General features: G+C 46.1%; 2 long non-coding RNA genes across 2 annotated transcripts; both read right to left on the bottom strand.

Annotated features, from left to right (window-relative positions):
• Positions 1 to 29,459: 29,459 nt before the first annotated feature.
• LOC132453379 (uncharacterized) lies at positions 29,460 to 33,794 on the bottom strand. Its single transcript, XR_009524678.1, has 2 exons — positions 33,758 to 33,794; positions 29,460 to 30,012 (listed from the first exon to the last, which is right to left on the bottom strand). It is a non-coding gene; the product is annotated as an uncharacterized LOC132453379 (long non-coding RNA).
• A 17,012-nt stretch (positions 33,795 to 50,806) lies between these two features.
• Positions 50,807 to 51,678, bottom strand: LOC132453765 (uncharacterized). The gene is made up of 2 exons (XR_009524792.1): positions 51,600 to 51,678; positions 50,807 to 51,056 (listed from the first exon to the last, which is right to left on the bottom strand). It is a non-coding gene; the product is annotated as an uncharacterized LOC132453765 (long non-coding RNA).
• Positions 51,679 to 72,089: the final 20,411 nt, after the last annotated feature.

Here is a 72,089-nt window from a genome sequence, read left to right as displayed (position 1 = left end):
ATTTGGTTTGGGAGGATGAAGGTCTTCTTCTTCTCCATCCCTTCCACTCTTGATGTCAGGACCTTTGCTGCAGCCTCTGGCCTCCCACTTTGGCCTGACCGGACCCACGGTTTCAGAAAGAAGCCTCCGGCTCTCAGAATTTCTTCCACCCCTTCAGTGATCTCGTCTAGTTCCTCCAGGCTGTTATGGGAAGTTAGAATGTCATCCACATAACTGTCCTTTCGCTGCATACGGGCTGCTTCAGTACTTGGGCTCTCAACTATCTCCTCATACTTGACTGCAGCAGTTCTCATGGAGCGAGCGAAGTGTGTTTTGGATGTGCTGTCACCTCTAACTCCTCGAACAGGTCAGGGTGTGCTCCGCCCACTGTCATTCCCAATGGACTCTCCCACAAGACGAGGTCCCCAACAACTTTAACCCTTTGTGGAGCAAGTCTTCCCTCGCGATGGCTGATGAGCAGATCAATCTTTTCCGGCCTCCTTAATTCCTCAAGCTTCACTTCTGGGAAGAACTTCTGCAACTTTTCCGGCTTGACAACTTTGTGCACCTTGGCAATCTCATCCAGGCCGTAACAGATCAGTTCATGAGCCTTCTTCGCTCCTTTGGGGGTTTTCACTCTGACTCGAAGAAGATATCTTTCCGTGTTCACCTTGATGGTCATTCCGCCTACCCCATGCACAATCAGGGTTACTTCTTCACTCCATAGCCTCAGCCTGTGTGCAGCCTTATGGGTGATATATTTCGTGCCTGAGGCAAGATCAACAAGAGCTCCAATCTTCTGCCCAGCATTAGCAGTTACCTCCATCAGCATCATAATGACAGGAAGCTCACACAGGCCACTTTTCTTCAATAGCTGGGACTGGTGGTTCTTCATGCAACCCTCTGTAGCTTTGTTTGTGAATGCCATTCTGCACCTTTCTGCTTGCACTGAGGACAGCTCAGCCAAGAATCCTTCCTGTTCGGCTGTCAGTCTGCTCTTTCCTCTGCCGTCTTTCCCACTTCTCTCCTCGTTTCCACTCTTGTATTCTCCTTTGGGGCAAATAAAGTAATGGTGATCTGAGGAGTCTCCCTTCTTACAGTCTTTGTTCCTGCATAGGAAAGTGTCTCTGCAGTATCCATCATCTTCATGACATCCAAGACATTTTCTGCATGCTCCCAGCTTCTTTACAACAGCATTCTTCTCTTGTAGCTTCAGCCCTTTGAACTTTCTACAGAAGAAAATCTTGTCACTGTGCCTTCCATCACCGCAGACAACTACACATCTTCCAGCCCTCCTTTCTTTGTGGTTCTTGTAGAAGCATACTTTCTTTCATATTTCTTCTCACGTTCTGGTTTCTCCATCTTCTCCACAAACCTTAGCTGGTCAAGTCTCTCTAGGATCTCTTCTTGATTCTTTAGGAACTTCAGGAGCATGTCAAAGTGGTTGTCTGTGGTGACATTATTGCTAGAATTCACCATAAAGGCTAGCCAGTCTCTCTTCACAAAGTCGGGTAACTTGCTCTCAATGGATTTAATGACGAGAGGGTTCTTGATTGCGCCAGAGTTTCCCAGCTCTGTGAGGTCTGCTAGGGATTTTTCCACTGCTTGGATCAGGTCGATGACTCTCCTTGGCTGGCTTCCCCTTGCAGGGGGTATTCGCTCCAACTCCTCCAGGATTTCTATGGCAATGGTTGATTTATTTCCATACCGGTTGTCCATGACTCTGAACATATCCTCTGCAGTGTTGTAGGTTGACAGCCGGATATCCTTCCCAATCTTGTCATCCACACTGTCCAGGAGTTGAATTTTCTTGACTTCGGCTGAGCCAGACGGCTCTCCCTGTCTTTGAAGGCTCTCACAGTCTTTCTTCCATCTGTGGTATTCTCTTTTGCAGCCTGAAAAGATGGGCAGTGTGGTTGGTTTTATTCTGACAATTGGTTTTGCTGGCGGGGGATGTGCTCTCACTGCTTAAGGTCCTGAGGCTCCTGCAGCCAGTGCATCCTTCGACATCCTCCGTGCAGTGACAAACTCAGCCTTCCTCAGTTCAAGGTTGCCGTTCAAAGCTTTCAGGTCCTTGACCCTGCCATCTAGCTCCTCTCTTTCAGCCTTGGGGATCCACCGCTCCCAGGTTGACATAACTCTGGCAGCCTCATTGATCCTTTTCTCCAGTAGAGTCAGGTGCATCTCATATGCATCCAGGTGAGTACTCTCCACAGGTAACTTCTCCGCCCGACCGCAGGCCTTCTCTCCTTCAATGATTGCAGTTGTAATAGCGTATTGGCCATATCTGGACCACAGGTTTGTTTGGACAATTCTTCTCACCTCTCCAAACCTTGCTTCTGCTTCGTTAGCGGTTCTCTCAACGTCTAGCTCCTCCTTCTCTTCGAGAACCACGTCTTCCTCTTCTGGCTCTTGAGACTCAGCCAAAAGCCCTGTCTTGTAATCATCATTTGCTTCAAGAACGATTTTCCGGCAGTATGAGAGCTCGGCAAACTCCTCCCTCAGCTCTGCTTCCACCATGCTGTCTGCCCCTTTGCTGAGGAAGTTGGCCTGTCTGGTGAAGGTGCTTTTCGCAGCGGTTCTCTCCTTCTTGAGCTGCTTCACCGTCTTTCCCACAACATCTTCCGCCATCTTGACCTCACGGACCAGCACAGCTCTCTTCTCCTGCGTCAACAGCTTTTCCTGGACTTCCAAGGCCTTTTATCCTCTTCTCCAAGCTGCTCCGCTGGTTTTCAACTGTCAAGTTATCTGGGTGATGTTTTCATTTGTGCTTGCCAAACTTGAAATGGCACTGTTAGACAGAGTACACAGGACAGCTCAAATCCTTCTCCTTCCTTTTATTGAACAAGCATTCCGTATTGCGATTCGGATTCGGATTAGGATTAGGTTGAAAACCTATTGATAAAGACAAATTAAATCAAGTTAGTAAAATAAATCAACTCAAATAAATCAAAATGCCTAATCAAACATTTAAATCAAATCCAAATATCTGTTAGATATCAAACAAATCCAAGTAATTCGGTTAGATATCATAAACAAATATATAATTACAATATCACTATGATATCTAACATCACTGTGTTGTAAAATAACGATGGTCTTCCACGCAAACATTTTCATCATGTGCGCCTCCACCAAATATAGGCCGCAAGGTGAAGCACGAAAAGTCCTTTAGAAAATGAATCCCGTTCCACTCACTGGCATCTACACAATCTTTAGCTTATAAAAAAGAACGAGTCGTGGTTAGTTACCAAAAAAAAGTTTGTCGCTGATTTTCCAGTCGATTGTCTATATGGCTTTGTTTTATGCAGAACTAGAGACTTCAGAGCGTAATAAGATTTTTGTCGGGAGCCGTGCCACGGTTCGACACGTGATCATGCTACACCAATGAGAAGGCTGCTTTTTGACAACAGAATGGAAAAATGGCGGCTCCCGTGTGGTTAGAAACAACGTTAATGATAGAGGAAAACACCCGAACATCCTCAAAAGTGGGCTAAATTGATTCTAATTAGTGCTGTATACATAGCCGCGTCCAAAAATAACAATGAGGCAAATATACGATAATGTTATTTTTATGGTAAGTTATTTACATCAAGTTTGACATACATGGGAATACACATTACTGACGATCTTACATGGACTGTGAACACCCAGCACACCGAAGAAATCAAGGCAAAGACTGTACTTCCTACATCAGCTGAGGAAGTTCAGAGCATCCGCACCCATCAGCTGTGTGTCCTGACAGCATCACTTGGTATGGGAACTGTACAGCCTGTGACTGCAGCACCGAATCATCAGAGCATCTCTCCATATTCTGCAGGAGACCTACAAGAAAAGACTTACCTACCAGCGCCCAAGGTATTGTAAAGGATTCTTAACATCCTGACCATGGACTTTTCAAAACACTGAGGTCAAAATATTTCTTGATCTTTCTTTCTTCACACTCGCACAGAAAAAACAGTAGTATTTCTATGTATGTGACAAATAAACCTCCATGTATCAATAAAAGGCAGTAATTGTACTTATACCAATGACCATCTGTTTGTTCATTCATTCATTCATTCATTCTTCCACAAATGAAAACAACACTAATGAACCATAAAAACACTCTTTATGAAACATGAAATATGATATATAAAACTGATGGGAACTTGCACGTCACCTGGATGACTAGAAATCCGGCCCCTGACAGTGTTTTGCATGTGATACACTGTGGCTGCAAAGGTGCCTGTGAGACAGACAGATGTTCCTGTTTTTCTGCAGGATTGTGTTGCACAGACCTATGTCGTTGCCGTAGTTGTGCCAACACAAAAGAATCAGAGTAACTGGAAGATAACTGTCCTGACACTGACACTGACAGTGAGGACTGAGTGTCCCTAATCTGTTATTTCTTATTCAGTTTTGTACAGTTTTATATATCATATTTCATGTTTCATAAAGAGTGTTTTTATGGTTCATTAGTGTTGTTTACATTTGTGGAAGAATGAATGAATGAACAAACAGATGGTCATTGGTATAAGTACAATTACTGCCTTTTATTGATACATGGAGGTTTATTTGTCACATACATAGAAATACTACTGTTTTTTCTGTGCGAGTGTGAAGAAAGAAAGATCAAGAAATATTTTGCCCTCAGTGTTTTGAAAAGTCCATGGTCAGGATGTTAAGAATCCTTTACAATACCTTGGGCGCTGGTAGGTAAGTCTTTTCTTGTAGGTCTCCTGCAGAATATGGAGAGATGCTCTGATGATTCGGTGCTGCAGTCACAGGCTGTACAGTTCCCATACCAAGTGATGCTGTCAGGACACACAGCTGATGGGTGCGGATGCTCTGAACTTCCTCAGCTGATGTAGGAAGTACAGTCTTTGCCTTGATTTCTTCGGTGTGCTGGGTGTTCACAGTCCATGTAAGATCGTCAGTAATGTGTATTCATCATTCATTCATTCATCATCATCATCATTCATCATCATCATTCATCATCTACCTCCTCCCACTTGGCACTATCCTCAGGCAACATGGTGTTCAATTCCACTGCTATGCTGACGACACCCAGCTCTACCTTTCAACAAAGCCCACTGCTACACTTCCGCCAGCTGTACTTACTGCCTGCCTCCATGACATCAACTTATGGATGACACAAAATTACCTCAAACTTAATAGCAGTAAGACTGAGCTGCTAGTGGTTGGCTCCAAATCAGCTCTTGCTAAGATGGAACCTTTCACCATATGTGTAGATGGCAGCACCATCCCTTGCTCCAACCAGGTCAAGAGCCTTGGTGTCATACTGGACAATACACTATCATTCAGTGCACACATTGTGGCATCCCGCCACGGAAGCCTCGGCCTGGACAGGCCCGGGGTACCGTAAAGGACTGGGTATACCACCCCCACCCACCAGCCGGCGATGGAGAGCAGCCCATTCGGCTCCCCAATCAGGGTGATTGGGGGACACCTGGCCGAAAGCTGAGGAGCCATTTTAAAAGGAGGCACAGCACAGCACGGGTCGGGAGAGCAAGGAAGAAGGTGGCGCTCTGGTGAGAGAGAGCCTGGAGGCCCACGGAGGCCCTAGAGACCGCGTCTCCTTCGTTGTTCTGATTTGAAGTGAGTGTTAATAAATGCCTGAAATGGCTTATACTTCACACCAAAGTGTCGTTTGTCCGTGGAACCCGGCCCAACCGAGCGCCGGGTTGCCACAACATAAACAGTATGTCAAGAAGTGCCTTTTACCATCTAAGGAACATTGCACGGCTTCGCCCAGCGCTCACCCAGCAGAATGCAGAAGTCCTTGTGAATGCATATGTGACATCCCGCCTCGACTACTGTAATTCCATCTTGTCTGGAATCCCAAATAAGCTACTCCACCGGCTCCAACTCATCCAGAATTCTGCAGCAAGGATTGTAACACGCTCTAAATCCACCAGCCATGTAACACCATTGCTTATCCAACTGCACTGGCTTCCAGTAGCCTACCGAATTCAATTTAAAGTCCTGCTCCTGACCTACAAGTCCCTACACAACAATACCCCCACCTACCTCTCTGACCTCCTGGAATCCTACACTCCTGCCCGCTCACTGAGATCCTCCACAGCAGGCCTACTGCATGTCCCTAAGGCGAACCTCAGCACCCTGGGAGAGAGGGCTTTCAGCTACATCGCCCCCAAGTTGTGGAATTCACTGCCAGACTACATCAGACACTGTGACTCAATTACTGACTTTAAAAGCAGACTTAAAACTAATTTCTTCAAGATAGCTTATGGACTGACTGACTGACTATTATTTTTCTTATTTTTATTTATTTCTATGAGATTATTGTAATTGTAATGAGATGATTGTTTGTGAAGCGACCTTGGGTGTCATGAAAGGCGCTTTAAATAAAATGGATTATTATTATTTTTTATTTTATTCCCATGTATGTCAAACTTGATGTAAATGACTTAACATAAAAATAACATTATCGTATATTTGCCTCATTGTTATTCTTGGACACGGCTATGTATACAGCACTAATTAGAATTAATTTAGTCCACTTTTGAGGATGTTCGGTTGTTTTCCGCCATTTTTCCATTCTGTTGTCAAAAAGCAGCCTTCTCATTGGTGTAGCATGATCACGTGTCGAACCATGGCACGGCTCCCGACAAAAATCTTATTACGCTCTGAAGTCTCTAGTTCTGCATAAAACAAAGCCATATAGACAATCGACTGGAAAATCAGCGACAAACTTTTTTTTGGTAACTAACCACGACTTGTTCTTTTTTATAAGCTAAAGATTGTGTAGATGCCAGTGAGTGGAACGGGCTGAAACGAAAACCGTGTTCACCTTACGGCCTAATATGCCCAAGACGTCACTAACGCGTCTGCGCCGTCCCATGCGCTGTCACATGGAAGACATAACAAACGGGAAAAAGTCCCAGAAACATACGCATTGTGCAAACTACACCTTAGTTCAAAATATAAATTACATACCAATGCGTGCTCTCGTGTCCTCCAATGCACAAACCCTTCTAAGCCCGGCCAGAAATCGGGGACCTTTAAAGCCTCACCCGTGCTCACTCACCTCACGTGCCGTAATCAGGCAAGTGCCACCCGGTGTGTTTACAAATCGAACACGTGTGATTTGCGCATTTCCCCTCCACGCCACTAGAGGTCGTCCTCAACGATGCGATGCTATTTATTTTAATCTAAATGCGATCTCTGTCTTTACAGTGTGTGTGTGTGTGTGTGTGTGTGTGTGTGTGTGTGTGTGTGTGTGTGTGTGTGTGTGTGCGTGTGTGCGTGCGTGTGTGTGTGTGTGGGTAACACTTTAAAACAAGGTATGTAAAAAATTGGGTAGTTACTGAGGAACGAATAAGTAAAGAATGATTCATAACTCCTCAGTAGTTACTGAATAACTGTCACTTAGGGCCCCAGTTAGGGCCCCAGTTCATCATTCGTTACTCAGTAACGAAAACAGTATCCCCTAGTCTGTTTACCAGTAACTCCTCAGTAGTTACTGACTAACCGCCACTCAGGGCGCCGTTAGGGCCCCAGGTAGGGCCCTGGTCGTTCATCATTCGTTCCTCACTCATTCCTCAGTAACTACCCACGTTTTTGCGTACCTTATTGTAAAGTCTTACCAAAACATTTCTATGTTTGTGACACTGTTTGGATGTATATCATGACTTCATCATTAGTCTGAGTAACAGCTGTGTTGCGGTGAAGCCCAGAGCAGCAGGAGAGAGCAGACTCCCCTGGACCCAGCTGTGTCTCCATGAAGAGGGACTGGTCTATGGGACTTCCTGAACAGTTTAAAGATGGAAATTAGTCTATTGAGAAGAAGTGAGGATTTAAACATTGCTCAGAGGCGGTGTGAATGAGAGGAGGGATATGGCTGTTTTAGTGAGTGTGGTTGACATGGTGTGAATGATTGCAACTGTTGGTTCTTTTGAATTCCGCATTCTCTGTTCGCAAACATCATGAAAAAAAATTCAATTGTAAGATGAACAATTTTTACTCGTAAAAGTGACTTTTGTGCTTTGACAAGTAAAAGGTTAATGTACTTATCCGATGGAAAAGGCCTCATAAAAAAGTTAATGTTGACACACACACGCACACAAACACACACACACACACACACAAACAGACATCTTCGCAGTTGTGCAAGCTGTGATGGATACTTGCAGACTTGAGGGTTTATATGGTCATAGTAATGAAGAAACTTATTTACCTTGATATCTTAATTTCCTCCTTTGCACCTCTGCGTCTCCAGATACGTAGAGCTACAGGACGCTAAACCCTTTGATAACCCCTTGTTATCTGTGGTCTGTGTGTGTGTGTGTGTGTGTGTGTGTGTGTGTGTGTGTGTGTGTGTGTGTGTGTGTGTGTCTGTGTGTGTCTGTGTGTGTGCGTAGTCTTGTGTTTTTTTTCCATGTCGTCAGAATAATTATTGACTGTATTTCACAATATATTCTCAGCCATGGCAACATGTCTGTATTCGGTGGGATGGCTCTGAGGGGGAAACTCCCCGGCCGTCCGAGCAGCCTTGAAACACCACATCCCCATGAGGTCAAACAGTTTAGAACGACCTGGACCAGTGATCTGTAGGGCTTCACAGGCCGCTTCTTGACCCTAGCCCCCCAAAGGCCAGGGAAACCCCCCCGAATATCAGGGAACCTGGAGAAGGAACCCAGAAGAGGGGTCCCTCTCCAGGGATGGTAGGAGTGCAATAGGAGCCATAATAATGTGCAGACGTAATGGTAGCATAACAAGTGCTATTGTGGTAGAAATTAATGAGTATATTCTATGGTAAACCATGATTATTATTAGGTATTATATCTTAATGGTATAAGACACATGATACCTGCAGAGTCAGGGTACAGAACAGATGGTGGGACACAGAAATGAGCAGGAAGCTACGAGGTTAAGCCATGTTGACCTCAGCCTTCCGCCCTATGTTTATTTAGACTACGGGGTTAATGCATGCTGGCCTCTGACTGGTGTCCAAAATCACTTTGTTGATAGTTTGCTGAGACGAAGATTGATGTGGGCGGAAACCTCCATTGGGACAAAGGAATTCTTGTATGTATGTGTGTATAAAGAGAAGCTGGGATCGATGTTCGAGCAGTGACTCTATAGATCTACTCAGGCTGTTATCGTTGTTGTTTTTCTTCACGATAAAGTCTTTTTTCAATTCTTGCTCCGGACCCCTCGATTTCTTTTACACTCTCTCTCTTAAATTAGTCTAAGTGTTTTATAACTCGGTTAATCTTCAACATATTGGCGTCGCGACCAGGACTGAAAAGAGACAGCCCAACTGCCGGGCTGCAAGGCGGGGCGCGGACGAATCACACAACCAAGCGCACAAAATTATTCTCTGTAAGTTTGGCTTACCACTAATTTAATGGTTGGTTGATCTGTTTTTGCCCCGTCTGAACGCTTGGTGAACGGGCAAAGTGTCTCTTCAGTCAAACGAACCTAAAGAGAGAGAGAGAGAGACGGGAGCTCCGGAAGAGATTGACGTGCGCGCACATAGGCCCTAGGCGCTCTGTGGTTCTAAATGACCAAGACGCTTTGTGGCTCCTATTTTTTGATACGAGTTGTTGTTATTTGGAGTGTTGAGGTTTTGGTTAAATAGACCTATTATAAAGTCCTGTGGCTGTATTCTAGAGGATCGAATTAGTGGGAAAGTTCAAATAGGACAGTGCAGGTCCGCAGGTCGATTGACCTGTTGGATTTCTGAGACTGAGAGTAGAGAGCTGGGTTGGAATTCATTGCCGTCGATGAATTCATTTTATTTGAGAAGAGTTTCCTTGGGATGCCGACTGGTTAATTTTCAATTCTAATCTTGGAGCGGTTGAACTGCAAATCCTGCAACAATTGAGGGTGAATTTCGAGTTCCGTTCTTGGCATTTTGAGAAAACAGGCTTCTCACACTTTTGAATAGATAAGGTTCTAGGTTGGAGTACCGTTTGAGTTGGTATTTTGAGAAGTTTCTTGTCTGTTTTTGATCTGGTCGAGTGTGTATTCAGCCATTGTTTTGGAAGAATAGGCTTGTTGTTTGGAGTGCCATGTGAATGAATTTAATGTGCTGATCGTGGACCGATTGAGATGCAGCTCTTGGATTAAGGCAAGGCAACTTTATTTATATAGCACTTTTCATACACAAGGCAGACTCAAAGTGCTTCACATATAAACATTGTCATACAATAAAATAAAATAATAGATATTTAGCTGAAAGCTAAAGCAAACATAAAATAGAAAAAGGCATTTTAGTATTAAAATAGAAAGTAAAGGCAAAGTTAAATGTATTTAAGATTTAGCAGAAAGCTATAGCAAACATAAAAGTCTTCAGTCTTGTTTTAAAGGTGCTCAGAGTTGGGGCAAGTCTTAAATCCTCTGGGAGTTTATTCCAGCTATTTGTTGCATAGTAACTAAATCCTGCTTTCCCATGTTTTGTGTTTACTCTGGGGATAATTAACAGATTGGTCTCAGAGGATCTTAGTGGTCTAGAAGGCTGATGTAGTGGAAGCATATCAGTTAAATATTTTGGGCCTAAACCATGTAGGGATTTATAGGTTAGCAACATGATTTTAAAGTCAATTCTCTGACCTACAGGAAGCCAATGTAACGATTACAGAATTGGTGTAATATGATCAAATTTTTTGGTCTTTGTTAGAACTCTAGCAGCAGCATTCTGAACAAGCTGAAGCTTCCTCAGAGTTTGTTTTGGGAGACCTGTAAGGAGACCATTGCAGTAATCAAGCTTACTAGTGATAAAGGCATGTACAAGTTTTTGTAAGTCTTCGGTGGACATGAGCCCTCTAAGTCTTGCTAAATTTTTAAGGTGATAATATGCAGATTTTGTAACTGATTTGATGTGACTGTCGAAATGTAAATCTGAATCCATGATAACCCCTAGATTTCTGGCTTTGATTGAGGTTTTCAGGGACAGAGAGTGAAGGTGTTCGGTTACTTTAAGCCTTTCCGTTTTAGAACCAAATACAATTATCTCTGTTTTGTCCTCATTTAGTTGAAGGAAATTTTGGCACATCCATTCTTTCACTTGCTCAATGCACTGGCACAGCAGATCTATGGGCCGATAGTCATTTGGTGATAGCGATACATAGATTTGCGTGTCATCAGCATAGCAATGATGGTCAATATTGTTATTTTGCATGATTTGCCCTAGTGGGAGCATGTAGATGTTGAATAAAGAGGGTCCTAAGATCGAACCTTGTGGGACTCCACATGTCACGTTGGTTGATTCTGATACAAAGTCGCCAATGGAAACAAAGTAGTTCCTATTTTGTAGGTAGGACCTGAACCAATTTAAGACGGTGCCTGAAAGCCCCACCCAGTTTTCTAACCTGTCCAGAAGTAATGTATGGTCTACAGTGTCGAATGCAGCACTGAGGTCAAGTAGCATTAGTATTGAGATTTTGCCAGAGTCTGTGTTAAGACGGATGTCGTTTACAACTTTAATAAGGGCGGTCTCCGTGCTGTGCAGGGGTCGAAATCCTGATTGGAAGGTGTCATAGCAACCAGTTGATGCCAGGAAGTGATTAAGTTGCTGGAGGACAACTTTCTCAATGATTTTACTTATGAAGGGTAGATTTGATATTGGTCTGTAGTTGTTAATAACAGAGGCATCTTGGCTCCGCTTTTTTAAAAGGGGTTTAATAACTGCAGTTTTCAAAGCTTTTGGGAAATTGCCTGACTGGAGAGAGTTGTTAACTATCTGCAATATGTCTGCTGCTAGGCAGTCGAAAACATTCTTAAAGAGGTTGGTAGGTATAGTATCAAGGCAACAGGTGGATGTCTTTAGTTGTGTCACAGTTTCCACAAGATTTTGAGAGTCTATAACATTAAAGCATGCCATCCTTGCTACGTTATTTTTGCCTGAACAGGGTGGTAGTCCAACATTTTTGTTTGAAGTGGAGATATTGATGGCGCGTCTGATACCTTCAATTTTATCAGTATAAAAAGCTGCAAACTCATTGCATTTCTGCGTGGAATGGAGATCAGGTGGAATTTGTGTTGGGGGGTTGGTCAGTCTGTCAACAGTTGCAAATAGGGTTTTTGCATTATTAGTGTTGGTTTTAATGATATTGGAGAAAAATGTTTCTCTAGCATTTTTTAAGTCTAAATTGTAGGCACGGAGGCTCTCTTTATAGATATCATGGTGAATATGAAGTTTTGTTTTACGCCAGATGCGTTCAACCTTCCTGCATTCTTTTTTCTGTGCTGTTACAGAAGCAGCTTTTCTCCAGGGTGCCTTTTGCTTTCCAGAAATCGTTTTAACCTTATAAGGTGCAATGACATCTATGACTTTCAAAATTTTCAAATTAAAGTTTTCTACAAGATCATCAGCCGAACAAGGGTTTAGAGGTGGTAGCAAGGAGATGGCCTTTTTAAAAAGTACATTAGAATCTTCATTGATATACCGTTTTTTGACAGTGTTTGATTTTGTCTGTATGTCGGGAATAAAAGATATGTTAAAGAAAACACAAAAGTGGTCAGACAAGGAAGGATCAGTCACAGAGAGATCAGAAACATTGAGGCCCTTTGTGATAACCAGGTCTAGAGTGTGCCCCTTACAATGAGTAGCCTCTTTCACATGTTGAGACAGTTCAAATGTGTCCAAAATGGTAAAAAGTTTTTTTGCACACTTGTCATTCAAATCATCAGTATGAAAATTGAAGTCACCAGTTATAACTAGACAGTCAAATTCTGTGGAGATGCTAGACAATAATTCTGTGAAGTCATCGAAAAAATTTGCAGAATATGTGGGTGGCCTGTAAATAATTAATAGGAGAACTCTGGGGGAGCATTTCAATACAGCACTAAGGTATTCAAACGATGGAAAATCACCAACTAACATCTGTTTCCCCTGAAATACATTTTTAAATATAGCAGCAACCCCTCCACCTCTTTTTCCAGATCTACATGCATCAAAAAAGTTATAGTCGGGAGGAGCTGTCTCTATCAGAACGGTTGCACTGTTATTTTGTTCCAGCCATGTTTCAGTTAAAAACATAAAATCCAGTTTAGAAGTGTTAATAAAATCATTAACTAAAAATTATTTGTTATTAAGAGACCTCACATTAAGTAGAGCCATCCTGATGGTGCTGTTGATAGGCTTTAAGGTTGTTTTTGGTTTGGAGGCAATAGATATGAGATTTGTGAGGTTAGCAGTGTGTCTAAGTTTCCCTTTGTTTACTCTCTTAGTGGTTACAGCATGAATGCGAAAGTTGCCCTGCTTTGACGTAGGCAACCTTGGGTTCAGCAGATTATGAGAAACTTCCTTTATACTGTGTCTACGGCTGAACCCTTTTTTGTCTCAGTAATACTCAGGACTACTATCAGTACGGTGGTGGGGGTGGGGCGCCATCCTCCTGGGTGATAGCAGCCTGCGGCCATGACGTGGCGATGCTATCATTGACACAGATGCAAGTTTGATGCCAGCATATTCCAGTTTCTTAAATTCGGCTGGAAAATCGCAAAGGGAGACATCGGAGACTCTATCCCAGCTGGAGTTGTTGTTGTGGCTATGGGAGAGATGAGGCTGGATGTCATCGTCGATGGGGGAATGCAGAGGAGGGGGGTGGCCGTTCCTCGCCAAGCCAGCATCAGCGATGGGGGAGGGCACAGTGTTGATGGCGTCGGGCGGGCTGTTGTCTCTCTTCAAGGTCTGTGGGCTGTCTGCTATCTGTGTGTCAGATAGTGGCAGAGTAGTTGTGTGGGGGAGGCTGTAGTCTCGCTTCTTCTCAACCTGTGCTCTGATTGTGGCCTGTGCGTCAGACCATGGCAAGATTGTGGCCTGTGCGTAAAGCGAGAAGAGAAGATTGTCCCTCAACAGTTTTGAGCCTAACCTGTTTGGGTGTAGGCCATCTGCTCTGAAAAGATATTTGCGCCCCCAGAATAAGTTGAAATTGTCAATAAAGTCCCTTCCTCTTTCATTGCAGACTCTGGAAAGCCATGTATTCAGTGCAAGTAGACGACTGAATCTGTTTATTCCCCTGTCAACTGTTGGTATGGGTCCACTGATGAAAGACTTGATGTGTATTTTGTCCAGTGTATCCAATAGATCAGTGTAATCCCTCTTCAGAAGTTCTGACTGTTCTCTTTGAATATCATTAAATCCTGCATGCACAATAATCTGTGAGATTTTGGGGTTTTCCAATATGATTTTGGCAAGTTTATGGTTGATATCACTAACCATTCCATATGGGAAGATGCATGTTTTGATCTTCTTACCGGTTATATCCTTGATAGTTGAGTCTCCTATAATCAGAGTGTCTGGTTCATCTGCTTTCTCTGAGATGGGCCCTTGTTGGACGGTGGCAGACACATGCGCAGCCCGCCTCCGTGGCGACTGGTTGTTCCGTCTCTGTCCGCACTGTCCGTCCGGACGCATCTCGGGGCTCAGGGGTGCATCGGTGGCAGGCGCGTTCTTGGACTCTTGAAGTGGCAGGAACCGGTTCTTCAGTGGCAGGGTTAATTTCAGTGACGGGCTAATCCGGCTGATACATGTAAATTTAGCTTTGGGTAGTTTAGCATTTGGCGTTGAGTGAACTTGTTGATTCACTTTGGTATGTTGCTTTGGCTTAGCGCCGACTCTGTGCCAGTGAGACGCAGCTGGAACTGTCTCTCTCTTGTCCAGCTTCGGGAAGGATACAGTGTAGCTTTGGTCATCTTGCTGTATCTGAGTGAGCTCAGCAAACTCACCCATCGGCACTGTATCCTGTAGGAGTCCTTTGCATTTTTCTACTGCTGCTAGTCTCGTTTCAATTAAAGCCAATGTCTGTTTCAGTTTGGCGCAGTCTGTGCATTTCCCAGTCTCCGTGCCTGAGATATCCGAATGCGGAGGCATGTTGGCGATAGGAAAGTCCAAGGCTTTTTCTGCGGTCTGATCCTGGAGTAAAAAGTGCCAAAATGTATTGTTGAATCGAGCGATTGAGGACGACGGAAACAAACTATATACTGTTAGGTAAATAAAATAAGATAAAGTAGATCTGAACGATGAATCAAGTAGTTTTTTCCAATGCCTAGCGGAGCTTCGGGAAACATGACCTCTCTCTCTCTCTCTGAAGAGAACCCCATTAACTGAAATAGTTAATTTGTAATTCTGATCTTGGCACTGTGTGGCAATAGGTACTAGTTTGAAATTCTGGTTGGTTTATTATCCATCCGACCGTTCATGTTTTAATCAAAAGGCCAGTTTCTACGCTCGGTCAACCTTTTATTTGTAATTAATTACAAACAATTCTGAAATTTTTCAATGTAATATAAAGAAATTGTATGAATCGGCTTATTGTCTGTATTTAAGTCGTGTTAGGATTAAGTTACCTCTGAGTTTATTTTTTGTTGATTCTGTCATAAATAAATTAGGCGGACAGAGAATAGTTAATTTGTTTAAAGTAGTTGATAATCATAAATAAATTAGACGGATAGAGAATAGTTAATTTGTTGAAGTAATGAATAAATGTGTAAATCTTCTTTGACTTAAACATAATCGCGCTAACTCTAACTTCATGTGCACGAGCACACACAGGGGACGAGCAGGAGCCTGCAAGGCAGGGTTGAGAAAAGATAACAGTGAAGGGTTGGGGCCACATTCCAATCTTCGGGAGGGAGACGAGCGCTTGGGAAGAGTTCACATTTGTAGCTTAGAGATAATAAAGTATTTAAACTAACTATTAGAATAAACTCAAATAAATTGTATTAATAAATAGTGTATTTCAGAAAAAATAAATAAAGTAATAAAGTAATAATTTAAAATGGCACCAACAGCGGTAGAGATTTTTATGTAGGGACCGTCTATTGCTCAAAGGTGAGATGAAAAAGATCTCTGAGAAATGGGAAGAAAGGACAGAAGGAGCAGGCACTATATGGCCCATGGGAGGGACTTTTGATCCAATAATGTATAGGGACATGGAGGTAGTAATAAGGAATTACATAGATAACAGAAGTGGAAAAACGGCCTCAGCAAAGAGGGACAGGGAAAAGTTAGTTCTAGCTTTGTTCTTAGAGGAAGGAGAGAGATGGCGAACATTACAGAGAGTGGCGGGAGAAATAATAGCTAATAACAACAAGGCTCAACCATTGCCTCTGAAGGTTGAGCCACCGCTGTACAAACCAGCATCATTGTACCCATTGCTAATAGGCACGGTAAAAATTAAAGGGGAAGTCACACTAAATGAAGAAGATAAAAAAATGCAACCCAGAGACAGAGGGGCCTGTCTGCAGTAAAGCATTACAAAGAGCACCCCACACGTCATCAGGAAATTATCCTACTCTAGTCAAAGGACAACAGGTCCATTATCAACCGTGGGGTTCACAGGACTTGGAGGGAGTCATTTCTAAACTCCCTAACATAATTAACGGGGCGTCTAAATGGATTAGAACATTTGAGGAGCTCACAGTGGGAAAGCTAATTGCAGTGGGGGACCTGAAAGCTCTGTTGGCAAGAGTATTGGGGTTATCCAAGATGGAGTTTGTACTGAGGAATGGAGGGTTGAATATACTGGATGGAAAGTATGATGAGACTACACTTGATCATTACAGAGGGGCGTTGTGGGCCACACTCAGGAGGGAGTTCCCGGTCCGCATGGATCCTTAAAACATGAGAGGTCTCCCCATTGGTGACACAGAGGACCCTGCATCCTACCTGCAGGCCCAAGTAGACAGATGGCGCATGGAGACGGATGAGGATCCTGAGATCCATCCGGTGTTTTCTGTCATGTTTAGAAAATCTGTGATAGAGACACTTCCCAGCCAAATCAAAGCCAAGCTAGAGGATGTGGTTGTGGATCTCATAGAGATTTTAATGACCATTTAGTTCATGCAGTGGATGAATATCGTCAGAATAAATAAAGAATACAGGAACAAAGCAAAGAGGTCCAGAGGAAGCTATATCAGCTTCAGCTGGAAGATCTCACAAGGAAGGAAAGAGATAAGAAGAGACAGGCAGGTGTTTTAGAACCAGCTGCTGTAATAACGCAAGCCGCCCAGCAGGGCGCACTTCAAAACCAATATCCACGATTGGCATTTTCTCTCCCAGTACAACAGCCTCAGAGCCAACTGTCACCTACTCCACCTGTTACACATGTACACATCCATAATTATAGGAACCCCACAAATAAAAATAGACAGAATCAGTACAAGGGGCCCCAAGGACAGTTTAGAAACAATCAACAACAAGGATCCCAAGGACAACGCAGAGGTCCTTTAATATGTTATGGGTGCAACCAGGAAGGACATATTAAGAAAGATTGTTTGATTAACCCTTTTCCACCAAAGCAAACACAGGGTAACAGCGACCAGGGACAGGCAGGTCCCTTCATGGGTCAGGGATACTAGGGGTGCCCAGAGAATCCACAGGGGGAGGGTCAGCTTGTAGCAATCACAAAACAAGCTGATGAGGAACCAATACTGCAGGTTCTGATAAATGATAGAGGCACGCCAATGATGGCCCACACTGGAGCCACTTACACTTGCGTAGGTCCAAACTATGCCTCTCACCTCCCCATGGCAGGAAAATTCACCAAAACTTTAGGATTCTCGGAACACACTCAGTTAATACCTATGACAGCTCCAAGGATGACAATCTGTGAATTCTTATTTTAAGTTGTATATGTGAGCGAATGAGTGAGGAGTGAGTGAGTGAGTGAGTGAGTGAGTGAGTGAGTGAGTGAGTGAGTGAGTGAGTGAGTGAGTGAGTGAGTGAGTGAGTGAGTGAGTGAGTGAGAAAGAGTTAGCATTGAGTTGAGTTAGAGGGGTCAGATGAAGTGATTTGTGAAGAGTGAGACAGAGAAGAGGAAGAGTGTGTGGATTGGCAACGAGAAGTGGCGATGAGATTGGAGAAGGCTTTCCGGTTAGAATTTTCTTTGGGGACATTCATATCTTTCGATGGCCTTTTAAGATTAATAATCTAGTTTTGGAGTGTGTCCAAAAACGAATAAACCAGAAAGGAAAGGAAAGGATTACTGAAAGGAAAAATGGTTATGGAGATTTGTGAAAGCAAAGGAAGTAGGTAAAGAGAGGTAAAGAGAGTTAGAGAGAAGGAACGTAAGTAAGGAAAACCCGCCGGTGGGGGCTGGACAGAGAGACAACAGAGAGAAAGAGATTGAATTTGTATTGTGCTGAATAGATTATTTGTGCATTTGGATGTACTCTGTAATTGGTTCCTGAATGTAACCCATGTCCACTGTTTTAGAATAAACTTAGAACCACCACTGGGATTGGTGATTGTGGTTCTTGGAGACTCTCCAACGCGTCGGAACACCATGTGGTATATATCATTACATCTTGGTACACAGAGCACTGGTGAGACAACGGGTTGGATCAGAGAGAGAAGGTGTTTGGAGAAGGGAGAGGAATGTATAGAAAGCAAAAAGGGCGGATGCGGACCGACCCGGAGGTAATAAATCAGCGGAGCGGAGGCTGGGGGTCGGTTTAGCTCAGGAGGTAGAGAAGTTGTCTTGTAACCGAAGGGTTGCTGGTTCGATCCCCATCTCTCCTAGCTGAGTGTTGATGTGTCCCTGAGCAAGTAACATGGTGATTACAGGATTTAGGAATAATTATCTAGACTCCAAAACATGAGCAATTAGCGTTAAAAATTGTCTGCACACCACACTCCACAGGAGTCAATGGGTTCAATGGCGCCAGGGTAAAGTGACTCCTCAAAAGAGGAGCGGACCCAACCCATGGACTCTGCGTGGATAGGTGGATGTAATTTTGGTGCTTGGACCTGACGAGGTCTAGGTGCCAAGATAACAACACAAATAAAATATTTCCTTCGAGATTATGATAAGTAATAGACAATTTATTAAAAGTGATCTTATAATTTAGAAAAAACAATCTGCAATACTTAAAAATTAGACCAAATAAGTATGATAAAACGTTATCCAAATTTCTAATTTAGGTTATCCACAATGACAAATGTCATTTAAAAGAAATAAGTAAAATAAAATAAGAAAGGATGTGTGTGTGAGGCTGTTCTCGTGTGTGTGTCAGGGCTGCCGAGGTAGGGGAGAATCCTCTCCTACTCCGAGTGATGGAGTACACAAGGGGATACACAAGCACACTTCAGATAAAACAATATGGTTAATTAGTAAACAGAAACAATGTATCAATTCAGTGTTGAATAAACTAGTTAAGATCAACATAGAGGGTTTGGGTTTGGTATAGTAGTGAATCAAAATATGGAAAACACTAAATGCAAGCAATAGGTAGAATAAAAGGTTTAATTAGGTCGTCCAATTTAAATAGATAGTGAAGGGCAATCGGGTAGGATTATGAAGAGAATTGTGATTTTGAGCAACGGTTAAGACAGAAGTGAGTTGCCCAATATTGAAAATGCAAGTTTTAATATTGTGATTTTTGTTTTCTTTCACATCTCCCTAGTTAAGGACAATAGGTGGATTGACGCCACATCTGCTGGGAAGGAGTCATACATGCTATGTTGTCAAATTGGATTCGGAAGTAGTGGGTTCACCTTAAAATGCCACTAATGCTGCTGCAACACTTTAATAATTTTAACTCTGATAAATTACCTTTTGTTTTATAGTTGCCCTGATGTGTATCTTTTACGCACACACACGCTGCATAGGGCAGATGCGGCTGAAGACTCTATCTCCATCCCTCCACTTTGCGATCTATACCACCATATAGGTGGGGATTGATCGTATCCCAGGTACGGCATCCTGCAATAAGCCAGTATGGAAGGCTGGTTAGCCAACGACGGGTAAGATCCCACCTTGAAGCCCGGGACAACCTAAAACAGGCACAGTCACGATTACTTGGCAGAGTCACTGTGAGCATTGGCTCACTGGAACATGAAGTGACGAACTCCAACCATCATAGGGAAAGCCGGCTGATGAAAGGTGGAGGGGGAACAGGAGTCAGCTATGTCAGCTCTGGCAGCAGAGGTGGTCTTGGAACGGGGCATGTCGCGTTTTATTTTATTTTACCTTTGTGGTATGGAAGCCCACTAACGCATGAAAGTTTTTTGGTTTAGTGCATGACTTTGGAACAGCGTGGTTTCAGGCGGCTGATGGTAAACCCACCCATATTGGGCTTTGGATTTGGACAGACTGGTTTCGATTTCCCTTCCCAAGAGATTGGTTTCAGTTTGCTGATGGTTACGGTTAGACTTTTCGACGTTGGTTGCACCAACGGCGTTCTTAGATTTACTTATCATTTAATGTGCATGGTTCTGACCATTGCGCAAGGGGGGAGGTATTGAGGAGAATTAGAAAAAAATTAGAAAACAAGGTTTTTCTTCACCATACTTGCAAACAATGATTGACATCCAGCTAAATGAGTGTTAAATATTTGAAAAAACAGTGTTCAACAGATGGGTAGAAGCAGTCCCATCAAAAGACCAAAGTGCGACTACAGTAATCAAGTTTCTGACTAGAGAAGTCATGCCAAGGTTTGGAATTCCGTCACAAATTAGCTCAGGCGATAGGGCAGCGTTTATTCAGAAAAAACTCAAACAAGTGATTTAACATCTGCATGTCAAATAAAGACTAGTCCGTGTCTACATTCCTCAAACCACAAGGTATGGTGGAGAGAGGAATGGGACGCTTAAGACAAAGATTAAAAAAATTAAATTAGAGTACTAAATTAAAGGACTAATGCACTACGACTGACACTAATGAGTTAGCCCATGAAAACTAACAGAATGACGCATCTAACCCCGCATGAAATGCTTACGGGTCGACCCATGCCTTCACCTGTCATTCGAGGGCCTCATAAAGGACCTCCATTAGAACAATTGGAAACTGAATTAAGACGCTATATGGGACAACTAACTGGCATACACAGGCTTATTTTTCAACAGGAGAAAGACAGAGTTCCAGAGTTGGAGAAGGAGCCACCAAGGGGGGTGGAGCCAGGTGACCAAGTGTAGGCCTACCTAAGGGTGTTCAGGAGAAAGTGGAACGAGCCCAGGAGAGAAGGGCCATACAAAGTCACAAACGCAACACCAACAGCCATCCAGGTGGAAGGAAGTGCCACATGGTATCATCTCAACCACTGCACAAAAGCCGCTCAACCCAGGGATGAGCGTGAGGAGGAGGAGCCAGACGCAGACACACCTGGGGCTGACCAGCTGCCCCAGGACCAGATCCATTTCGAGCCGAGTCAGGAGCGAAAGTCACACAATGATGCTGAAAGTGATCTATGATAGCATCTAGGCTCTCCAAGGAGATGACCCTTAGGGTAACTGGCATAGATGAGTCAAATGATTGGGAGTGGAAGCTCTATGGGAAAGTGCTTCAGAGCGAATCTGAAGAGGAGAGCGGAGTGTGATATATCAAACACCAGGAGGAGGCTCACACGATGTGCTAGTAACCTTTCCATGTGAGCCGGCCTCGTGATCTACAAGGCTTGATTTCAGCCAACAGGAGCAACATCTATCACAATGACCAAAACCCCCCACTCGTATCCTGCGCACCAATACATGAAGATCACCTGAGCCATTCAAATCCGTGCAAGCATGCAGACAATCTCAAATTTCTGTATTATGATGAAACATTAGTTTTTGGGTATAATATTATGTCACACATTTTTGAATGCATGTTATGTCAATTTTTTGTATAATATTGGGTCACACATTCTTGAAATGTATAATATTGGGTCACACATTTTTGAAATGTATAATATGATGTCACATATTTTTAAAATGCCAATTTTCAATGCATGCTGAATGATTATTGATTATTATGCTGTTTATGATTATTATGTAGGTATTCTAGATAAGCATTTGATATAGTTGCATGATGAATATAGAATATTGTGTTATTATGATTAGAAAGGTTTTATGATTACATATGAACAACTTGTAGGGATTAGAGTGTTAATAATACGCTGCATTTGGTAAATATTTTTGGCCTAAAATCAGGTTGAAATCCCTGTCGAAGCTCTGAGGTTTTTACAGATGACCAGATGTGGTGTCAATTTGGCAAGGGCTTAGCAGCATATAGGCTTAGCAATAATTCAAGTAATTTGTTGGAACCTTATCGGCCCCAACAAGGGGGAATATATGTGGGAGAAATTAACCATTACTTTTATATTAACTATGAGTATAATCAGGCCTATATACATCAGGCATAAACATTAATGGTGGAAAAGTAGAGAAACCACACCTGGACCCAGAGCAATGGCCTGATAAGGCGCCAAGGACTTTAGGGCCCAGACTACTGACATCCTCCCATTTTTAGATTAACTACAGGAGATGAGCACATACGTAAGGGAATGTATAGTAAGGCCAATTTGAACATATACCAGGACGGTCATATATTACATGCATGACAGCTCAGTTGGGGTGGATAAGAGGGACTGGGATCGGAGCCTGTTGGGAAAAATAACCTGATGAACACATCACATGGCAGTCACATTACAATATAGTCAACTCTTGCTCTAACCCAACGAACACAAACATGATAATATATAGTCAGGTCAAGGCCAGAGCCGAAGGCCCCATTTCCCAGGCAAATGATAGACACTCAGACAATGCACCAGCCATCCTCAAGAACGGGAGAGCCACATTAATTTATCACACAGGAGACACTTTGAAGCTCTCCCCCGTTAGAAGGAACCAAGAGAAACACCTGCCCATACCAGGGGCCTGAGAGCCACACTAAATTATCACACACAAGACACTTCGGGGGGGCACTCCCCCGTTTAATTTATCACACCGGAGACACGAGGAGCTCTCCCCCCGTTAGGAGAAGATCCAGGGCCTGGGAGCCAAGGTCCGGCAAAAACACACAGAACCACACACATCTCAAACGCACACACCTCATCCAGAGGAGGATACAGCATAAAACTGTATCACACGGGGACTCTTGATCTTCTTCTGAAGCAGACCTTCCACGGAGGCGAAGCTCTGGACGAACCATCAGCGCTGATTAGGGACTTAGACATATTCGATCTCTCACGCTTTATGACTCTGTATAACCGTTGCCACTTTACTTAATAAATCCAAGGTCCTCGTGCCGACAGACTTTATTACCTCTCCGTCTCATTTCATCTGGTCCAGTAACTAGACAGACCGTTTTTCCCCTCAATTTGGTGACCACCGACGTGATTTTTTTCTGAATTGAACCGCAACTGGGAAACGAGAGACGGAGAGCGGCACGGCCTCGGGACCCCGGAGCACCGGACCGATTCCTGCAGTCTCACCTCGCGCGCGCCCAACAAAAGGTAGGCAGAACCTGTTGATAAAATCCAAACTCTGCATAGTTATATAGGAACCACATTAGGAGGTGAGACTGTGAGAGCGGTTCGATACGGGATATCTCGTGGGGACGAATAGAGCTGCATCCCAGCATTTCCCCATAAACCCGATTGACCCTGAACGCGTGACACATCGAATATCGGCTCGTTGCATGGTGAAAGAATACCCTTGAGACCATAGGGCCTATAAGAATCGGGCATAGTGATACAAGACTACCGATGGCCAAGTAATGGATGTGTAATAAATGGACCTGTGTCTTAAGGGGGTTAAAGTCCCTCGGCTGGGGTTAAAGTCCCCACCTGTGACTAAAGGGGGTTGGAGTCCCTCGGGGTGGGGTTAGAGTCCCCACCTATGTCTTAAGGGGGTTAAAGTCCCTCGGCTGGGGTTAAAGTCCCCACCTGTGACTAAAGGGGGTTGGAGTCCCTCGGGGTGGGGTTAGAGTCCCCACCTATGTCTTAAGGGGGTTAAAGTCCCTCGGCTGGGGTTAAAGTCCCCACCTGTGACTAAAGGGGGTTGGAGTCCCTCGGGGTGGGGTTAGAGTCACCACCTATGTCTTAAGGGGGTTAAAGTCCCTCGGCTGGGGTTAAAGTCCCCACCTGTGACTAAAGGGGGTTGGAGTCCCTCGGGGTGGGGTTAGAGTCCCCACCTATGTCTTAAGGGGGTTAAAGTCCCTCGGCTGGGGTTAAAGTCCCCACCTGTGACTAAAGGAGGGTTAGAGTCCCCACCTGTGTATCAAGAGGGTTAGAGTCCCCACCTGTGTATTAAGAGGGTTAGAGTCCCCACCAGTGTATTAAGAGGGTTAGAGTCCCCACCTGTGTATCAAGAGGGTTAGAGTCCCCACCAGTGTATTAAGAGGGTTAGAGTCCCCACCTGTGTATCAAGAGGGTTAGAGTCCCCACCAGTGTATTAAGAGGGTTAGAGTCCCCACCTGTGTATCAAGAGGGTTAGAGTCCACACCAGTGTATCAAGAGGGTTAGAGTCCCCACCAGTGTATATTAAGAGGGTTAGAGTCCCCACCTGTGTATCAAGAGGGTTAGAGTCCCCACCAGTGTATCAAGAGGGTTAGAGTCCCCACCTGTGTATCAAGAGGGTTAGAGTCCCCACCTGTGTATCAAGAGGGTTAGAGTCCCCACCTGTGTATCAAGAGGGTTAGAGTCCCCACCTGTGTATCAAGGGGGTTAGAGTCCCCTTCTTTGTTTGTGTATTAAATAATTCTATGTGGTAAGAAGGTTAGAGTCCCTTTGCAGAGGAAACGGTATGCCTGGGGCATGAGTGACACACAGAGAGAATAAGATAAACTAGGCTCGTTGCGTGGTGAAAGAACACCCTCGAGGCCTAAGGCTCGCCGCCCTTGATAAGTGAATCTGAGGTGCCCGAAGAAGCACAACGATTTCTTGGCCATATATTCATTGCATATGCGGGGACTGACGGACAGACACCTGAACTGACGCAGACTAGGGATAGCAGAGACCTCCCACCCCCACCTTCACGACCAGAGAGACAGTGTGTGTATGCGCGTGAGAGAGAGAGACAAAGTGGCTGTGTGTGTGTGTGTAAGAGGCCCAGAGAGAGAGAAAGAAAGAAAGCGAGCGTATGTGTGAACCGGCTAAATATAGAAATAAATAAATCAATGATAACCCGGCTATGTGTGCAACGCTTGCTTGCTTTGTTATGCTCAACGCTATTTTGCCGTGTCTGATGATTGTGAGTGCGGCAGCAGACGGATAATTGCATTGACCACAGCGGACGGGAATAGTAGACACCCGTTGCCCCTCACTAGTAAGGTGTGAGCGGCTGGGCATATATCTCTGTCCAGACTCCCTGTGCATGTGTGTCAGAAAGAGAGAGAGAAAGGCTGTGAGCGATTCTGTGTGTGCGTCTGCGAGGGACAGAATGAGAAGTCTGTCGATATGTTTCTGTGTGTGCGTCTGCGAGAGACAGAACGAGAGGTCCATTGATATGTTTCTGTGTGTGCGTCTGCGGGAGACAGAATGAAAAGTCTGTCGATATGTTTCGGTGTGTGCGTCTGCGAGAGACAGAACGAGAGGTCTGTTGATATGTTTCTGTGTGTGCGTCTGCGGGAGACAGAACGAGAGGTCCGTTGATATGTTTCTGTGTGTGCGTCTGCGGGAGTCAGAATGAGAGAAGTCTGTTGATATGTCTCTGTGTGTGCGTTTAGAGGAGACAGAGTGAGAAAGGCTGTGTGCGTCTCTGTGCGCGTGTACGCAAGAGGTGATGTTTCTGTGTGTGCGTTTGGAGGAGACAGAATGAGAAAGGTCTGTTTAGGTGTGTGTGTGTGTGTGTGTGTGTGTGTGTGTGTGTGTGTGTGTGTGTGTGTTTGTGTGAGAGGGAGCGAGAGAGATAGCAAGGAGAGATAGCAAGGAGAGCTAAAGTCGGAGGACGATCGAGAGGGACCATTTTCCCTCTAGACAGTTGGAGGTAGCGATAGAGTGCGTGTTTTTCTAACAATGAACGGTTGTTTCAGGACCACGAGAAGGGACTCTGTATGGTTTTCAGGCCCAGAGTGTAATCCCCTTTCCCATATGTGTAGTCCTCCCATTTGAGGTCCCCGTCCACCATATTTGAAGTCCTCTACTCCACCTCATGTTGTAGTTCCCCTCCCTAGAATTGTATGGAAGTTAGAACCTGTGAGGGTGTTTTGGTTCGGCCTGACGAGGCCTGTACCAATTTCGGTGGTCAGCTTCGTAATTTTGTGTATATAGAAATTTGGAAAGGGGGAGCAGTATTAAAGTTATTTATAATAAAGTGAAAAGTTATTTGGGAATGGATGCGGCAAGATGGGATTGTGAATGAAGGGACAGAAGGATCGTATTGTGTGTGAGAGATAGTTATTAGGTCTTGTTCCATGATGGGGAGTTGAGGATGTTGCATTCCAGGCTTATCTGTTAACGGTCCTAGCTGCTGCTTGACCCTAAGGGGAGTGAGGAAGAGTGAGAGAGAGAGAACACATTTCCCCCCCATTTGTCGACCTACACCATTCAGGCAGTACAGAGAGACACACTAACACACAGCACAGAGAAAGGAAATAGAGTGTGTTCAACTGAAAGCGTGTGGTGGCCATACGCCATAAAATACCACATATCCAAGGAATGCAGGTAGAGCTCTGAGTTTTCAGGCTTTGATAAATTTGTAGTTCCCTGTCTGCCATGTTTGAAGTTCTTTGTAGTCTCTGTCCATAGGTTTCACCTGAACAACCCCTCTGCTGGCCGAGAAAAGGAACTACCCATGGTTTCTCTCACACCCAGCCCCCAGAGCACGCTCGCTTTCAAGGCGTTATGGCCGCACCCAACGTGGGAGGGAGACACCCTTATCTGTTGTCTTGCACCAAACAGCACCCCGTACTGAGGAGGGAGAGAGAGCGTGTTCTCCTGAAGGAGGGAGAGAATCACAGGGAGACACGCAGGGGATATTCACATTATGGCTAATTTGTTTTTCTTTAAGTTTAGTTTTAGTTTAGTTTTTTATTCAGGATGATGAACATCCTGACACAGTTATCACACAGGAAAGAATAATTGAATAAATATGGATATGATTAAAGAAGGAGAATAATAATAAAATAAAGTAATCTTGATAAACTGTACAAGTAGGACTACACCTATTAAAATATGGGGTGTATCTCTTTGGTCAAGGATGACAGGTGGATTGAAGCCACATCTGCTGGGAAGGGGTCCGACATGCTATGTTGTCAATTTGGATTCGGAAGTAGTGGGTTTACCTTTCAAATGCCACTACTGCTGCTGCAACACTTTAATAATTTTAACTCTGATAAATTAGCTTTTGTCTTATAGTTCCCCTGATGTGTATCCATTACGCACGCTTGGCTGCATAGGGCAGATGGGGCTGAAGACTCTGTCTCCATCCCTCCACTTTGCGATCTATACTACCATATGGGTGGGGGTTGATTGTATTCCAGGTACGGCATCCTGCAGCGAGCCATTATGGAAGGCTGGTTAGCCAAAGACGGGTAAGATCCCACCTTGACACCCGGGACGACCCAAGGCAGGCACAGTCACGATTACTTGGCAGAGTCGCTGTGGGCACTGGCTCACTTGATCATGAAGTGACGAGCTGCAACAATCATGGGAAGCCCGTCTGGGGTGTAGGGTGGAGGAGGAACAGGAGTCAGATATGTCAGCTCTGGCAGCAGAGGTGGTCTTGGAACGGGGCATGTCGCGTTTTATTTTATTTTACCTTTGTGGTATAGAAGCCCACTAACGCATGTACGTTTTTCGGTTTAGTGCATGACTTTGGAACAGCGTGTTTTCAGGCGGCTGATGGTAAACCCACCCATATTGGGCTTTGGCTTTGGACATACTGGTTTCGATTTCCCTTCCCAAGAGATTGGTTTTAGTTTGCTGATGGTTAAGGTTAGACGTTTCGACGTTGGTTGCACCAACGGCGTTCTTAGATTTGCTTATCATTTAATGCGCATGGTTTTGACCATTGCCCAAGAGGGGAGGTGTTGAGGAGAATTAAAAAAGAAATTAAAAAAAATAATATATATATATATATATATATATTAAGAAAACAAAGTTGTTTTTTTTGTTTGTTTTTTTTCACCATACTTGCAAACAATGATTGACATCCAGCTAAATGAGTGTGAAATATAAAACAAAACACAACAGTGTTCAACAGATGGGTAGAAGCAGTCCCATCAAAAGACCAAAGTGCGGCTACAGTAATCAAGTTTCGGACTAGAGAAGTCATGACTAGGTTTGGAATTCCGTCAGAAATAAGCTCGGACAAAACGTTTATTCAGAGAACACTCAAACAAGTGATTCAACATTTGCATGTCAAATAAAGACTAGATTACGCCCCAATCCTCAACCACAAGGTATGGTGGAAAGAGTGAATGGGACGCTCAAGACAAAAATTAACAACATTTGTCCAAGCACTAAATTGAATTGATGCACTACCACTGGCACTAATGAGTTATCGCATGAAAACTAACAGAACGACGCATCTAACCCCGCATGAAATGCTTAAGGGTCGACCCATGCCTTCACTTAACATTCGAGGATCCCAAAAGGGACTTCCATTAGAGTAATTAGAAATAGAATTAAGGAAAATATGTTTGAACATCTAACTGTTGTACATAAGTTTGTAATTCCAGCAAGAGAAACACAAAGTTCCAGGGCCAGAGGAGGAGCCAGATGCAGACACGCCCGGAGCCGACGAACTACCCAAGAATGATGCAATCAAATTTTGGCAGGGTTTGAATCAGTCCTGTTTTGGTGGTCCACTATTAACAAAAATGTTGATTGGATAAATAATATATACTATAATCAGCAACGTTTTGTAAATTTTTCCACGGATAAGGTCAAGGGACTATATAGATATAGATATGCTATTGGCAGAGCAAGGAGGGGTGTGTGGGATGATGAAGACGACATGTTGTACTTTTATCCCCAATAACACAGCACCGGATGGGTCGGTGGCCAGGGTGCTGGCAGGGTTACAGTCCCTCAGATTAGAGTTGGCAGAGAGCTCCGGCATTAATGACCCCTTCACAGGATGGATGGAGAGCCCAATGAGCGATGGGCGCTACAGGTGCATCAGGTGCCATCCAAGATTACCTGGGGATCGAGTATACACCGGAGAGTTTGGACGAGGGACCACCAGAGGGGCCCGACCTGATCCGGCTGGAGAACATGGAACAGACCCCTGCCCCACTGTCCAAGAGCCCCCACGCAATGCAGCGCACCAATACATGAAGATCACCTGACCCCCCCCCCCCCCCTCCCTTCCCCATCCCAGCCACTACAAGCAAACCCCACCACCACACCCCCCTCCCCCCCGCCTGTGACGTGCTAGTAACCTCTCCAGGTGGGCTGCCCCATTCCCGTCCCCGCCAACGGCACCACCCCCCTCCCACCTGATGCACCCACGTCGCCCGGACCAGGGGCGGACTGGGACAAAAAATCGGCCCGGGCATTTTGAACCTGACCGGCCCACTAAATTCGATAACACACCTTTTCAGTCTTTTTGGTCTCTCGAATGTCTACACCAACCAGGCTTTTAGCTAGCAGGGCGTCTGCCCTATAGTCTACTAAAAAATAAGAAGAAATGGGACGCCCTACTTTTAGACAGGACGGCCTAAAGACGCCCTATTTTTCTCCCGTTTTACCTGTTAACTTCGCTGAATGTGATCAAAATTCACTGTTTCAGTCGCTTCACTGCTTAGCGAAGTCTAGAATCAGACATATGCCCTGCCATTTAGAAAATAGCATTGCTGTATTCCCGCTACAACAACGTTACATCATGATTCCAACGAAACATTGATTCACGGGCTCGCAGAAGCTACAGAAGACAGCTGTCTCACCGCACGTCTCTGAACCTACTACTTTATGAGTTCAACAAGAGTTTGTGTGTTAAGGTGGTGGTCTTAATTAATCTAAATTCAATACAATACAATATACATCATACACTTTAAAGTTGTGTAGAAAGTTGTTTCTTTTTGTTAAAGTTGTTACTTGAATTTTGTACCTTGTTACCTAGTTTCAGTTACACTCACTGTTATTATGTATTAAATTACTAAACATATAAATAAATGAGTGTAATTGTAATATTACCTAAAAACGATCAAGTGCTGTACAAAAAATCCTAGCTAAAAGCCTGATTCCAACTGTGCAACTATTTTCCACATACCATAAGCCATGCAATGAGTTAAAAGCAATCAGTGAGAGTGGACGCATTATACACTTCCAAAAGGTGTTATTTATTAACAAAAAAAGTATACTCCACGTCCATCACAGTAATGGGTAGAGTTCATCCGACTGGGTGTGTACCTGCGTTTAATAGAAGAGAAAGACAAAAAATAGAGGACAAAGAATAGAGAAGAGAATAAATGATGGATCAGATGTTACTCTACTGTATCAAGAGTAGTACCCACTAAATTGTGAACTTACCCAGTCAAAAGGGACTTCGACATCTTCAGTAGCCTATGAAACATGAATGAGGGAGAGAGAATTATAATGAATAGACATAGCTGATTAATCTGATTGTCAGTTTTCCAGACAAAGCAGTGCTGATTTAAGAGGGCCTGTGAACTCCTAAGATGAACGAATGAATGAATGAATATTTTCATAATCAATTATTATCCTACAGTTCCTTTCACTGAATTACCTTACAAGAGCAGCTTCCTCATCAATGCACTCTTGTCAGCCACCTTGTCAATTACTACATCTGTGTCCAATGCCATGAGAATGTCTTTCTCAGTGGCCATCAACATAAACGCCTCAAGCTTGCTAGCTGACAGGTTGCTCCTGAGTCTGTTTTTTATGAACTTGAGGGTAGAGAATGTTCTTTCACAGGCCACCTGGGTCAGGGAAAGGGTCAGCAAGAACTTATACGCAAGCCCAAGGAGATGATAGGCATCTGAGAGCATGTTGAGCCGTTGGAGAATCTGGTAACAGCACAGTGGGCAATTTTTACAGGAGGCACAGGCTTTATTCACAAGATCCGTTTCCTCTTCTTGTCCTTCAGATCCATCTTCCACTGTTCTGGTCATGTAATCCTCAAGATGGGATGCTTTCAGTCTGTCCCACTGTCCTGCTAAACATTTCAGCTCTGATTGTAGATTGTCCACTGTCGCACTGCTGTCAAATTTCATCAGACATCTGCTCAAGACTTCAAAAGCAGTGTTGGGAAAGGTAGTGGTCCGGATCTTGTCAAAGCTCCTGGGGTCCAGCCATGCCAAATCAGCGAAAAGAGTGCCATGTGTCATAAACCTTCTATGAATTGCCTAAAGAGCAGTGTCTAGAATTCTGTTGTGGACATTCACTTCAAATGCTCTGTTAGCATCTCTTAGAGGGTCATCTTCAGCCATTTCTCCCGCTCTGTTTTTTTTCTTTCTTCCTCTTTTCTGAGGCAATGCACTCTCAACTTCAACTTCAACCACTCTTGTCTCAATTTGATCATTTGCCCATTGCACAAAAGTGTCTGCAGCTGCTTTCACGGTTTCAAAATCTCTTGCAATGTTTTTCAGGCCCTCTTGCGTGGCCATCACCATACGATGAGCCGTAAGGATATCCATGCTTTCTGTCTGGAGGTACTTAGAAAGCGGTGTAGTTAGCTCAAATATTCTAAGGAATATTTGAGCTGTTAAGTTGGTCTCATATTTCAAGAGACCCTCTCTAAAACCACGTGCTTTGGCACGTACTGTTGGTTTTTCGTGGTCTTTGCCTTCTATGGCTGCCAGTGTCAGGACTGCTTCCATGTACAAACCATTCTGTGGTTTCCCAAAATGTCCAAACACTTTTTTGAGGGCCTCATGTTTGGACCACCACCTTGTCTCCCCAATTGAAGAGAGGCGCCTGTGGCTTTTCTCTTGCACTTGGTTCTCCCACAGATTGACCCTTTGGTAGGAGTCCTTGATGAAGACTGCCATGTCATTCAGTAGACTGAACAGTGATCCACTTTCAATTACAGTTTGCGTTGTGTCAGATAGCACAAGATTGAGAACATGTGCATAGCACCAGACATGTACATGGGTGGGTGACTGAGAGGTCATCAGTGCGTTAAACCCTTTATACTGGCCTTGCATATTTGCCGCCCCATCTGTGGCATTTCCAATTCACATGTCTTTGTTGAGGTTCAGACGGTCCAGGACATCTAAAACCAGGTTCACAAAGTACTGCCCAGTGGATGCCTCACATCTCACTAAGGCAACAAGCCTCTCATGCACAGTGTCAGTCACATATCTTACAACAATTGAACACTGATCATGGGAGGTTATGTCCTGTGTTGTGTCCAGCTGTATGGAGAACATTCCAGTTTGCTGTACTTCGTTTGAAATGCAGTCTTGAATGAGGTGCCCAATTGTATCAATTACTGTGTTGATTGTAGTTTTGGAGAGAAGGGTGACAAGAGACCCTCGACCACTCGTTCCACTGGAATTGTGTAATTCCTTGCTCTTTTTAATGCAAATATCAAGGTGTTCTTTTAGGCACACATCATATTTTCCCAATAAAAGGATGAGTTCCAGAAAGTTTCCATGATCAATTGTGCCATCATCTAGTGTGTAGGCTGCCTCATTCGCCGTGTGCCTGTAGCTCAGCCCCCTCTTCCCTAACACTTTCACCACATCCACGACACGCTCCAATACCCGACGTCTCTTCCTGACCTGTTCCCTCTGTGCAGACAGCTGATTACCAGCAAACGTACTGCTGATATCTGCTTTTGAGCACCTTAGTAAAAACGCTTCAGCACAGATTCGGTGTGCACTACTCCTTTCATGTTCTTCTGTGCGCTGGTGCACATGCCTCCAATCTGACCTACCAGTAATAAATGAGCTTGTGTCACTGGTCTTCCCGAAAGCCATACACACAAAACAAAACAATTTGTGCCGTCTATCACAATATGTGAGCCACCTCCTGTTGGTTCCTTTTTTACTGGTGAATAACCTTTGCAATACTGGATTTCGGGCATTTTGTTGTGGGTGGTGATCCAAAAAGCTCTGTAACATTGAAGGCTCAGGACGGGCAAAGTAATCTATGCCCTCCTGCTCACTGCTCTCCTCTCTCTCATGGTTTCTTTCATCAACTCCCTCCTCACTCTCATCGACTCTTTCCTCACTTTCACCGACTCTCTCCTCGCTTTCGCAGACACTCTCCTCTCTCTCATGGTGTCTTTCATCTCTCTCCCTAGCACTGTCCTCTTTTGGGGATGCAACCTCAACCTAGCACAACAAAACATGACAGAATGAGACTGAGGAATAGTTTTTTACATAATGATGCAGTCAAGTCAAGAATTATTACATTCTCTAAATAACAGACATGCATGCTGCATAGGCAATAGACACAATTATATACTTAAAAAAAAAAAGGTGGTATTCTTCCATTTCTGTTCATTGTCACTAACCAGCTACATAACAACTGCCTAACAGATTTTTCTTTTTTTTTTCCAAAAAGTAGCTCAGCCTTGGGTTAGCCTACTACTCATCCCACAAACATAGGGTTGGCATTTGGCGTTAGAAGCTATTCTCTAGCACAGGGGTTTTCAACTGGTTTTGTCCCAGCGACCACCATTCGATTATTTTTTCAATTTAACTTCAAAAGTACACGGAGGCTATGCTTAACTGCAAATGCTTGTCAACTTCACGCACGGGACTGTACATTCTGAATAATGCATGGCATGACGTTAGGGCGCAATGCATTAACATTAGCACTTCACAGGCTACCATAGACTGGATATGTGCAAGGCTAATGATGTAGCCTACCAGTGGACTGCTATGTTCACAATTTCGGAACAATGGGCTGTCGGACTAATGACTTTCTTGTTGTCGGAGTATAGGGCTATCATAATTCGGTATCTGGACCGCGCACCAATAGGCTAACGGGCTAGCCCACCACTCAAACACACAACATTAGAGTGTAGGCTAACGGCTGGCTGTTTCAGAGTAGAGTAGGCTGAGGGCTAGCAACAGCTACAGACTTGTCTTGTATTTACAATACAAACGAACTTGGCCATAGAACATAGGTCCTAAGTCAAACATAGTTTAGAGACGTTTTAATTCATGATCAGTAAGCTTACCGTAGGTCGTTGTATCGTATCGCCACCAGCATCACTGTCAATGTCATCCACGGGAGCTGATGATGGCCCTGCCGTGGCAAACATTTCTGATATTTTGCCACATTTGGCAGCGTTGGCTTGAAGAGCAAGCCTCTTCTTGTCTCGCAGTTTCTCTGCACCCCCTTTTCTCTTTCTCTCCATTTTGGACTGGAGGATTCTCACGAAACGTGCGTTTCTGTGCACCGACCAAGCTAAAGGTAGAAGGTGTTTGGTGATATGATTGGACGAGCCCCTAGTCAGTAAAGAAGACAGCCAATGGGCCGCAGACTAGCGTGCACGTCAAGAATGTCAAGGCCATGGGCCACGCTGAGTTTGTTTACCGTCCTAATGCATTATGTAGGCAGGTCCAAATCGAAAGGGGTTGGTGTTGGGTCAGCCCAGGGGATGTGATTGGGCCAGCCCAGTGTCAATAGGGCCGCTGATGAACTACTTTCGTGGGCCAGCCGGTCAGACCATTATATGAAAAAAAAAAAAAAATCGGGACTATCGGCCCATATTGCACCTCGGCCCACCGGGCAAACGCCCGGTATGCCCGACGGCCAGTCCGTCCCTGCTTTAGGGGAACCTCAGCGTTGAAAAACAAAACGTGCTCAAATTAGTGATGTTACGTTTTGCGTCGAGGCATCGGGGCGTGTGTCGAGTATGTCGGCTCCTCCCCCAGCGAAGCTCCGCTTCGAGTAGGATTCACGTTGGCGAAATGACGGAGGGTGTGACGTTCGAGGCTTCGCCTCGGGCGACTGCTTCGAAATATGGGTTCAGTATTGGCGGGAGATTTCGACTATAAAGATGTCCCGTATACGATCACAACCTTGTGGTATATTCAATATACCACTAGTCTGTGATCGTAGTAGTTTGAGCATTGCATTTTCTGTAGTATCAATCGAAATATCACGTTCATTATTCATCATGGAGGTTGCCAAAAAGAGAAGGTTTTCCCCTGTTTGGGAGCATTTTGATCTAGTTGCTCCCAATAAGGTTTGCCTATTCATACGGCTTTTCATTTTAAAGCATGGTTTGGCAAGTAGTAGCGTAATGTTTTTTAATGTTGTCTTTTGTATTGGTTGTTTTTGTTTGCATAGGTTTTGGAGCAAATCCTCTTTCTGAATAAAAATCATTAGCCAAATCCTGTTTCTGAATAAAATCATTACCCCCCACCTCCCTCCAAAGTTACACAAAACACTGTCCCCCACATCTCAACCACATTTCCCCTTTTACAAAATCAGTTCTATCATTCTGCCAAAAAAATTAAATAACCACTGTCCAGAACACTTTAATGGCTATTAAATTAATCAGTCCTTCTCAGTTAGCATGCAGTGTGGGTCGGCTTAGCTCAGGAGGTAGAGTAGTTGACTTGTAACCGGTAGCTTGCTAGTTCAATCCCCAGCTCCTCCTAGCTCAGTGTTGTTGTGTCCCTGTCACTTTGCTCCTGACAGCTGACGGTTGACTCTGCCGTCGGTGTATCAATGTGTGTATTTACCGTTGTAAGTCGCTTTGGATAAAAGCGTCTGCTCAGACCCTCTTTTACCAAATTATTTATTTTCTAGCATGAGCTCTGTGCCATTTTATGAATGTAACACTCACACACATGTATCACTGAAATGACTTCAATTCTCAAATGATTTAATGTTGTATCGGCACACATTTTGGGTTGGGTTCATTCAATATAAATGTATTTTTGACAGTTTAATGTCCTATAAATCGAATATACCAATTAGTGTTATGTACACTTAAAGCTATACTGTACAATGTGAGAGAGCTAGCATGATTTGAAATTAGCTTCTCTTCGGAGTTCCGTTTAACTCCTCCCCCACCCTTCAGGACTCCCTGCCCCCACCCCTCGACACAGAGCCGTGCACGAGTGCTGCTGCTTCTTACGGCTTACTTCAACGGCAACCATTGGGTCACTTTTCAGGCCATTCAACTCCCTCAGCTGTCGCCATCGCTGAAAAGCTAATCCAATATTTATTCTCGTTTTTCCTCGAGCAGTCTCCAACTTCTTTTTTGTTGCTGCCTTTTCAGTTTCTGTCTTTCTTTTTCTTGCCTTTTTAAAAGGATGAACCGGGGCAAGTAACGGTGGCAGTGGTAACTTCAGTTGTTTCTCTTCCATTGTGTAAACGTTGTAGGCTCACGAGGTCTAGTCCACTGTCATGAACTACTATGACAACAACGCTTTCTTTGCCCTCCGTGAACGCGCTCAGGCCGGCTCAGGCTCGTACACAGAGGGGAGAGAATGCGCAGGCTTGTGATTGGTTCTTTAGATTCGGGCACAGTGTCTCCGATTGGTAAGCATTTTAACAGGTTTATAGCAGATACAGAATTCGTTTTTTTTTCGCTTCTTTTTCATTGCCCATAAGTTATTTATTGCCGTCAGGATGTAAAAAACAATTTCAACAACATATTAAAAAGTGCATATTACTGGATCCCGTACAATATGCCTTTAAGGGATTGGTTAGGGTTAGGCCAGGAAGACAAATGGTTATGTTTAGGATTAGGGTTAGGGCAAGGTTAAAGGTTAAGGTCAGACTAAGGTTACGGTTAGGGTTAGGGGCCTGATAAGCCGTAATGGGCGTGGTAAGGCAGGTCCAGTCAACAGTACCTACGGCTCGGGTGGGGGCACACATAACTATCTAAGCCAAAATAGAAATAAATAACAAGTGCAAGGAGTCAGAACCATCAATACACACATAAGATATGTTATGCAAAACACCAGAATGAAAACAACATGTCCTGTGGGACACAGGTGAGTGGGGGTGGTCAGTCCGTGTGGTGAAACGTCCAGGAATTGTATCCAGCCAGGTGTCCCAAGGCAAACAACCAGCCCTATTCACCTTATTCCGCTCTAGACAACGGGCGCTGCCATGACACCGACTCCGGTTTCTTACTTCCGGTTTGAGGTGATTGACCGTGATTAAATATGAGTTCAGGCACCACTTGTGCGGTTGTTGGTTGCTCAAATAATTCTAAGAAAATTAAAAACCTTTTAGAAACTGAGTGCTTTGATCACAAAATAAGAAGGAGAGAATGTCCTTGTCCGGTTCCCTATCGGCTACATTCAATGCCACAGAGCAGACGTTTAGACTGGCTAGCTGTGCTTAAACTGAAACATCCGCCGAAAAAAGTTTATGTCTGTTCGCACCATTTCGTTCACAAACGACCCACCGAAGACCATCCCAACCCGGAATTATTCCTTGGATACGACAGACCAGTAGTGAAGAAGAGACGAACAATTGTTCGTGTCGAAGCGACAGGTAAGCCACTTTCAATGTTGAATTATGTAAGCGATCGCATCACTTTACAGGTAAACTCCAGTTGTTTACATTTTTACGAGCTCCACCAGCCAGTGCTACAAAAATATTTGGGCAGTCTAACCTACATTTTTATGAATAATATGCCCATTATGTCGCTGGATAGAGTAGATGTGTTGAAAACATGTCCATTATTGGTTTATTCCTGAATGCCACTGTAGTTAGTGCCAGTGGTATGAATTCCTCTGAGGGCTATCGTAGAGCAAGCTGCTATCGTTATGTTGGTCAGTCCTGAGCGAGGAAGAGCTTCCACCATGTTGGGCAAAATAACCTGCTGAGTACATCACATGTACATTACAAATATAGCTAACTAACCCAACGAACACATAACACAAACATGATAATATAGTCAGGTCAAGGCCAGAGCCGAAGGCCCCATTTCCCAGGCAAATGGTAGACACTCAGACAATGCACCAGTCATCCTCAAGAACGGGAGAGCCACATTAATTTATCACACAGGAGACACCTCGAAGCTCTCCCCCACTAGAAGGAACACATGCAGATACTAGGGGCCTGAGAGCCACATTAAATTATCACACACAAGACACTTCGGGGGGGCACTCCCCCGTTTTAATTTATCACACCGGAGACACGAGGAGCTCTCCCCGTTAGGAGAAGATCCAGGGCCTGGGAGCCAAGGTGCAGCAAAAACACACAGAACCACACATATCTCAAACGCACACACCTCATCGAGAGGAGGATACAGCTTAAGACTGTATCACACAGGGACTCATCATCTTCTTCTGAAGCAGACCTTCCACGGAGGTGAAGCTCCGGACGAACCATCAGCGCTGATTAGGGACTTAGACATATTCGATTTCTCACGCTTTATGACTCTGTATAACCGTTGCCACTTTACTTAATAAATCCAAGGTCCTCGTGCCGATAGACTTTATTACCTCTCCGTCTCATTTTATCTGGTCCAGTAGCTAGACAGACCGTTTTTCCCCTCAATTAGGTGACCCCGACGGTGGTATTTTTTCTGAAATTGAACCGCAACTGGGAAACGAGAGACGGAGAGCGGCACGACCTCGGGACCCCGGAGCACCGGACCGATTCCTGCAGTCTAACCTCGCGATCGCCCAACAAAAGGTAGGCAGAACCTGTTGATAAAATCCAAACTCTGCATAGTTATATAGGAACCACATTAGGAGGTGAGACTGTGAGAGCGGTTCGCTACGGGATATCTCGTGGGGACGAATAGGACTGCATCCCAGCATTTCCCCATAAACCCGATTGACCCTGAACGCGTGACACATCGAATATCGGCTCGTTGCATGGTGAAGGAATACCCTCGAGACCATAGGGCCTATAAGAATCGGGCATAGTGATACAAGACTACCGATGGCCAAGTAATGGATGTGTATGTGATCCCCACCGGCGTGTTAAAGAGGGTTTAGTATCCCCACCGGCTTGTGAAAGAGGGTTTAGGATCCCCACCGGCGTTTTAAAGAAGTTAGTATCCCCACCGGCGTGTTAAAGAGGGTTTAGTATCCCCACCGGCTTGTGAAAGAGGGTTTAGGATCCCCACCGGCGTGTTAAAGAGGGTTTAGTATCCCCACCGGCGTTTTAAAGAAGTTAGTATCCCCACCGGCGTGTTAAAGAGGGTTTAGTATCCCCACCGGCGTTTTAAAGAAGTTAGTATCCCCACCGGCGTGTTAAAGAGGGTTTAGTATCCCCACCGGCTTGTGAAAGAGGGTTTAGGATCCCCACCGGCGTGTTAAAGAGGGTTTAGTATCCCCACCGGCGTTTTAAAGAAGTTAGTATCCCCACCGGCGTGTTAAAGAGGGTTTAGTATCCCCACCGGCTTGTGAAAGAGGGTTTAGGATCCCCACCGGCGTGTTAAAGAGGGTTTAGTATCCCCACCGGCGTTTTAAAGAAGTTAGTATCCCCACCGGCGTGTTAAAGAGGGTTTAGTATCCCCACCGGCTTGTGAAAGAGGGTTTAGGATCCCCACCGGCGTGTTAAAGAGGGTTTAGTATCCCCACCGGCGTTTTAAAGAGGGTTGTGATCCCCACCGGCGTTTGTGTATTAAATAATTCTATGTGGTAAGAAGGTTAGAGTCCTTTATCAGGGTTAGAGTCCCTTTGCAGAGGAAACGGTATGCCTCGGGCATGAGTGACACACAGAGAGAATAAGATGAACTAGGCTCGTTGCGTGGTGAAAGAACACCCTCGAGGCCTAAGGCTCGCCGCCCTTGATAAGTGAATCTGAGGCGCCCGAAGAAGCACAACGATTTCTTGGCCATATATTCATTGCATATGCGGGGACTGACGGACAAACACCTGAACTGACGCAGACTAGGGATAGCAGAGACCTCTCCCCCCCCCACCTTCACGACCAGAGAGATTGTGTGTATGCGCGTGAGAGAGAGAGAAAGACTGTGTGCGTCTCTGTGCGCGTGTACGCCAGAGGCGATGTTTTTGTGTGAGCGTCTGCGGGAGACAGAATGAGAAGTCTGTTGATATGTTTCTAGGTGCATCTGCGGGAGACAGAATGAGAAGTCTGTTGATATGTTTCTGTGTGCGTCTGCGGGAGACAGAATGAGAAGTCTGTTGATGTTTTTGTGTGTGCGTCTGCGGGAGACAGAATGAGAGAAGTCTGTTGATATGTCTCTGTGTGTGCGTTTAGAGGAGACAGAGTGAGAAAGGCTGTGTGCGACTCTGTGCGCGTGTACGCAAGAGGTGATGTTTCTGTGTGTGCGTTCGGAGGAGACAGAATGAGAAAGGTCTGTTTAGGTGTGTGTGTGTGTGTGTGTGTTTGTGTGAGAGGGAGCGAGAGAGATAGCAAGGAGAGATAGCAAGGAGAGCTAAAGTCGGTGGACGATCGAGAGGGACCATTTTCCCTCTAGACAGTTGGAGGTAGCGATAGAGTGCGTGTTTTTCTAACAATGAACGGCTGTTTCAGGACCACGAGAAGGGACTCTGTATGGTTTTCAGGCCCAGAGTGTAATCCCCTTTCCCATATGTGTAGTCCTCCCATTTGAGGTCCCCGTCCACCATATTTGAAGTCCTCTACTCCACCTCATGTTGTAGTTCCCCTCCCTAAAACCATATGGAAGTTAGAACCTGTGAGGGTGTTTTGGTTCGGCCTGACGAGGCCTGTACCAATTTCGGTGGTCAGCTTCTAGTTTTGTGTATACAGAAATTTGGAAAGGGGGAGCAGTATTAAGTTATATATAATAAAGTGAAAAGTTATTTGTGAATGAAGGGACAGAAGGATCTTTTTGTGTGTGAGAGATAGTTATTAGGCCTTGTTCCATGATGGAGAGTTGAGGATGTTGCATTCCAGGCTTATCTGTTAACGGTCCTAGCTGCTGCTTGACCCTAAGGGGAGCGAGGAAGGGTGAGAGAGAGAGAACACATTTCCCCCCCCCATTTGTCGACCTACACCATTCAGGCAGTACAGAGAGACACACTAACACACAGTACAGCGAAAGGAAATAGAGTGCGTTCAACTGAAAGCGTGTGGTGGCCATACGCCATAAAATACCACATATCCAAGGAATGCAGGTAGAGCTCTGTTGAGTTTTCAGGCTTTGATAAATTTGTAGTTCCCTGTCTGCCATGTTTGAAGTTCCTTGTAGTCTCTGTCCATAGGTTTCACCTGAACAACCCCTCTGCTGGCCGAGAAAAGGAACTACCCATGGTTTCTCTCACACCCAGCCCCCAGAGCACGCTCGCTTTCAAGGCGTTATGGCCGCACCCAACGTGGGAGGGAGACACGCAGAGAGAGAGAGAAGCCACATTCCACCCTTATCGGTTGTCTTGCACCAAACAGCACCCCGTACTGAGGAGGGAGAGAGAGCGTGTTCTCCCGAAGGAGGGAGAGAGTCACAGGGAGACACGCAGCGGATATTCACATTATGGCTAATTTGTTTTTCTTTAAGTTTAGTTTTAGTTTTGTTTTTTATTCAGGATGATGAACATCCTGACACAGTTACCATTCAGGATGAAGAACATCAAAGTTCATGAGGAGGTTATAAGGACAATAACGTTGATACTTTAATAGGACAACAGTGATGATAATCTAATGCAATTGGACTAAAGAAGGTGTTGCTATTAACTAAGTGATTCATATTATTTTCACACAGGAAAGAATAATTGAATAAATATGGATATGATAAAGAAGGAGAATAATAATAAAATAAAATAAAGTAATCTTGATAAACTGTACAAGTAGGACTACACCTATTAAAATATGGGGTGTATCTCTTTGGTCAAGGATGACAGGTGGATTGAAGCCACATCTGCTGGGAAGGGGTCCTACATGCTATGTTGTCAATTTGGATTCGGAAGTAGTGGGTTTACCTTTCAAATGCCACTACTGCTGCTGCAATAATTTTAACTCTGATAAATTACCTTTTGTTTTATAGTTTCCCTGATGTGTATCCAATACGCACACACTTGGCTGCATAGAACAGATGGGGCTGAAGACTCTGTCTCCATCCCTCCACTTTGCGATCTATACCACCATATAGGTGGGGATTGATTGTATCCCAGGTATGGCATCCTGCAGCGAGCCAGTATGGAAGGCTGGTTAGCCAACGACGGGTAAGATCCCACCTTGACACCCGGGACGACCTAAGGCAGGCACAGTCACGATTACTTGGCAGAGTCACTGTGGACACTGGCTTACTTGATCATGAAGTCACGAGCTGCAACAATCATAGGAAGTGCCGGGTGGGGTGTAAGGTGGAGGAGGAACAGGAGTCAGATATGTCAGCTCTGGCAGCAGAGGTGGTCTTGGAACGGGGCATGTCGCGTTTTATTTTATTTTACCTTTGTGGTATAGAAGGCCACTAACGCATGTACGTTTTTCGGTTTAGTGCATGACTTTGGAACAGCGTGGTCTCCGGCGGCTGATGGTAAACCCACCCATATTGGGCATTGGTTTTGGACATACTGGTTTCGATTTCCCTTCCCAAAAGATTGGTTTTAGTTTGCTGATGGTTAAGGTTAGACGTTTCGACGTTGGTTGCACCAACGGCGTTCTTAGATTTGCTTATCATTTAATGTGCATGGTTTTGACCATTGCGCAAGGGGGGAGGTATTGAGGAGAATTAAAAAAGAAAATTAGAAAACAAGGTTTTTCTTCACCATACTTGCAAAAAAAAACAAAAACAAAAAACAGTGTTCAACAGATGGGTGGAAGCAGTCCCATCAAAAGACCCAAGTGCGGCTACAGTAATCAAGTTTCGGACTAGAGAAGTCATGACTAGGTTTGGAATTCCGTCAGAAATAAGCTCAGACGGAGCGTTTATTCAGAGAACACTCGAACATGTGATTCAACATTTGCATGTCAAATAAAGACTAGATTACGCCCCAATCCTCAACCACAAGGTATGGTGGAAAGAGTGAATGGGACGCTCAAGACAAAAAATTAACAACATTTGTCCAAGCACTAAATTGAATTGATGCACTACCACTGGCACTAATGAGTTATCGCATGAAAACTAACAGAACGACACGTCTAACCCCGCATGAAATGCTTAAGGGTCGACCCATGCATTCACCTAACATTCAAGGGTCCCAAAAGGGACTTCCATTAGAGTAATTAGAAATAGAATTAAGGAAAATATGTTTGAACATCTAACTGTTGTACATAAGTTTGTAATTCCAGCAAGAGAAACACGAAGTTCCAGGGCCAGAGGAGGAGCCAGATGCAGACACGCCCGGAGCTGACCAACCACCCAAGGATGATGCAATCAGATTTCGCACCGGATGGGTCGGTGGCCAGGGTGCTGGCAGGGTTACAGTCCCTCAGATTAGATTTGGCAGAGAGCTCCGGCATTAATGACCCCTTCACAGGATGGATGGAGAGCCCAATGAGCGATGGGCGCTACAGGTGCAGCAGGTGCCATCCAAGCTTACCTGGGGATCGAGTATACACCGGAGAGTTTGGACGCGGGACCGCCAGAGGGGCCCGACCTGATCTGGCTGGAGAACATGGTGGGCTGCCCCATTCCCGTCCCCGCCAACGGCACCACCCCCCCCTCCCACCTGATGCACCCACGTCGCCCGGACCAGGGATCTGCGTTCCGGTACCAGGGGCTGCGGCCCGTTCCCTTAAGGCTTGAGGGCGCCCCTGGCTGTATTCGCTTCTGTACGCTTCACTGTTTTTAGCCGCTCCCATATCTATGCCCGCGTCTACGCAACCGACGCCGGGAACGCAAATGTTGTTGTTTATATCGCTGTCCCACTAGATGGAGCTCGGGGATACACACGGGCGAGATTCCAGGGGCCTTGATTGCCCGTTTATCAGATGAGGTCCTGAGCGCAGTTGAATAAAAGGGTCTAATGCTCAGGTGGCGCCTTGCGACCACCTGCCCGTGATGACGCTCAGGACTATTCCGTGGTTTCAGTTGTTCCCGTGCCCCGGGCCTACCCTGAATACCCCATGCGTGTGATTGCTTATTGTTACACGACCAGTTAACTCCTCCTCACATCCTTAGTGTGTGGTCATCTAGGGATGGGTTGAGGGGGATTGCCATTCGTTGTTTACCTCATATCTTTCTGATATTATTATTATTATTTAGGGACACGTTTCAGGGTTGCATTTCTTTCCTGTGATTGTTATTGTGTAGTGTTTGTGTGATTGTTGCATTTTTGTTTATATCGTTATTGTTTACTGGTAGTTTTATTGTTGCATTTTGTTGTTGTTGTTATGGTTTGGTGTTGGTTTTGTTGTGTATCATCTGCTGCCAGTATTGTTGGTATTGTCTGCTCGCGATGTAAGGCCGGGGTGGATGCCACCCCCTAGGTGGGGTGTGTATGGCATACCCATGTCTGAAGCATGGGTAGCGTTTCTCCCACGTGGTTCCCCATACGCCCGGTCCAGCGAGTTGTTTTAGTCCCATGCTCATGGTTGTTTGTTTTTATGATCATTTTGCCTTCTTTCTGTTATTTCTAATGGTGTTATAATGGTAGTCCCGCGCTGGAGTCCTATCCCTCGTACCCCTAAGGAGTAAAAGTCGTCTTGCGACGACTTGAGGGGGATATGTTGGGAAAAATAACCTGATGAGCACATCACATGGACACATTATAATATAGTCAACTCTTGCTCTAACCCAACAACACAAACATGATAATATATAGTCAGGTCAAGGCCGGAGCTGAAGGCCCCATCTCCCAGGCAGGCAGATGGTGGACACTCAGACAATGCACCAGTATCATCTCCAGAACGGGAGAGCCACATTCATTTATCACACAGGAGACATTTTGAGAGCTCTTCCCCGTTAGGAGGAACCAAGAGATACCTCTGCCCACACCAGGGGCCTGAGAGCCACATTAAATTATCACACACGAGACATTTCAGGGGGGCACTCCCCGTTTTAATTTATCACACCGGAGACACGAGGAACTCTCCCCGTTACGAAGCTCTCTCAGGGCCTGGGAGCCAAAACACACAGAACCGCACACACCTCAAACGCACACACCTCATCGAGAGGAGGATACAGCATAAGACTGCATCACACAGGGACTCTTCACCTTCTTCTGAAGCAGACCTTCCACGGAGGCGAAGCTCCGGACGAACCATCAGCGCTGATTAGGGACTTAGACATATTCGATTTCTCACGCTTTATGACTCTGTATAACCGTTGCCACTTTACTTAATAAATCCAAGGTCCTCGTGCCGATAGACTTTATTACCTCTCCGTCTCATTTTATCTGGTCCAGTAGCTAGACAGACCGTTTTTCCCCTCATGACCCAGCCTCCGGCAAGCAAGAGCCTTTACAAAACAATAACTAAAATTAGTACTGGATGGGCAACATGCGAGAGAGATGCAGCCGTGACCGGCAGCTCACCTGTCACCGCACGGAAGCGGAAATGGACGCCCAGGCGCAACGTGACCCAGCCTACGGCAAGCAAGAGGCCGACAGGTGCTCTACGCCCGCCTTTATAGATAGTCTCCCACCGTGATTGGCTGGGACTGCCGCACAGCTGACAGTCACCATGACAACAAACCACATATTGCCACATCTGCCCCCATCAATTGAATCGTCGTCCCGACGATGGAATAACCAACAGCAAATTGAAATCATTTCCAAGGCCTAAATAGCGCCGCAACTGCATTAGAAATGGACACAGAAGGATTAACACTTCCCTGTCCAGCATCCCCTGCAGACCGAGGGAGGTGGTGGACATTGGGGTGGTGATCTGCCGTTAACCTTACTGTGCGCCGGACAGCATTTCGAGCAACAGGGAGGGAAGAAGTACTTGCCACTACAGGAGCAGGAACTACTAGGGAAGATGGCACAGAGGGGGCTGGGTCAGATGGTGGAACCAGCAATCTAGGGGTGGTTTGGGTCACAGCTTCGGCCTGGAAGGAAGCGGGCAACGGGTTCTCAGGCCTCTCGACTAGCCAATCACCATCACCTGTCACCTCATCCTCTGACTGAGATTGCTCAGGAGGAGGTGCAGACAAAACAGCAGCGCCACCAGGAGACTCTACCCCTACCACAGCCTTCAACAAAGAACGATGGACCTGCCTGGCTCGAGTTGGATCATCCCTAGGGGCAATGGTGTAGACTGATCCCCCTTCCCTCGGTGCCCTCATGACACAATACTTAACCGAGGCCCACTGATCCTGGATCTTGTGGCGCCCCCGTACACCAAGATCTCGCAACCACACCAACTGGCCCTCTTCGAGGGGAACATCTCGGACATGCTGGTCGTGGTTTTTCTTACGGCGCTCGGCAGCAGCCTTCAACCGGTCACGAGCTCCCTCAAAGGCCATCTGTAGGCGGGCTTGATGTTCCTGAACCCACTCGTGGACGTAGCCCCCAACAGGATTCTGAACCCTGCCTAAAAGGAAATCAACCGGGAGTCTTGGCTCCTGGCCAAACATCAACAGGAAAGGGGACTCACCAGTTGCCTGATGCGGGGTGGTGTTATAGGCATACAGGACCTGGGGAAGACAGGAACTCCAGTCGTGCTTACGGGACACGGGCAGTGTGCGCAGCAAATTGTGAAGTGTTCTATTAAAACGCTCACATTGCCCATTCCCTGAAGGATGATATGGCGTGGTTCGGGATTTCTCTATCCCGTACAACACACATAACTGACGAATAAGAGAACCCTCAAAACTCCGTCCCTGATCGGAATGTATCCGGGCAGGGACACCAAATTTTGAGAACCACTCAGTGACCAGGACACGTGCTACAGTAGTAGCTCGCTGATCACGGGTAGGTACAGCCCACGTGTACTTGCTGAAGACATCAGTCATGACGAGGACGTCTTCAATCCCATGACTGGGCTCCAGAACAGTAAAATCAATAGCCAGGATCTCATTAGGTCGAGAAGCCAACAGGTGTCCCATGAAGCTGCGAGCAGCAGGTTGACTCACCTTGGCCACCTGGCACCGCTCACATGCCTGGCACCACTGTACCACCTCAGCAGACATGCCTGGCCAGTAACAACGCTGCCGCAGGAGCTCTAGAGTCCTCTCAATCCCCTGATGACCATGCCCTTGGTGAACCTCCGTCAGCACATCCGTTCTTAAAACTGCAGGCAACAACAACTGAAACACACCCTCGGCCCCATCCGGCCGGAAAACCTGGCGATACATCACCCCATTCCTTTCAATCAACCGGTCCCACTGCCGAAGCAGCACCAGGGCTGACTGAGACACTGGTCTCCGCTCCTCTTTATTAGGACGCTGTTTACGTGTCCAGAAAGCCAAGACTTCCTGGATGACTGGGTCAGCGCGCTGGAGTGCAGCGATGTCAGATGGGGGGTGATGGGGCAAGGCGGCAACAGTGGCTTGTGTCGCATCTATGGTGTCTACTTGCAAGGCCTGCTGTAAGGGTTTGGGGAGCAACGTGCCACGGACCATGACCTGCAGGTCTTGTGCCTCGGGGGAATGCTGACGAGAAAGGGCATCTGCGTTTCCGTTGCTACGACCCGAACGATATTTGAGTTCAAAATCAAACGACGCGAGTTGGGCTACCCAACGCTGTTCAGTGGCCCCAAGCTTGGCGGATGACAGGTGACTCAAGGGATTGTTGTCGGTGTAAACAACACATTTATGACCCAACAGGTATTCCCTAAACTTCTCAGTCATGGCCCACTTGAGCGCCAAAAACTCCAACTTCATGGAGCTGTAGTTACTCATATTGCGCTCAGTGGGCCTCAAACCACGGCTAGCATAAGCTATGGGCCGAACCTTACCATCCTGTTATTGGGATAATACGGCCCCAAGACCACCATGGCTGGGGTCCACCTCCAAGATGAATGGTAGGGTGAAGTCGGCATACGCCAGCACAGGTGCAGTGGTGAATCGAGTTTTCAAAGCCTCAAAGCTATGGCGACACTCCTCTGTCCAACGACCAGACACTGCTTGGTTAACCCGCTTGGGTTTGAGGCCTGCCAGCTCTGCTACCAGCTTATGCAGGGGTGCCGCCAGCTTCGCAAAACCCTCTACAAAGCGACGGTAGTAGCTGGCGAATCCAAGGAAGGAACGCAGCTCTGAGAGAGTGGCAGGAGGAGGCCAGCTAGAGACAGCTCTGACCTTGCCGGGGTCAGTGGAGACACCCTTGTCTGAAATAACATGGCCCAGGTAACTCACTTCCTGCTGGAAGAAAGCACACTTGCTGAGTTTCACCTTTAACCCTTCGTGGTGTAAACGCTCCAGCACCACACCCAACCTCTCCAGATGTTGCTCGATGGTAGAGGAGAAAACCACTATGTCATCGAGATACAGCAGCAGGGATTGGCACTGCTGGTCGCCAAAAATCCGCTGCATCAGACGCTGGAATGTACCGGGAGCATTGCAAAGCCCAAATGGCATGCGGTTCCACTCAAAAAGGCCAAAGGGGGTACAAAGAGCCGTCTTAGAACGGTCAGCCTCTACCACAGGGACCTGATTGTAGCCACTAGCCAGGTCTAGGGTAGAAAACCAACGAGCACCAGTGAGGGAATCCAAAGACTCATCAATGCGGGGCAGTGGAAAGGCATCCTTCCTGGTTTTACCATTCAGGAGCCTATAGTCCACACACATGCGAAGGCTACCGTCCTTCTTCTTGGCCAGCACAATTGGAGACGCATATGGGCTGCTGCTTTCCCTAATGACCTGAGTCGCCAGCAGCTGGTTAATGTGGTCTTTAACAACCTCATACTCAGATGGAGGAATTCGGCGATAACGTTGTCGTACAGGAGCATCATCTAAGAGAGGGATCTCGTGAGAAATCAGGTCAGTACACCCTAGGTCCCCATCATTAACTGAAAAAATGGAACGGTACTGGCCAAGAAGAGCCCTCGCCTTATCCCGTGCTCCCGCAGGCAAATTACCCAACTCCAAAGTTGCTATAGGGTCCTGTGCTGGTGGGGAAACTGACTGCGAAGCCATTGTCGCCACCACAGGTGGCACCTCAGTGACACCGGCAGGCAAACTCACGACCCGCACCTCCTCCAAGGTCCCCACCACAACACGGGGGTAAAGCACCACATCTGAAGACCCTACGTTCACAATGGGAATGTAGGCTGTGCCCCGTACCACCGATACCAGAGCAGGAGGTGCAAGCAGCCCAGCGGGCAGGCCAGAGTCTAAGGACTCAAAGAGCATAGTAGTGCCAGAGTACTGCTCCGAGCATGTGGCCGTGACAATCTTCATCACACCACCCGGGATACGACAAGCCTTTTTACCACGTAGTTTGGCTTTCCCTGCTCCCCGACCAGCTGTAACACTGGCTTCATGGCACTTTTGGAAGGCCTGCATGACAGGCTTAGGGACCTCAGATACCACTGGCAGGTCAAACAAAGCCAAGCCATGCTGCCCAAAGAGCTCTGCATAGCACCTTCGGATAACATTCATCCCTAAAATACCAGGAACCTGAGAAGATACACCACCAGGTGGGTCCTTGACCAACAGAATCCCACAGGCTGGCAGCCGCTTCCCACAAAGCTCTACGTCCAGTTCTAAGTAGCCGATGTAAGGGATGGCCAGGCCATTGGCTGCTCTGAGCTGCAGCCAGTGGCAAGGTTTAAGCCGCTCTTGGCCCCAAGGCGCAAAATGTTGCTCGAAAAGAGACTCTGTAATAGTTGACACCATAGACCCTGTATCTACTAAACAAGAGACAGCAACCCCTCCCATCCTCACACCTACATGAGGACAAGATGACATGAGCTTGGACACTTCCACGTCACCTGGACCTAAATCTGAGCCAGTAACTCCCCTCTCCGAACTGTGACTCTGCAGTTTGGCGGGTGCTAGTTTTCCGACACCTGGGCGGAATGGAATGGCCCACTTGGCCGAGAGACCGGTAAAGAAGGTTGAGCGCAGGCAGGAACACGAGCTCCACACTCCCTAGCAATGTGACCTGGTTGCTGACACCTCCTACAGATGATGGGACCACGAAAAGGCGCTCGGCTTTGCTGCTGAGAGGCCTGCAGACGGGAAATGCTCTGAGTCAGCTGGTTCAACTGTTCCTGTTGCAACTTCAGCATTTCCCTCATCTCACACAGCTCCGAGGCTTGAGGCGAACCGACACCTGCCTGATGGCTGCCCTGGACCACACACTGAGCACTGAAGACAGAAGGAACAGAATGACTACGACCTCTAACACCTCCAGGTAAGCCCTCTCGTTCCCACCTGATCGCCTCACTCCTAGCCTCCAGTAAGGTAGCAGTAGGCTGCCTGCGCACAAACTGCTTCAGCTCACGACGAAGTGGCCCATCCAGCACATGCTCCACAAACTGATCCCGCAACAAAACCTCTGCATTGGGTATGCCACTGGGTGCACGCTGCTTCACAGAGGTCATGAGACCCATCAATGCGAGGGAAAACTCTAGTAGAGTCTCTCCCTCATGCTGTCGTCGGGAGAAAAATGCCTCTTGTAAAGCTACATATGACTCTGCACACCCATAAAGCTCCTCTAATACCGCAATTATCTTAGATGGGTCTGAACGCTCTTCACTGGAGCGGTACTTAATTTCCTCACGCGCCTCCCCCTCTAGGTGGTCAAATAAGAAGAATGCCCGATCGGATGCAGACAAGTGGCGTGCTCTCATACAGGCTTGCACCTCCTCCAACCATTCAGCTAACCCTATGCCTGACCTTGCCCTAAATGTGGGACATTTTCTGTCTCTAGGGACAAAAATCAGTCTCTCTGTTGAAGGAGCACTGGCACTGGAGGATGCAGCAGGCGCAAGAAGAACTGGGGGCGCTGTACTAGGGCCAGGCATGGCTGCAACCTGTTCCTGTCTCAGCCCCTCGTTGTCTGCCCTTAGCTGTGCGACTAAATCCCTCAGTTCCTGCAACTCTGCCTCCATAACTAAGCCTATACAAGCTACAACCTTCTCTACCGTGGAGAAGAGTCCAGGGCAAGGGGAGCTGGGCTTGTTGCAGGTCCACAAAACCAGCTGCTGCTTTGCCTCGAAAAGAGAAAGAAATGAAAAAAACAAAACAAAACAAAACAAAAGACACAGACACTTACGTTAGCACAGACACGATCTTTCTTTAAAGAAACAAATGAAAAATAAAAAAATAAACAGAACGCACGTCTCTGCCCTCAAATTGCAAACGCCAGATTGTGGCAGCACGAGCTATGGAGTGATGCCCCTTTTCTTAAGGCAGTATCGGTAGCATTAATTATTGCCAGACAACGCCACCCTGGGAATTTCACCCAGAGATTTATTTTAAGTGGGCTAGCACAAATGAAGGAAAGGCACTGAGGTCCGTTATGCAATGAGGCAGAGACGGCAGTTCGATCATACAAAAATACGTTTATTTATACAAAATGTCTGTTCTTAAAACTAGAGAATTACTCACTAAGGAGGGAAATTGGGTGCTGAGATCCAATCAGTGCTGAGACCTACTGTGAACACCTGCATCCAAAGGAAAGGGGGTCCCAGGAACACCACACGTAAAACAAATGAAAAATAAACCAAATGCAAACACAATACAAAAGGGACACCGTGACCAGGACACCAGTCCACCACCGTAGGCTCAGCACCTGAATTGAGGGGGATCGCAGAGCAACCAGTTAGAAAACATAATGGAAACAAAATAATAATAAGAGAAATTAATTAAATAAACAAAATCTATAATAAGTAAACACAAGGAGAAATCAGCAAAAACTCTTACATAACATAACATACACACTTTAGAATGTAACTAAACAAAAGAGATAGCGACACAACAGGAAAAGGAACAAACTATCGCTAGCCGAATGAACGGCAAAGCGATCGGGTCCGAGCTGGCCCTGGCAAGGCGGTAATAACGTGGAGGCAAAGCAGCAGTGGTTTTTATAGGTGGATTGGCCGCCGCTGCGCCGCTACTGTCGGCCACCCAATCGGGCAGTCCCGGCCAACGTGGCGTGGAGCAGGGAACGGGACGCTATCCAAAAGCGACAGTTCAGTAGGCGGCATCGGCTATGTAACGATGAGCAGCGCGCAGCCAGCAGCAACATCCAAGTGAGCCCTTTACAACACAATAACTAAAATTAGCACTGGAAAGGCAACGTATAAGAGAGATGCAGCCGTGACCGGCAGCTCACCTATCACTGCACAGAAGCGGAAATAGACGCACAGGAGCTACGTGACCCAGCCTCCGGCAAGCAAGAGCCTTTACAAAACAATAACTACAATTAGTACTGGATGGGCAACATGCGAGAGAGATGCAGCCGTGACCGGCAGCTCACCTGTCACCGCACGGAAGCGGAAATGGATGCCCAGGCGCAACGTGACCCAGCCTACGGCAAGCAAGAGGCCGACAGGTGCTCTACGCCCGCCTTTATAGATAGTCTCCCACCGTGATTGGCTGGGACTGCCGCACAGCTGACAGTCACCATGACAACAAACCACATATTGCCACATCTACATAAGGTCCAACAAGGACGATCAAATAACGAACACCCTCTGATGAGAATCTGTATCTCTCATGAAGAACCCCAATTTCGTTGTTTGCACAATGACAATAAAGTCTGAAATCTGAATATCGTCAGACAATGCCAAGGGATCGGTTCTGTCCCGTAAAACCCTCTGTCTCCGGAGAGACGCCTGTACGAGAAGTGCGCCGAGGTCCACGGGAACACACACAAATGGTGACGCCATTGTCAGAGGAGGGGCTAGGAAGCTGCGCACGCCGATTTAAGTAGCCGATCTCCGGCTAGACTGAGCCGAAAAGCTGCTCCCGACCAGGTTTGGTTGCGAGCATAAGTCACCATGGTGATACAGCGACGCTAAAAGAGATCGACTTTCGTGGTACAACTAACCCAGGCTTTGAGCTCAACATACCTCGCTAACCCTCTAAGCGAGCTTCGTGTTACAGGCCCCAGGTGTTGGCAGGGAGGGAAAGAAATCCAAAGAGTCTGTAGGAGGCACTGGCTGGTTAGGTGAAGCAGCAATAAGGCGCCGTCAAAGACGGCGACGCCTGGTGCACGGGCCATCATCAGGTGACCCCTGTTGGGAAAAACGGTCTGTCTAGCTACTGGACCAGATAAAATGAGACGGAGAGGTAATAAAGTCTATCGGCACGAGGACCTTGGATTTATTAAGTAAAGTGGCAACGGTTATACAGAGTCATAAAGCGTGAGAAATCGAATATGTCTAAGTCCCTAATCAGCGCTGATGGTTCGTCTGGAGCTTCGCCTCCGTGGAAGGTCTGCTTCAGAAGAAGGTGAAGAGTTCCTGTGTGATACAGTCTTATGCTGTATCCTCCTCTCGATGAGGTGTGTGCGTTTGAGGTGTGTGCGGTTCGGTGTGTTTTGGCTCCCAGGCCCTGAGAGAGCTTCGTAACGGGGAGAGTTCCTCATGTCTCTGGTGTGATAAATTAAAACGGGGGAGTGCCCCCCCGAAGTGTCTCGTGTGTGGTAATTTAATGTGGCTCTGAGGCCCTGGTATGGGCAGGTGTATCTCTTGGTTCCTCCTAACGGGGCAGAGCTCTCAAAATGTCTCCTGTGTGATAAATTAAATGTGGCTCTCAGGCCCCTAGTATCTGCATGTGTTCCTTCTAGTGGGGGAGAGCTTCGAGGTGTCTCCTGTGTGGTAAATTAAATGTGGCTCTCAGGCCCCTAGTATCTGCATGTGTTCCTTCTAGTGAGGGAGAGCTTCGAGGTGTCTCCTGTGTGATAAATTAATGTGGCTCTCCCGTTCTGGAGATGATACTGGTGCATTGTCTGAGTGTCCACCATCTGCCTGCCTGGGAGATGGGGCCTTCAGCTCCGGCCTTGACCTGACTATATATTATCATGTTTGTGTTATGTGTTCGTTGGGTTTAGAGCAAGAGTCGACTATATATTAATGTGCCTGCCATATGATGTGCTCATCAGGTTATTTTTCCCAACATATCCCCCTCAAGTCGTCGCAAGACGACTTTTACTCATTTGGGGTACGAGGGATAGGACTCCAGCACGGGACTACCATCATAACACCATTAGAAATAACAGAAAGAAGGCAAATGACCATAAAAACAAACAACCATGAGCATGGGACTAAAACAACTCGCTGGACCTGGTGTATGGGGAAACCACGTGGGAGAAACGCTACCCATGCTTCAGACATGGGTATGCCATACACACCCCACCTAGGGGGTGGCATCCACCCCGGCCTTACATCGCGAGCAGACAATACCAACAATACTGGCAGCAAATGATACACAACAAAACCAACACCAAACCATAACAACAACAACAAAATGCAACAACAAAACTAACAGTAAACAATACCGATATAAACAAAAATGCAACAATCACACAAACACTACAAAATAACAATCACAGGAAAGAAATGCAACCCTGAAACGTGTCCCTAAATAATAATAATAATATCAGAAAGATATGAGGTACACAACGAATGGCAATCCCCCTCAACCCATCCCTAGATGACCACACACTAAGGATGTGAGGAGGAGTTAGCTGGTCGTGTAACAATAAGCAATCACACGCATGGGGTATTCGGGGTAGGCCCGGGGCACGGGAACAACTGAAACCACGGAATAGTCCTGAGCGTCATCACGGGCAGGTGGTCGCAAGGCGCCACCTGAGCATTAGACCCTTTTATTCAACTGCGCTCAGGACCTCATCTGATAAACGGGCAATCAAGGCCCCTGGAATCTCGCCCGTGTGTATCCCCGAGCTCCATCTTGTTCTCCAGCCGGATCAGGTCGGGCCCCTCTGGCGGTCCCTCGTCCAAACTCTCCGGTGTATACTCGATCCCCAGGTAAGCTTGGATGGCACCTGCTGCACCTGTAGCGCCCATCGCTCATTGGGCTCTCCATCCATCCTGTGAAGGGGTCATTAATGCCGGAGCTCTCTGCCAAATCTAATCTGAGGGACTGTAACCCTGCCAGCACCCTGGCCACCGACCCATCCGGTGCTGTGTTATTGGGGATAAAAGTACAACATGTCGTCTTCATCATCCCACACACCCCTCCGTGCTCTGCCAATAGCATATCTATATCTATATAGTCCCTTGACCTTATCCGTGGAAAAATTGACAAAACGTTGCTGATTATAGTATATATTATTTATCCAATCAACATTTTTGTTAATAGTGGACCACCAAAACAGGACTGATTCAAACCCTGCCAAAATTTGATTGCATCATTCTTGGGTAGTTCGTCGGCTCCGGGCGTGTCTGCATCTGGCTCCTCCTCTGGCCCTGGAACTTTGTGTTTCTCTTGCTGGAATTACAAACTTATGTACAACAGTTAGATGTTCAAACATATTTTCCTTAATTCTATTTCTAATTACTCTAATGGAAGTCCCTTTTGGGACCCTCAAATGTTAAGTGAAGGCATGGGTCGACCCTTAAGCATTTCATGCGGGGTTAGATGCGTCGTTCTGTTAGTTTTCATGCGATAACTCATTAGTGTCAGTCGTAGTGAATTTAACTTTGTTAATCTTTGTCTCAAGCGTCCCATTCCTCTCTCCACCATACCTTGTGGTCTGAGGATTGTAGACACAGACTAGTCTTTATTCGACATGCAAATGTTGAATCACTTGAGTGTTCTCTGAATAAACGTTTTGTCTGAGCTTATTTCTGACGGAATTCCAAACCTTGTCATGACTGCTCTAGTCCAAAACTTGATTACTGTAGCCGCACTTTGGTCTTTTGATGGGACTGCTTCTACCCATCTGTTGAACACTGTGTTTTTTTTTTTGTTTGTTTGCAAGTATGGTGAAGAAAAAACCTTGTGTTTCTAATTTTATTTTATTTTTTAATTCTCCTCAATACCTCCCCCCTTGCGCAATTGGTGCAACCAACGTCGAAACGTCTAACCTTAACCATCAGCAAACTAAAACCAATCTTTTGGGAAGGGAAATCGAAACCAGTATGTCCAAAACCAAAGCCCAATATGGGTGGGTTTACCATCAGCCGCCGGAGACCACGCTGTTCCAAAGTCATGCACTAAACCGAAAAACGTACATGCGTTAGTGGCCTTCTATACCACAAAGGTAAAATAAAATAAAACGCGACAAGCCCCGTTCCAAGACCACCTCTGCTGCCAGAGCTGACATATCTGACTCCTGTTCCTCCTCCACCCTACACCCCAGACGGGACTTCCCATGATTGTTGCAGCTCGTCACTTCATGATCAAGTGAGCCAGTGCCCACAGCGACTCTGCCAAGTAATCGTGACTGTGCCTGCCTTAGGTCGTCCCGGGTGTCAAGGTGGGATCTTACCCGTCGTTGGCTAACCAGCCTTCCATACTGGCTCGCTGCAGGATGCCGTACCTGGAATACAATCAATCCCCACCTATATGGTGGTATAGATCGCAAAGTGGAGGGATGGAGACAGAGTCTTCAGCCCCATCTGTTCTATGCAGCCAAGTGTGTGCTTATTGGATACACATCAGGGAAACTATAAAACAAAAGGTAATTTATCAGAGTTAAAATTATTGCAGCAGCAGTAGTGGCATTTGAAAGGTAAACCCACTACTTCCGAATCCAAATTGACAACATAGCATGTAGGACCCCTTCCCAGCAGATGTGGCTTCAATCCACCTGTCATCCTTGACCAAAGAGATACACCCCATATTTTAATAGGTGTAGTCCTACTTGTACAGTTTATCAAGATTACTTTATTTTATTTTATTATTATACTCCTTCTTTATCATATCCATATTTATTCAATTATTCTTTCCTGTGTGAAAATAATATGAATCACTTAGTTAATAGCAACACCTTCTTTAGTCCAATTGCATTAGATTATCATCACTGTTGTCCTATTAAAGTATCAACGTTATTGTCCTTATAACCTCCTCATGAACTTTGATGTTCTTCATCCTGAATGGTAACTGTGTCAGGATGTTCATCATCCTTAATAAAAAACAAAACTAAAACTAAACTTAAAGAAAAACAAATTAGCCATAATGTGAATATCCGCTGCGTGTCTCCCTGTGACTCTCTCCCTCCTTCGGGAGAACACGCTCTCTCTCCCTCCTCAGTACGGGGTGCTGTTTGGTGCAAGACAACAGATAAGGGTGGAATGTGGCTTCTCTCTCTCTCTGCGTGTCTCCCTCCCACGTTGGGTGCGGCCATAACGCCTTGAAAGCGAGTGTGCTCTGGGGGCTGGGTGTGAGAGAAACCATGGGTAGTTCCTTTTCTCGGCCAGCAGAGGGGTTGTTCAGGTGAAACCTATGGACAGAGACTACAAGGAACTTCAAACATGGCAGACAGGGAACTACAAATTTATCAAAGCCTGAAAACTCAACAGAGCTCTACCTGCATTCCTTGGATATGTGGTATTTTATGGCGTATGGCCACCACACGCTTTCAGTTGAACACACTCTATTTCCTTTCTCTGTACTGTGTGTTAGTGTGTCTCTCTGTACTGCCTGAATGGTGTAGCTCGACAAATGGGGGGGGAAATGTGTTCTCTCTCTCTCACCCTTCCTCGCTCCCCTTAGGGTCAAGCAGCAGCTAGGACCGTTAACAGATAAGCCTGGAATGCAACATCCTCAACTCTCCATCATGGAACAAGGCCTAATAACTATCTCTCACACACAAAAAGATCCTTCTGTCCCTTCATTCACAAATAACTTTTCACTTTATTATATATATAATAATAATAATACATTTTATTTATAATGCACTTTATATTCAAGAATCTCAAAGTGCTTAGATATAAGCACTATATATCCGGATTAATTCCCGGATATATAACTTAATACTGCTCCCCCTTTCCAAATTTCTATATACACAAAACTACGAAGCTGACCACCGAAATTGGTACAGGCCTCGTCAGGCCGAACCAAAACACCCTCACAGGTTTTAACTTCCATACAATTCTAGGGAGGGGAACTACAACATGAGGTGGAGTAGAGGACTTCAAATATGGTGGACGGGGACCTCAAATGGGAGGACTACACATATGGGAAAGGGGATTACACTCTGGGCCTGAAAACCATACAGAGCCCCTTCTCGTGGTCCTGAAACAACCGTTCATTGTTAGAAAAACACGCACTCTATCGCTACCTCCAACTGTCTAGAGGGAAAATGGTCCCTCTCGATCGTCCTCCGACTTTAGCTCTCCTTGCTATCTCTCCTTGCTATCTCTCTCTCTCCCTCTCACACCAACACACACACACACACACACACACACCTAAACAGACCTTTCTCATTCTGTCTCCTCCAAACGCACACACAGAAACATCACCTCTTGCGTACACGCGCACAGAGACGCACACAGCCTTTCTCACTCTGTCTCCTCTAAACGCACACACAGAAACATCACCTCTTGCGTACACGCGCACAGAGACGCACACAGCCTTTCTCACTCTGTCTCCTCTAAACGCACACACAGAAACATATCAACAGACTTCTCGTTCTGTCTCCCGCAGACGCACACACAGAAACATATCAACAGACCTTTCGTTCTGTCTCTCACAGATGCACACAGAAACATATCAACGGACCTCTCATTCTGTCTCTCGCAGATGCACACAGAAACATAACAACAGACTTTTCATTCTGTCTCTCACAGCCTCTTACACACACAGAAACATCACCTCTTGCGTACACGCGCACACACGGAGTCGCTCACAGCCTTTCTCTCACTCTCACGCGCATACACACTGTCTCTCTGTCTCTCTCTTTCACCCATGCTCTCCTATTCTTCCACCCACGCCGACTCTCGTTCTCGACTCCGTACACACGCACTTGTTCTCTGGTCGTGAAGGTGGGGGTGAGAGGTCTCTGCTATCCCTAGTCTGCGTCAGTTCAGGTGTCTGTCCGTCAGTCCCCGCATATGCAATGAATATATGGCCAAGAAATCGTTGTGCTTCTTCGGGCGCCTCAGATTCACTTATCAAGGGCGGCGAGCCTTAGGCCTCGAGGGTGTTCTTTCACCACGCAACGAGCCTAGTTTATCTTATTCTCTCTGTGTGTCACTCATGCCCTAGGCACCGTTTCCTCTGCAAAGGGACTCTAACCCTGATAAAGGACTCTAACCTTCTTACCACATAGAATTATTTAATACACATTCAAAGAAGGGGACTCTAACCCCCCTTTAAGACATAGGTGGGGACTTTAACCCCCTTACCACCGAAATTATTTAATACCTAAACAAAGAAGGGGACTCTAACCCCCCTTTAAGACATAGGTGGGGACTTTAACCCCCTTACCACCGAAATTATTTAATACCTAAACAAAGAAGGGGACTCTAACCCCCCTTTAAGACATAGGTGGGGACTTTAACCCCCTTACCACCGAAATTATTTAATACCTAAACAAAGAAGGGGACTCTAACCCCCCTTTAAGACATAGGTGGGGACTTTAACCCCCTTACCACCGAAATTATTTAATACCTAAACAAAGAAGGGGACTCTAACCCCCCTTTAAGACATAGGTGTCTCCATTACACATCCATTACGTGGCCATCGATAGTCTTGTATCACTATGCCCGATTCTTATAGGCCCTATGGTCTCGAGGGTATTCTTTCACCATGCAACGAGCCGATATTCGATGTGTCACGCGTTCAGGGTCAATTGGGTTTATGGGGAAATACTGGGATGCAGTCCTATTCGTCCCCACGAGATATCCCGTAGCGAACCGTTCTCACAGTCTCACCTCCTAATGTGATTCCTATATAACTATGCAGAGTTTGGATTTTATCAACAGGTTCTGCCTACCTTTTGTTGGGCGCGCGCGAGGTGAGACTGCAGGAATCGGTCCGGTGCTCCGGGGTCCCGAGGTCGTGCCGCTCTCCGTCTCTCGTTTCCCAGTTGCGTGTTCAATTCAGAAAAAATCACGTCGAGGGTCACCAAATTGTTGGGAAAAACGGTCTGTCTAGCTACTGGACCAGATAAAATGAGACGGAGAGGTAATAAAGTCTATCGGCACGAGGACCTTGGATTTATTAAGTAAAGTGGCAACGGTTATACAGAGTCATAAAGCGTGAGAAATCGAATATGTCTAAGTCCCTAATCAGCGCTGATGGTTCGTCTGGAGCTTCGCCTCCGTGGAAGGTCTGCTTCAGAAGAAGGTGAAGAGTTCCTGTGTGATACAGTCTTATGCTGTATCCTCCTCTCGATGAGGTGTGTGCGTTTGAGGTGTGTGCGGTTCGGTGTGTTTTGGCTCCCAGGCCCTGAGAGAGCTTCGTAACGGGGAGAGTTCCTCATGTCTCTGGTGTGATAAATTAAAACGGGGGAGTGCCCCCCCGAAGTGTCTCGTGTGTGGTAATTTAATGTGGCTCTGAGGCCCTGGTATGGGCAGGTGTATCTCTTGGTTCCTCCTAACGGGGCAGAGCTCTCAAAATGTCTCCTGTGTGATAAATTAAATGTGGCTCTCAGGCCCCTAGTATCTGCATGTGTTCCTTCTAGTGGGGGAGAGCTTCGAGGTGTCTCCTGTGTGGTAAATTAAATGTGGCTCTCAGGCCCCTAGTATCTGCATGTGTTCCTTCTAGTGAGGGAGAGCTTCGAGGTGTCTCCTGTGTGATAAATTAATGTGGCTCTCCCGTTCTGGAGATGATACTGGTGCATTGTCTGAGTGTCCACCATCTGCCTGCCTGGGAGATGGGGCCTTCAGCTCCGGCCTTGACCTGACTATATATTATCATGTTTGTGTTATGTGTTCGTTGGGTTTAGAGCAAGAGTCGACTATATATTAATGTGCCTGCCATATGATGTGCTCATCAGGTTATTTTTCCCAACACCCCCAGATCCCCAACCCACCCCAGATTAAACGCCCAAGCCATCAATAAACCCCCATGAGGGCATCCAGAACCAACTCTACATACATCTAAACATGTGTTCAAACAAAGCAGGTCAACCCTGGTCATAAGCAGTAGGACGTGTGTATCTGTATTCTAGAGTGCTCTCTGTGTATGTGATGCAATGTAAACCTGGTAAGTGAATAACTCATCACAAGCAATACAATAGATACCAGAGCACCTATTGTGTACGTTATATAATGCAAATCTTGTAAAGGTGCGGACATACCAAAAGCGTTACCCGCGTACCACGCGTATAAAATCGGCAATTTTTCCATAGGGAAGCGTTGGTTTACGCGCGTATGAGGTGCGTACACGCGTATCATGCGTACCAAGCAACATTTTACTCGCGTTAGGGGCGTATGAGGCGCGTATATGTATGAGGCGCGTATATATACGCGCGTATATATACTCGCGCGTACATATCAGTGTTGTTTTTGGCAGGCATTTTAGATTTAGTTTTAGTCTTAGTCTTTTTGACGAAATGCTTCTTAGTTTTAGTCCCATTTTAGTCATTTCTATCTTTGAAAGTTTTAGTCTAGTTTTAGTCTGACGAAAACTCAAAAGGTTTTAGTCTAGTTTTAGTCCGACGAAAAGTCGTCGGACTGTCGCACTCGTCGCACACGGCACACTCGTGTGTGCCGTGTGCGTGCAGGCGCAGCTGCGCGCGAGCGAGGCTTTTAGTGTGTGATGGGGGCGTGACTGTTAGGACAAGCAGCTGGCTCCATTTCTCCATTTCTTTTCCGCATATTATAGTTGGCGGGAAAAAAGCATGTTTTGAAACTTTTGTTCGTCCACTCACTGACAATTTAGTCTCGTCTAGTTCTCGTCTGACGAAAATGTCTACATTTTTCGTCACATTTTAGTCTTTATATGGCTTTGGTGACGTTCGTCTTAGTCTCATTTTCGTCATGGAAAAAAGGGGTCTGACGACGTCATTTTCGTTTTCGTCTTGCCTGACGAAAACAACACTGGTACATATACGCGCGTACATATACGCGCGTACGCGAGGAGTTCAAAAAATTGAACTTTTACGCTCATACGCGCGTAAAACTACGTTGTGGTAGAAATTAGTGAGTATATTCTATAGTAAACCATGATTATTAATAGGCTTAATATTTTAAATAGTGGAAAGCACATGACGTCTGAGTCTGGGTTCACACCAGATGGTGGGCGCACAGAAATCTCCTGGGAACTGCGGGGTCAAGTCATGTTGACCTCCACCTTTCAGCCTTGGGTCATTTTGGCTAACAAGGCTAATCCCTGCGGACCTCAGACCGGGGCACGGTTGATAACACGCTGAGACAAAGAGACTAGGCGGAAACCTCATTAGGGACAAAGGGAACCTCCATTGTATTAAAGAAGTTCCTGTATGTGTATAAAGGAGGGCTGGGACCGAAGTTCAAGCAGTGACTTTGCAAACCTACTCAGGCTGTTGTCGTTGTTGTTTTTCTGCACGATAAAGTCTTTTGTCAATTCTTGCTCCGGACCCCTCGATTTCTTTGGCATTAGTCTAAGTGTTTTAAATCTCGATTAATCTCCGTTAACGTCACTGGCAGAGAGACGGAGAGGACAGAACCGCAATGGAGGACCAAAACCTCATCGTCGCAGTGTGCAGCCGTCCTGTCCTGTACAACACCAGGATGGTGTCGTACCGGGACAGGAACAAGAAAGAGAGGGCGTGGGTCGACGTGGCCGAGGATACTGGCTGTCCTGGAATAATGTGTGTGTGTATTTTGCTTGGCTTCAGCTATCGGTTGTGTTCTACTATGAAAAAAGTTAGTGCCGGTTAGCGGTAGCAACAGTTAGCAGTAATATTAAGTGATACTACTACAACAGACTGTCCCGCTTGTCAGGTTACACAACTTAATATGTATATATGTTCTTGTCAGTGGACGCATGTCGCAGGAGGTGGAAGTCACTCAGGGACAGGTACATGAGACACAAAAAGAGTGAAAAGGCGGGGAAAAAGAGCGGGTCAGCGGCAGGGACAGCGACGAAATGGAAATTCGCTGGGGTCCTGTCCTTCCTCCACCCCTTTGTCACCCCGAGGGAGACCAGCAGCAATTTACTTCAGGGGGCAGAGGTGGTAGAGGAGGACGGGGCTCCAGATACTTCACTGTCAGGGGCAGGAGAAGATGAGGAGCTTGAGGAGGCAGCAGCAGGGCCATCCCACATAGCAGGTTTGTTGACAAGTGAAGACACGTACAGCTTCTGTATTATGGCCACAGGAACGGTTTACAGTGCGGCACGATTCTGTCTATCTTTAATGTGCTGTAATATAGATCATGCATGTATCATCCAAGCAAAAAAAGTATTCTTTCTCAATAGACCACCCCAGCAGTGAGTCTGACTCGGAGGACGCTGCTCCTGCTCCTGCTCCTGCTCCTGCTCCTGCCCCTGTCCCTGCCGCTGGCCCTTCCCGTGTACCTGTCCCTGAGGCTGGCCCAAGACCACAGAGCGGTATGTACAGGACAAAGATGTATAGCATTAATTTCAGGGGTTCAACTATGTTTATGGCTAACCGTTTAAGCTTTAACTGATAAGAAGACGGTTTATGGATTACTACTAGTGCCGTCAAGCAATTTAAAAAATTGATAAAATTAATTACAGGCTCTGTGATTAATTCATCTAAATTAATCGCATACCAATACGACACTTTTATGCCTGTTTATAAACAGCTGTATAGCCTACCGTTTGTTTCTCTCCCTTCTCTCTCTCTCTCGTAACTTCTTGATCCTCCCCTGATTAATCGAAATTAACGCGTTAATTTGACAGCCCTAATTAATACTATAAGTTAAAGTTACAACACTTCAAACCAAACACACATGCATGTTCAATAGGCTTTTCACTAACTTACAAATTATGGTGTTTTACATTCCATACAGGGACGAAGAGGAAGAGAGCCAGGGTACCGGAGGGGAACCCCAATATAAAAACAGCCATCCTCCAGGCCCTGGAGAGGCAAAACGCTGTGCCTCCCCCTACCCCACTCTCCGGGAATGAGCACTTTGTAATGGGCCTAGTTCCTTCCCTGGAGAGATTGCCACCTGAAGTACTGGAGTACGTCAAATTCCAAATTCGAAAGGTCATATTTGACAACTCTAATTTCACACTTAATTGGGAACCTATTTAAGCTTATTAGCTGGTGGTGGTGACAATCTCTCCAGGGAAAGAACTAGGCTGATGTCACTGTTCATTTGTTATTGTTCCGTTATGTTTAAATTATATTGTTCTTATGTTATTTGTTATTTATATAATTATTTTTTTAATAAAATAGTTCTCACAACTCTTCTCTCAATATATGATTTTAAGATCTAGCATGCATGGACACAAATATACATTTTTAATAACACTACTTAATTGAACAATTTTAATAACAATTTAATAATAATGAGGGAATCCCTTTGGTTTTGTGTGGGTGGCTCTTAAAAGAGCCGTTTTGGGGTTGTTGTGCACTGCACTATACGATGGTGTCATGCCACGAGAGGGTCCCTTCTGCAGAGAAGTAGGAGGTGAAGGTCTCGCTGATCCGGATGGCCTCTCTCCCAGCGTTGTTGGCAGCCACTCTCCCCAGCCCTGGCAGAGGCAACACCACACCAACAGGGAGGCAATCTCTCACTGCTGCTGTTGGTGCTGTTCTGCGGAGGAGGTTGTGGAGCACACAGGTGGCCTTGACGCATCTCTCCGCCAGCTCAGGACGGACCTCGATGACCCTCCGGTAGATCCGCCACTGGGAGGAGAGGATGTCGAAGGCGTTCTCAACCACCAACCGAGCCCGGGACAGTCGGTAGTTGAACACGCGCCGCTCGGGGAATGGCCTCATGAGGTCGGTCCGTAGCGGAAAGGCCTCGTCCGCTACAAACACATGAGGCAGGGGTCCTCTCTGCGCAGCTGCTGACAGTACTCTGTCAGCAGGGAGCTTGAGATCGCCAGCTCGGAGGGCCTGACCAAACACCGAGTTGGCCAGAATTCCTCCATCACTGGTTCTCCCATAGCCCCCCACATCGATGATGCGGAAGCACTTGTCTGCGTCGACAACTGCCAAAAGAACAATGGAAAATGTTCCCTTGTAGTTGAAGAACTGCGAACCGGAGTTCGCAGGGGCCTTCAGAACAACATGCTTCCCATCGATGGCACCGCAACAGAGAGGGAAGTTCCACTGCTCCTCGAACTGCTGCGCAATCAGCCTCCAGTCCTCGGTAGTGGGCACAGCCATGAACTCCTCCACCAGGCAGTCTCATATAGCCGTCACCCCATCGGACACGATGGAAGCCACGGTGGAGGCCCCGACCCGGAAGCTGGTGGCTATCGTCCGGAACGAATCGCCAGTAGCCAGGAATCTGCAACACATGAATAATTTATTGTAGCCTTATTGAGAATTTTAGTTGTATACCAAATATGTAGGCCAATTATCTTGCTGATATCACTGCACAGGTATATGTCTTGACTAGCGATTTGCATCAGCTTATTTTATTTTCAAAAGCATGACAAGGAGGTCAAGAATGAATATGTTGGAGCCATGATGCATTTATTTATTTTGTTTATATAAAACTCAGGTGACATGCATGTATATGAAGATTTGCGTTTAGGTTGAAACCATAGATAATATATAAAAACACTGTTGAAACACTGGGTGGAGCATTGACAGCATTGGAAATAGATGTATGCACGATCAGAACATGCACCCGAACAATTTCTCCCCGTTGTGTATATAGTTTTTGACTACAGAATGTGCTGATTGTTATAGAGTAATTAGGCTATGAAACCGCAACTTACCGGAGACAGATAGACAGGCGCTCCGCAGCTGATATGGAGCGCCTGTAGTTGGTGTCCTGACGGGAGATCCTGGCACCAACCCGGGCTAGCAGGTCATCGAACTGGGCCCGACTCAGTCGAAAGTACCGCTGAAACCGGCCGTCATCCAGGCGGAGTTCTTGGAGCAAGTGGTGAAACTCACCCAGCTGTGGCCGTCTCCGGAGGATGTCGTGCACCCAAAGACGACGGCGTTTGCGTTTGCGACGGTCCTCGGACTCCCACAGCAAATAAAGCGCAGCGATGTTGGCGATGCCAGCCATGTTTCAGCAAAAGAAAAATGGCGGGGGGGGGAAAGTTTTGGGCGGTCTCATCTACGCGCGTATGCGTACGCGCGTATCTGACCATTTTTGACACAAAATGGTCAAGCAAAATTTTAGCTGCGTTACGCGCGTACATGGTACGCGAGGTACGCGCTTGGTGTGTTCGCACCTTAAGACTATAGCTCATCCCAAATATAACAGCAAAGGGAAATAAAGCAGGTCACCATGTTAATTAACCTTGGGACGTTTGGGCTTAATTACAGAACACATTATATCTACGTTTTATAAATCATCGCAGAATTCAAAACAGAATGTGTATATTATGCAGTACGTATCTGGTAAGGCTATTGCTCAATGCTCATCATAGGTATCACAATAAAAAGAACACATTATAGTGTAGAGCTGGTAAATCTATTGCTCATTACAAATATTACAGTAGAGAGAGATCTATATAAAGCAGGCCAACCATGTTAACTAACCTTGGGACGTTTAGGCTTCACCCTAGAACACATTATGTACATGTTTTATAAATCCGTTAAGTAAATACCCATCACAGAACTCAAAACAGACCCAGTAATTTAGTAAAGAGAGAGATATAGAGCAGGTAAACCATGTTAAGTAACATTGGAACGTTTGGCTTCATTCTACAACACATTATAACTATGTTTTATCAATCCGGTAAGTATATAACCTATCTCAGAATTAAAAACATTCAGGTAAGTCAGGTAAACCATGTAACGGAACCGTGGGACGTGTGGAGGCATGGGCACGGCCGTATTCATCAGATGGCTCCCCGGATCTGATGGGTATATATATAAATATACATATGTCCTCATTATGTCAACGATTCTCTTAACAATTTTGTCAAATAAGGTTATGTGTAGCTAGCCACATATAGGCTACAGCCATATTGTATTGGGGAAAAAGAATACTATCAACCCCTCACCATCACACACTCCTTGTCGTCAAGGGTCCCTCTACCGTAGATGAAGTTGTCTATTTCTTTAGCAGAGAATGGAGGAGCGTCCCAGCCATCAGACTCTGAGGCAGGCACCACATCGATATGGGCCAGCAGCATGTAGGGGACCAGGTCAGGCTGTGAGCCCTGCACCGTGAACAGGTGGCTGTAGTCTGCCACCACCTCATGTTGAACCAGGCTTGAACTGGGCCATGACACGCTAGGGTAATGACAACACACATACACATCTTCAACTGCATTTACTGTAAATAAATACCCATTGTGGGATCCAAGTTGATCCGATATAGTTTACCAGTCTTGGAGAGGGTAAAAAGTAATGTTTGTAAAAGTAATCCCCATTTGGACATGACATATCCTGTGAAACATTGAAAATACATATAGGGCAAAACCTGCATGGCCTCTCTTACCACTGGAAGAAATGATTTCAAATTGAATTAACAATAACAACATTTGTCCACATGGGGGCGCTTTGAGGCAGATACATATTTGGGAGTAGTAAGGGGTTAAGCACGCAACCTGTGCTGTGATCCGATATCCATACTTCCATGAGTACACTACATTAAAACGTAGAACACTACGATCGCAACTGCCGCCTCGGCTCCTCCCCCGCAATAAACATCCCACTTTGAACAGTGAACTCTTTGCACAAAGTAGTTATGAAAAGCTAGTAAAACTACAAAATGACTCCATTAATGCAGGCTATGTGGAAAATGCATCGCCCTATTAAAGAAAATGCGCCGACGTTGGTTCAGCCTGGAAGAAATGACAGTACACATACAATGTGAAACTACGATAGAAAAAACTGCTTCACCATGACCGTGTCATCTTAATAAAGATTTTCCAAACCCTTTTCATTTGTAAGCTTGAGCCTATAACCTTAAAGCCTTAAAACCTTAAAATTGTATCTAGGCAACAAACGGAGAGGACGCTGGCGCTGTCTGTTCGCCGCTTTTCCAAGCAATATATGGGCCAATTTTACTTAAAAAGTGATTTTTTGTTGACATATTATCTCTACTTGGTTCCCTGCAAGCTACATCAGCGACGAAAAGCAAGCTTATGGACTGTCTTTAGTTGTTCCAGTGTTATTGTGTTATTGTGAAGAGCCGTGTAGCTCACTTGTTATTTTGGTTTCCCTAGTAACGGCTAAAAACAAGGGCTAAAAACAAGTAGCCGATGTGACATTTTCCTGGTCACTGCTGGCGTTTTTTTTTCCGGCGATCCTGGTGAGGAATATGCCCTGGTCAACCTGCTAAGCTGTCTCTACTGTCTCGTGGATTTTCTGCACTGCCTCCCAGCTCTTCCCCAGATGCGTCGGGTCCGTACCTAGCTGCTAACAGGCAAACATCACTCAAAATCAGGTTCGATGTTGACGTACTTCGCCCCACAGCTGCTGAAGTACAACAATCGCTCCATCCCACCCTGTATTTCCACCATTAAGCAGCTAGGACTATTGCGTAGACCTCGATATATCCACAGAGGCTCAGGGAGAAACTTTATTTATGGTCAGCCTGCCGGCTTCATCACATCCATTAGGTCCGCTGAGACGGCTGAGGGCAAAAGACGTAACATCGCGAGATCCCCGCACTCCCGGCTGGATAGATTTCATGGAGTGGATTCCAACCTGCGCGGAGTGGATTTTAAGGCTCTGCGACCTGTACAGAGAATAACTCCACAGTCACTGGTTAAATTTGAACTTTTCAACACTCAATCCTTGAATAATAAATCCAGCTTGATTGAAGAGCATATCAGGGAAAAAGGACTTGACTTCATGTGTCTAACAGAAACCTGGCACCAGCCAGAGGTTTACTCTGCCCTAAACGAAGCCTGTCCCCCAGGCTACAGTTACTTGGAGGCAGCCCGCAGAACTGGACGCGGTGGTGGCCTAGCTGTCATCCACAAACAGGACCTGGAGTTGTCCCCCATGGTGCTGCCTACAACTTCCTCCTTTGAATGTCTTGCATTCACATTCAAGCCCCCCCATCCCATGACTGTTCTACTCATATACAGGCCCCCTAAACCCAACTCTGCTTTCATCCCGGAAATGTCTGATCACTCTGTACTACCTCTGCCAATACCATCATTCTGGGTGATTTAAATATTCATGTTGACACCCCCTCATGCCAGCCCGCTGCTGATTTTCTTCAGCTGCTAGACTCCCTCAACCTACAACAACATGTTGATGCCCCCACACACTCCAGAGGACACACAATTGACCTGGTCATCTCAAACTCCGCCCCCATCAGCAACCTACAGGTCTATGATCTTGGCGTCTCGGATCACAGAGTTGTGTCAATGGAGCTCCCTTTTCCTTCCTCCCACACCAAACCAAAGCGGCAGATCCACTTCAGGAATGTGAAAAATATCAACATGGATGCCCTGGCCCTGGACCTTCAACATCTCTCCTCTGGCTCAACTGACTCCCTCTCTGTTGCTGACTCAGTGGACTTATACAACCAGTCCCTGAGCAGTCTCCTGGATCTCCACGCCCCCTTAACATCGAGGTCAGTCTCCTTCTCGCGCTCCGCACCCTGGTACACCAGTGAACTACGTACAATGAAGGCTGCTGGGCGTGTCCTTGAGCGGCGACTCAAGGCCTCTGGTCTGACCGTTCACAAACAGGCATACAGGGAACACAGGAGGGCATATGCTGAAGCCCTGAATAATGCACGGTCCAGGTTCTATTCCGCAATAATCAACAATAGCCCTGGTAACTCCAAACAGCTCTTTTCAACTGTCCATCACCTTCTCAAACCCCCTTTACCATCCCAATCTGATGTCACCACGGAGAGGTGCAACATGCACATCAACTTTTTTAAACAAAAAGTGAATAACATCCGCTCACACCTCTCCATCACTACTGCCCTGCCCCTTCAAACTGCTGACCCACCGATTGACTCTGTCCAGACCCTCTGCTCCTTCTCCAGCATCACAAAGGAAGAGGTGGAGGACGTCATCAGGAAAATGAAGCCATCCACCTGTGCACTAGACCCCTTCCCTACAGCTCTGCTGAAGGCCAACATCTCTGCTGTCTCTCCACTCATCACCAATATCATTAACCACTCCCTCCTGGCCGGCCATATCCCATCTGCATTAAAAACTGCTGTCATCAGACCAACATTAAAAAAACCTACCCTTGATCCAGAAGTCCTCTCCAACTACAGGCCCATCTCAAATCTCCCATTTCTGTCAAAAGTTCTGGAAAAAACAGTTGCAGCACAACTCCAGGATCACCTCATACAACATCACTTGTTTGAAAAATTCCAGTCTGGTTTCCGCTATGGCCACAGTACAGAAACAGCCTTGGTCAGGGTCACAAATGACCTCCTGATGGCAGCAGACACCGGCTCCCCATCTCTCCTCATCCTCCTGGACTTAACGGCTGCTTTTGATACGGTTGACCACAATATTCTCCTTCACCGCCTGCAATACACCATTGGACTATCAGGAAATGTAAAGAACTGGTTCACCTCGTACCTCACTGACAGAACTGAGCACGTTGCCCTGGGCAAAGCAAAATCACACACCAACAACGTCACCTGCGGTGTCCCCCAGGGCTCGGTGTTGGGCCCCACACTGTTCTCACTGTACATGCTCCCCCTGGGTAGTGTCATTAGCAGGCATGGCTTGTCTTACCACTGCTATGCTGATGATACACAGCTCTACATCAGGACAACCCCCACTTCTTCTGCCCCTCTGCCAACATCCACACTGACCACCTGCCTGGAGGAGATAGAGGCGTGGATGAAGCTCAACTTCCTACAACTTAACAGCCATAAAACGGAAGCCATCCTTGTTGGCACGCCACATCAGCTCCGCTCCCCCACCATCACCAATATCACCTTCTCTGGCAAAAACTGGCAAGAGCATCCAGAGGCTCCAATACATTCAAAACAGTGCTGCCAGGGTCCTGATGAGGGTGCGCAAGCATGACCACATCACCCCCATCCTGAAATCACTGCACTGGCTCCCTGTCTCACTCAGAATTGAGTACAAGGTCTCCCTCCTCACCCACCAGTGCCTTCACGGACTTGCCCCCCTCTACCTTCAGGAACTCCTCACCCCCCCGACAAACTCACGTACACTCCGTTCAGGATCCACTCACACCCTCCAAACCCGACATACGAAGCTGTGCACCATGGGTGATCGGGCCTTTTCTGCTGCTGCCCCTAGACTATGGAACGCCCTCCCTGACCACCTGAGGGCTCCACAGACTACAGCTCTTTTTAAACGGAACCTCAAAACCCATCTCTTTAAAAGAGCATTCAGCTAAACTTTCTTTGAGGTTCCCCCTTTTTTTAATCGTTTTTTGGTATTTTTTTCTCTGAAGCACTTTGAGATTCTTGAATATAAAGTGCAGTATAAATAAAATGTATTATTATTATTATTATTATTAAAGCAGGGGCGGACTGGGGGAAAAAAGTGGCCCGGGAGTTTCTGTCAGACCGGCCCACTCAATACACGGCGCGCGGCCCACTAAGTACACGCCGCGTTGCCCACTCAATGGATCGCGCGTATCGAACAGTCAGTGGCCTTCTGGGAAAAATACCCATACACTTAACATTATTTTGGATGATTACAAAGAAATTACATCATATATGTATGTTTGTTTTTTAATAACATTTGGATCCACCAATTTGCCTGGATGGACACATGGAATAAAATGATTATTGGCTATTGTAACACTCCAAGGTAGGTATAGTTTGCTAGATGAATATGCTTAACTCTTGGCTAGTATCAGATGGTTATACAAGTATAACTACAAAGCCTTAAGGACTGAATGTCAGCAGAGAAAGACCACACAATAAAGAAACTGGAATCAGAGGGTAGAATTAGTATGAACAACATATTAGAAATGAACAGAACAGAATGGGGTGTGAACATCAGTGGTATCAGTAGTGTTGCATGCTGGGTGTGTGATTGTTTGTGTGTGTAGGGGTGCTGAAGGTGCATAACAAAACAGTAAGTTACATAACGACGTTCCCGAAATTCAGCCGTGGTGCAGAGTTACAGCCACTCCGTCGCACATTGAGCTTCCCCCAAATGCGCTGTTTTGGTGTCTGTAGCTATAATGCAAATGAGGAGGAGCGAGGCGGGTCAAGGAGGAGGGTGGGGGTGTGGCCCTGAGCAGCTTGCAGCCACGGTACCATTCGCTCTGTTTACAGTGGATGTATCGCAATGGCGAGGCGCACACAGCCTTTAGCTGTGTTCTGTAAATATTCTAGAACACACGGGAGTCCTGGAGCTCTATATCTAAATATTATCATATAGCCTACATAGATAACTATATCATATAATATATATTATAACGGCCAAAAGATGAGTGAGCCAATATTATGAATCTCAAACGACCGCGTTGGGTTCTCCGACGTTCCTGGTTCTTCAACGTCCTCATCAATGTGAAGTAGACTGAACCACGACAAGGAGGAGAAAGGGATCGTTGCCGGGCAGCGCTTAGGCACCTCCGCCTCCGGCGGTGGTCCCTCAGCGGGTCTCAAGCTGGAGACATTCGCCGCTAACAATCCCTTTCTCCTCATGGGTTGAGCGCATGCGTAGAACTGGGTGCCGCGTTGCGTGTATGTATGCAAATCCAAATTCTCTACCTCAATCCGCACAGCTGAGAACACTTCGGCTGTGTAAGAACCAATTTAGAGGTGTTTATTAATAAGGTGGAGATCTTTTCTTACTTTGGACTTCCGAAGTCTGTAAAACACATATTAGAAGACACTTAAAAAAAAATCTAAAAAGTCACCATGAGTGTGAAGACCAATTGCGAGTA

This window comes from Gadus macrocephalus, chromosome 3 (assembly GCF_031168955.1).
Source record: "Gadus macrocephalus chromosome 3, ASM3116895v1".
NCBI classification, from domain to species: Eukaryota; Metazoa; Chordata; class Actinopteri; order Gadiformes; family Gadidae; genus Gadus; species Gadus macrocephalus.
Note: the sequence above shows the minus strand (reverse complement) of the source record. Positions and strands in the feature narration are given on the sequence as shown.